The 70,464-nt window shown below is 35.4% G+C and overlaps 7 protein-coding genes and 3 long non-coding RNA genes across 17 annotated transcripts in view; 5 read left to right on the top strand and 5 right to left on the bottom strand.

Annotated features, from left to right (window-relative positions):
* The window catches only part of LOC124439418 (DENN domain-containing protein 5B-like), a 20,731-nt gene extending 12,386 nt beyond the window's left edge, over positions 1-8,345 (top strand). The window contains 16 exon segments of the mRNA XM_046989643.1: positions 1-113; positions 764-855; positions 1,340-1,445; positions 1,448-1,485; positions 2,269-2,328; positions 2,905-2,973; positions 3,368-3,489; positions 3,965-4,110; positions 4,972-5,090; positions 5,193-5,296; positions 5,896-5,964; positions 6,240-6,325; positions 6,577-6,636; positions 6,780-6,846; positions 6,931-7,066; positions 7,502-8,345. The exon segment at positions 1-113 is cut by the window's left edge and continues 34 nt beyond it. Of these exon segments, the coding sequence (XP_046845599.1) occupies positions 1-113; positions 764-855; positions 1,340-1,445; positions 1,448-1,485; positions 2,269-2,328; positions 2,905-2,973; positions 3,368-3,489; positions 3,965-4,110; positions 4,972-5,090; positions 5,193-5,296; positions 5,896-5,964; positions 6,240-6,325; positions 6,577-6,636; positions 6,780-6,846; positions 6,931-7,066; positions 7,502-7,709 (1,595 nt within the window). The 3' untranslated portion in view covers positions 7,710-8,345.
* Positions 395-716, bottom strand: LOC124438495. The gene is made up of 2 exons (XR_006946119.1): positions 671-716; positions 395-564 (listed from the first exon to the last, which is right to left on the bottom strand). It is a non-coding gene; the product is annotated as an uncharacterized LOC124438495 (long non-coding RNA).
* A 5,073-nt stretch (positions 8,346-13,418) lies between the features above and the next one.
* On the bottom strand, positions 13,419-35,981 carry LOC124439417 (periodic tryptophan protein 1 homolog). Its single transcript, XM_046989642.1, is given in 24 exon segments — positions 13,419-13,742; positions 14,200-14,282; positions 19,183-19,262; positions 19,264-19,286; positions 20,438-20,479; positions 21,248-21,327; positions 21,776-21,866; positions 23,496-23,573; positions 23,942-23,975; positions 24,048-24,109; positions 27,509-27,524; positions 27,526-27,588; positions 28,165-28,170; positions 28,293-28,354; positions 28,817-28,857; positions 28,860-28,919; positions 30,831-30,877; positions 30,880-30,937; positions 32,540-32,636; positions 33,508-33,593; positions 34,077-34,201; positions 34,283-34,317; positions 35,337-35,390; positions 35,462-35,981. Coding segments are annotated over 24 exon segments (1,536 nt in total). The 5' UTR covers positions 35,528-35,981; the 3' UTR covers positions 13,419-13,595.
* A 2,055-nt stretch (positions 35,982-38,036) lies between these two features.
* On the top strand, positions 38,037-38,268 carry LOC124439155. The gene is made up of 2 exons (XR_006946291.1): positions 38,037-38,080; positions 38,239-38,268. It is a non-coding gene; the product is annotated as an uncharacterized LOC124439155 (long non-coding RNA).
* A 42-nt stretch (positions 38,269-38,310) lies between these two features.
* On the top strand, positions 38,311-39,269 carry LOC124439154. Of its 2 annotated transcripts, XR_006946290.1 has the most exons (5): positions 38,311-38,387; positions 38,467-38,595; positions 38,686-38,777; positions 38,928-39,165; positions 39,233-39,269. XR_006946290.1 is itself a non-coding variant. In XM_046989383.1 (4 exons), exons 1-4 carry the CDS (start codon positions 38,360-38,362, stop codon positions 39,102-39,104), a joined length of 426 nt encoding a protein of 141 aa, XP_046845339.1. In that variant the 5' UTR covers positions 38,311-38,359; the 3' UTR covers positions 39,105-39,269. The 2 variants fall into 2 exon arrangements, 1 of the variants encoding a protein (XP_046845339.1); XM_046989383.1 differs by having other exon boundaries at positions 38,928-39,269.
* Positions 39,270-39,405: 136 nt separating this feature from the next.
* Positions 39,406-42,115, top strand: LOC124438920 (ubiquitin-like-specific protease ESD4). Its single transcript, XM_046989115.1, has 12 exons — positions 39,406-39,526; positions 39,596-39,746; positions 39,850-39,922; positions 40,053-40,126; positions 40,396-40,422; positions 40,512-40,610; positions 40,707-40,796; positions 40,904-41,011; positions 41,096-41,197; positions 41,312-41,387; positions 41,465-41,536; positions 41,616-42,115. The coding sequence occupies exons 4-12, from the start codon at positions 40,077-40,079 to the stop codon at positions 41,703-41,705; spliced, it is 714 nt and encodes a 237-aa protein (XP_046845071.1). The 5' UTR covers positions 39,406-39,526; positions 39,596-39,746; positions 39,850-39,922; positions 40,053-40,076; the 3' UTR covers positions 41,706-42,115.
* Positions 41,748-42,368, bottom strand: LOC124438921. The gene is made up of 2 exons (XR_006946217.1): positions 42,291-42,368; positions 41,748-42,179 (listed from the first exon to the last, which is right to left on the bottom strand). It is a non-coding gene; the product is annotated as an uncharacterized LOC124438921 (long non-coding RNA).
* Positions 42,369-42,671: 303 nt separating this feature from the next.
* LOC124439416 lies at positions 42,672-45,765 on the bottom strand. Its single transcript, XM_046989640.1, has 9 exons — positions 45,684-45,765; positions 45,199-45,263; positions 44,629-44,830; positions 44,323-44,508; positions 44,121-44,256; positions 43,894-44,013; positions 43,736-43,798; positions 43,362-43,467; positions 42,672-43,274 (listed from the first exon to the last, which is right to left on the bottom strand). The coding sequence occupies exons 1-9, from the start codon at positions 45,748-45,750 to the stop codon at positions 42,672-42,674; spliced, it is 1,548 nt and encodes a 515-aa protein (XP_046845596.1). The 5' UTR covers positions 45,751-45,765.
* Positions 45,766-45,854: 89 nt separating this feature from the next.
* Positions 45,855-47,411, bottom strand: LOC124439056. 5 transcript variants are annotated; one of them, XR_006946257.1, is made up of 7 exons: positions 47,324-47,411; positions 47,136-47,211; positions 46,853-46,912; positions 46,709-46,774; positions 46,451-46,528; positions 46,103-46,225; positions 45,855-45,994 (listed from the first exon to the last, which is right to left on the bottom strand). XR_006946257.1 is itself a non-coding variant. In XM_046989264.1 (6 exons), exons 1-6 carry the CDS (start codon positions 47,223-47,225, stop codon positions 45,990-45,992), a joined length of 468 nt encoding a protein of 155 aa, XP_046845220.1. In that variant the 5' UTR covers positions 47,226-47,313; the 3' UTR covers positions 45,855-45,989. The 5 variants fall into 5 exon arrangements, 4 of the variants coding, with proteins under 4 accessions (XP_046845220.1, XP_046845221.1, XP_046845218.1 ...); XM_046989264.1 differs by lacking the exon at positions 47,324-47,411 and having other exon boundaries at positions 46,066-46,225; positions 46,700-46,774; positions 47,136-47,313; XM_046989265.1 differs by lacking the exon at positions 47,324-47,411 and having other exon boundaries at positions 46,066-46,225; positions 47,136-47,312.
* Positions 47,412-67,068: 19,657 nt separating this feature from the next.
* LOC124438266 (G2/M phase-specific E3 ubiquitin-protein ligase-like) lies at positions 67,069-69,735 on the top strand. Of its 3 annotated transcripts, none has more exons than XM_046988302.1 (5): positions 67,069-67,817; positions 68,028-68,260; positions 68,395-68,528; positions 68,619-68,893; positions 69,697-69,735. In XM_046988302.1, exons 1-5 carry the CDS (start codon positions 67,193-67,195, stop codon positions 69,717-69,719), a joined length of 1,290 nt encoding a protein of 429 aa, XP_046844258.1. In that variant the 5' UTR covers positions 67,069-67,192; the 3' UTR covers positions 69,720-69,735. The 3 variants fall into 3 exon arrangements, with proteins under 3 accessions (XP_046844258.1, XP_046844259.1, XP_046844257.1); XM_046988303.1 differs by lacking the exon at positions 69,697-69,735 and adding an exon at positions 69,419-69,460; XM_046988301.1 differs by lacking the exon at positions 69,697-69,735 and adding an exon at positions 69,102-69,389.
* Positions 69,736-70,464: the final 729 nt, after the last annotated feature.

Here is a 70,464-nt window from a genome sequence, read left to right as displayed (position 1 = left end):
AAGCGAGGGACCTGGGTCATAATGACGCGAATGGAGTTGAAGAAAACAGTCTGATTGCCGGTTTGTGTGACCTCCTGGACAGAATCTGGGGTCATGGGCCTTACGATCTGAAGGTGTCTTTCAGTGTCTTTTCACTTACGACCGATTTTGGCGGGAATAGACAAATTTGTAAAGACTCGAGAACACGAAGTAGCTAAATGCAACGCATATTAACGACTAAAGCTTGTTTTCAAACTCTTGAACATCGTCTGTGGATTATTGAAACTTTAGAATTGCAAATGATTGTGCAAATGATTGTGCAAATGATTGTGCAAATGATTGTTTTTTTAATATCGTAGGACGAACCTTAACGAGAGAGAGGGCAGGGATCACTTTTTAAAGGTCATGGTTTTTATTAATATAGTAGGAGAACAAAAAAGTATATAAAGAACTAAATGACCTTCTAGAGCATTGAGTAGCTATGCGGTGTTAAAAAATATGTTTTAATATAATCAACTGTTATTGATTTGTGTGAAATATGGCACTTGTTGAATCTTTTTCTTGGCTGTTGCGGAGGCCTAAGTTCTACAACATATAAAACATACTGGTGATTAGATATCCATCGTAACACTGCGTGCTGGATGGAATGACGTAATTCATCCAACACTATTTCTAATACATTTAGAATTACCAAAAATTGCTGAAGAACTTCACTTTTAATTTCTGTTAAAATATGCGTAAACATGGTTTTCTTTCGTAATCATTCAATATTGTTTCCCCATAGGCTAAATCTCCATTATGGCTCCATATAATGTCCTACTACAACAGTTGGGATGGAGATGAGATGATTATGAATGAAGGCATCCAACTCACCCTGTAAGTTTTACTCACCTGATTACATATTGACTTGAACGCCACAGTAATAAACTAAAGGCTGCGGTTTATTTGGCTACAAATATTCGCTTTTAACATAGTTATTTCATGTGAGAAGCAATTTTGTCTGTTAGTAGAATGGGGTACTTGTGCACACGAATTGTTTTACATTTTCACTTGCACAAAAGCTCAACGAATACATATGGGAGACGAATATATGTGTAGAGTGGTAATGGTGCGAAAGGTGCTTTTCTACCACAAACTGTTGATGAAAACTACCATCTTTTTCTAAAATCAATTATGCAATGCGATGTCTTGAGGGAATTTGCATGATAAACAAGATTCACCACCTCGAGAGCGAAGCAAATTAAAACAATACAAACCGTCAAGTGATTAAGTCGTTTTAAATGTTACATTTGATGAACCAATCGGAAATTCGAGTATTTAATATCTTGCCTCACTAATCGTACCTCACAATCATATATAGGTCAGCGCAGTCAAGTTCTTCGCCGGTCCTTCAACATCGCCAATACGCCAGGCGGAGCACGTCTCCTGAACAATCTGAAATACGCTCGAAAGTCCTGCTGCTCGTCCGGTATCCATGGAAACCAAGGCGTTAATGGCTGATGTAAGGTAAGGATATTTGAATTGTTAACAAATAGATTATATTTAACCATTGTCTATTTGGCACACGGGTATGTCGTCATTTGTGATAAGAACTAAAACTGGTCACGAGCCGCCGGGTCGAATCAAAAATTTCTAACTTGCGGTCAAACCGTTTTTCCTATTCTTTTCGCTGAAATACGTCAACTGCTTCAACTAGGTATTCTTAACGTCTTCATTCGCCCATTCAAGGATAAATTCAGGTTCAAATAATTTCGTCCTTCGTTTGTAATTAAAAACAAGAAATTTCTATGACGTCATTTCCCTGCGTATGTCCTCTTATAGATCATAGCTCTCGACCAATGATATTGCTCAAACTCTTTTGGTTATTATATAATGTAGCTATAATTTACTTTTTGTGAATAACGAAAGTCGAAATTAATGAAAATTTACAGCGATGTAAATCTGATTAAGAAAAGTGATGTTACTGCAAAATTAAGAACCATTTAAAATTCAGGCTTGGATCTGATTTCCATAGAGTGGTACTTTGGACAAACTGCATGGCGAAAAAAGTACACAGAAAGTTACCATAAAATTAATTTTAATTTAAAAATGAATTGTGTGAAATGGAAAAATGAAATACCTTTCCAATACGGAGCTGGATAAAAATAAGTTTTTTTTAAATGTAACACTGATTTACAATGATTTCAATACAATGATTTTAAAATGTATATAAGGTCAGAAAGATTCCTCAAGTTTTTTTTGAAAATTGTTGCTAAGTTCCTTTTTATTTTTTTTAAATTTTAATCAAAGAAGTGTAAAGAATCTGACGGAAATCAAGACTGATAATGGATGTCTTCGTGCATTTGTCAGGTAATGATGTTGCAGACTAATGTCCAAGTGAAGAGATAAATCTTCTAAATATTTTTGATGTTTGTATTAACAGTCCAAGAATGCCAGTAGACACAGTTAACATTTAATTCACAATTCACAGTTAACATTTAATTTTTGTCGACTCCTGTTTCAGCAGGAACTTTCAACAAGTAATACATGAAATTCTCAAAATATGTAGAACCATTTTTCAAAAACACGAGTGCGAAGCAAAGGCACGTTGATTATTTTTACAATATCGATGAGTCGGAAAGTAGTTTCTCAAATTTCAATGATGCATCTCTTCAACGAGGTTCTGACTCGCATTTCCAAATGGGGTTTTGAAAACTGTTTTTGTTCAGACGATTGATGATGCCGAAGTTATATAAGATATTAGGTGCTAAAAGTTGCTAATGTTTTATTGTTTCTTTGCCATATTCTGTGTATTGCGTCGATTTTCAATGAACCTTATGTCTGTGATGGCATTATCAGCTAACGGCAGCATAGAAACATTTCTCTTTTACAGTTTCACTGCAACATGAGTATAACACCCATATAGTTTATGTGTATCTATCTTAGGTTGGCCTTAGAGAAGAAAACGCTTTCAAAACATTTGAAAACATTACTGAATGATAAAGAAATTTTAAGGTAACTCGATGTGTCTGTGATGTGTGTTTTAATTTGATTATTAGTACTTGATTGTAAGTTTAATCATTAAATTGGCGGCTTAAATATAGTTTGTGATCATCGAATGTGTTTTATTTACAAACGCACTATGTTATTGTTAGGAAGTGGCCGTGATTGTAGGTGATTTTATTTTTCTTTCTTTTGACGTAAGCAAAAGCCGTGTGAAACTTGTATTTCATACTGGAAATTGGAAGTACTGCAAAAATTTGTGCATTCGTTCGTACTGTAGTATTTCGTGTAGCATATTTCTTACTGTGTTTTTTACTAGAAGGAAATAACACTATAAAAATAATGCACTCGTTCGTAAAGTAACATTTTTGTGTAACATATTTCTTACTGCGTTTTTTACTTATAGGAAGTTCTACAAAAATTACGCATTTGTTCGTACAGAAGAAGAAAGAGAACAGTTTCTCGTATACCTATTGTCATTGAACGCTGTGGAATACTTCTGTTTCACCAATTGCTTTACAACATTAGGTAGAAATTTCATTTCTTTTACATTGTATAAAGAGATGTTGTGGAATTTGATCGGCTCATCTCAAATCCTACCTCTCATTATCTGCGCATATACGACTCCCAAAATAACCATTAACTACTCAGCGCTAGATTTTCCAAATTGTCAAGTATCATTACATGTTTGTAGATGTAGATCGGCCAGGCTAGTGGAGAAACCGCAGTCCTCTGGACTCTACTAACCTGGACCGTCTGCATCTTCAAAATATGTAACGCTACTGTTTCAAACCTTTCACTTTATCAAGTATCAAGTAGCGGTTTGTTATCAAGAATTATTTCATTTTATGTTAGTTTGAAAATTGTTTTCAATTACGGTTCGTTTTGTCTGGGTTTCTCTACCCAAACAGTACAGTCCGCACCTATGTATTATATACAGGAACTAGACAGTTTTCCTGCTCGTCTTTTATTGCAGTCAACGGTTTGCAATTCATATTTTCAGCCATCACGTATAAGGTTGTCATAGTGACAGGAAAGCATTTGGGTGGGAGTACGACCACGGCAAATGTATGGATGATATTGGCTGGTGAGATTAAAGATACTGGAATTATTTATGTACCCAAGGGCGCATGCGAGTTTCGCTTTCAGGTAATAATTCTGGGTTTTTTTTACTTGTTGAGTTTGTGCAAATTCTGTTTTTATCTGTTTCTCCTTTACAAAAGTATTTTTATCAAACAAATTGCGCCTTAAACGATTGCATTTCTCTACGTAAAAATTAAAAATTTTGTAACAGCAATGCGCTTCTTGTATGTTCCGATGTAGACCTTTTTCTTTTTCTGATTTATTTGATATGCCCTGTTTTCAATTTTTTTGCCATGATCTTGCAACGCTTTTACGTTTTGAGTTAACCGCGGGTTAATAAATGAAGAATGAAGAGCAGAGTCTCGCTGTCATTTGTGGTCAACGGTTCATGTAATGCAGGCTAGGATTAGGCAGTAGCCGTATGTATATATATATATATATATTAAGGCTATGCAATAAAGGCAGGCTAGATGATATAGGTTTTAGTAAAATTGTACATCCTTTTAGTGGTAGTGATAAGGGGTACGTCACGACACTTCTACATGACATTCCTCTGGCACATGAAATCCCTCAGGCACATGACATCCCTCGGGCACATGATATATAAACAGAGCAATCGAGGGGAAAAAATAAATATTATATGCTAGATAGCCGCACTTAGAGTAAATGTGATGATAACAGGCTAGGGCATGAAATGCAGCCCCAACAAGCCGAAGGCAGTCAATGCTTAAAGCATCAAGGCAATGATAAATATTTCAGAACTACGTCATGCAACACTAGTAGGCTATTGAACACCGGAAGTCATACAACCAATACATTCGCCCTTATCTTGGCTTACCTAAAAGAATCAAGCTCATTTTCAATAAAAGATCTAAAGAATTTGCTTGGAGTTTTCAACTTGATTTTAATGGAGTATTTTAATCACAGCATCCGAATGTTGGAAAACTGACGACATTACGAATTGGTCATGATAACTCTGGCTACGCTCCAGGATGGTTTGTTGAGCACGTGTTAGTTCGTAATGAAATCACTGGACATTTATACAGGTAATTTTACATTGTTACGTCATGATTACGTCATGTATACGTTGTATACATGTATAAGTGCTTTAAATAATATCTAAGTTTCTCAATTTTTTAAACTTATAGATTTCCTTGTGGTCGATGGCTATCAAAAAGCAATGACGATGGTAGTACGGAGAGGTTGTTGGTTGGCGAGCTTCAAAGAATACACAACAATAACCATAATGAGGGTATGTTTCTGTAGATAGATTTTTTAATGTTTATTGTGCTCTCTTTCATATAACATCCTGTTCTGTCTATCTTACATACATTGTGTTCTGTTTATCTTACATACATCGTGTTCTGTCTATCTTACATATATTGTGTTCTGTCTATCTTACATACATTGTGTTCTGTCTATTTACATACATCGTGTTCTGTCTATCTTACATACATCGTGTTCTGTCTATCTTACATACATCGTGTTCTGTCTATCTTACATGCATCGTGTTCTGTCTATTGTACATACATCGTGTACTGTCTGTCTTACATACATCGTGTTCTGTATATTTTACATACACCGTGTTCTGTCTGTCTTACATACATCGTGTTCTGCCTATCTTACACACATCGTGTTCTGTCTATCTTACATACATCGTGTTCTGTCTATCTTACATGCATCGTGTTCTGTCTATTTTACATACATCGTGTTCTGTCTATCTTACATACATCGTGTTCTGTCTATCTTACATACATCGTGTTCTGTCTGTCTTACATACATCGTGTTCTGTCTGTCTTACATACATCGTGTTCTGTCTATTTTACATACATCGTGTTCTGTGTAACTTAGACATGTCGTATTCAACATCGAATTCTCCGCAAAGACGATCACCGGTCATGACGAAAAAAAATGCAGAAAGTGAGTAGGCAGTAGATGTCCACGTTATTTTGATCATATAATCAGTTGGCATTTCCCAATCTACGTACAAAAGTTATATGGTCTAGGTTACCAATCTACAGGAGTTATATGGTCTAGGTTGACAACTTACAGGAGTTATATGGTCTAGGTTACCAACCTACAGGAGTTATATGGTCTAGGTTGACAACTTACAGGAGTTTTATAGTCTAGGTTGACAACTTACAAGAGTTATATGGTCTAGATTTTACATTTTAAAGTCTCACTGAATTTTCTAGAGAATAAAATTTCTGTGGTTCAAGAAAACCTTGCAAATGCTGTCAATAAGATCGTGAAATACTTTTGCACAGAGGAATCGGAAGAGGTTGTTGATTTTATTTTAAAATGTCCGTCGCATAGTATAGCGAAACACTATTTTTGTGTTATCAGTACTTCCTTGTCGACATTATGTAGTATGTAGAATAATAAATGTATTAATTAGGAAACATCTAAAAGATGCGATTTTTGATGTGATCATAACAATAATATACAGTCGTTATATCGCCTTGAAATTCTCTGCTTTCGTTCGGATTCTTCCTTATCCCCTTTATGATGGTGATTACATTTTCTTGCTAGAGAGGATATTTAACGTATTTATTATGTGGTGAAAATGGACTTTGTGACTCATTGGAGCAGGTATGAACATCAACATTTACTATCGATGCTCAAAGAAAGAAGATGTGTTCCCAACAAACATTGTCGCGTATTTATGTTCTATTTTCCTCATTGCGGGAGGTAACCTTGTTTGTCTCCTACACTGTTGACTGCTTTGTTTTTAGGTGTTTCATTACGGTTTCAAGTCCTCACGTATTTTTCAGAAGAACTTTTTCATTTGGGATTTTATTGGTATGAAATAAATTTGCAATTATTTGTTGGGTTGCTACTGTATTGTGCGCTTTTCTGAATGTCTTTAAATCTCATTCTTCCCAGAAAAAGTAAACATCTATCTAAAATCGGACGAAGGGACATATATTCTAACCGAGCAGCGTCCAGCAAAGTTGTCGTTTTGCTCCATCGTACAGAAGATTAATGATGCCTCACAAACTGTAGGCAAAGATGGAAAGGTGGGAATTCTCTCCAGATAGATCATAATAACTTTTTCCAACATATTTATAATCATCACCGAGATTTCTCTTCGTGAAGTTAACGCCATTATTTTATCCATCATTGTCGTCATTATTTTCCATATCATCATCTTTGTCGTCATCAACGTCATCATCGTCATCATCATATCATTGTCATCATCATCGTCATCAACGTCAACATTATCGTCATCGTCATCATCATCATCATCTTTCGTATTGATGGCGCTATTTGTCATATAGGACAGTCAACAATCCTTATTGATAACATCAACTGTCATCGTATGACCGTCGACTGTCTGACCGTCTAATTAACAGTTGAATATCATCTTTTGTCATAACCATCATTACATAGCCTCCATGGATCTTAACCTACCATGGTCCATGGATTGTATTTATCTTCCAAATGAACGACATTAACAAGGATTTTCTGTTTTTCTTTTTAGGGATCATTCACTGGAAAAGTGGTTTCCTTTGATCTCTATTTGTCCTGTCACAACCAATATGTACGAACAGAATTCATTTTTACGGGATAAAGGCTTAATTCGGTACTTAGTGAACGTACTTGGGTCGCTGGCTGAATACAATATAGTTCTAGAGGCGTCTCTCTTGAAAGGATTATCCTGATAATATTATGTCCTTGGCAAGTTGTGTACCATTTTGCCCCACGGAGTGAAAAGTATCCATCATTGGTGGCTGTGTTGGTCAAAACAAGAAAAGAATTTGCAAGCGTTCCTTTGGGGTAGTGACCATGAAGTTAATTATGTCGAACACTGCGAAGACACTCGAAAAATCGGAAACAGAAGAAACACACTTTATGCATCGTTTATATTATACAGTGGTAGGAAATTGTTATGCATTAATGGTGTTTTTTATTACATAGTATTGATGAAATGAGAGCTTTAGATGGTTTATTGCTTATGAATTAAACGAAGATAGTGTAGAGAGTGGTAAATTTGTGGCTGAGTTGCTCCTAACACAAAGTTTATAACAAAACCGAAACTTTCAGCGACAAATCAAGTGCCTTAAAAAGAGTTACAACCTGTTCTTCTCAGCTACATTTTTGCCTGTATTTTTGCGTACATTAAACTAAAATTAAACAGAGAGATTGAATTATGTGAGAAATCGTTTGTAATGATTAATTATGTTGTTATAGTTCTTTAGTTTTCTCTTTATAGCTTGTTGGATTGAAATGTATGGATTTTTATAGATTATTTGTAGAATAAGAAAGATTAATATATTTGAAAATTTCAGTTTAATCTATTTAAGCCTCGAGTGTAATGGACTACATTAATGTGAAGTCTTATTCTATTCAAGTATAGTCCTTTGAATTACATATATATATTACACGATTACACTGTCTTTGCGTGAAAATTTTGAAAATGCAGAATTATAGTCCTACCATGAATATGTGTAAAAAGTGCGTGAATTATAACTATATATGTCTACCTTCATGTCTACCCTTATGTCTACCTTTATGTCTACCTATATGTTAACACATTTTCATCCAAAGACTATAATTCATGCATTGTCTCAAATTTTCACATTTATTCACACAAGGACTATAATTCACGCATTTTCACAAATTTTTACATTATTTCACACAAAGACTATAATTCATGCATTGTCACTAATTTTCACATTTTTTCACACAAAAACCATAATTCATGCATTGTCATAAATTTTCACATTTTTTCAAGGACTATAATTTACGCATTTTCACAATTTTCACATTTTTTCACACAAAGACTATAATTCACGCATTTTCACAATTTTTCACACAAAGACTATAATTCACGCCTTTACACAATGCATGCATTGTCACAAATTTTCACACAAAGACTATAATTCGCGCATATTCACGCATTTTCACAAATTTTCACAATTTTTCACACAAAGACTATAAGTCACTAATTTTCACATTTTTTCACACAAAGACAATAATTCATGCATTTTCACAAATTTTTACATTATTTCACACAGACTATAATTCACGCCTTTTCACAATTTTCACATTTTTTCACACAGACTATAATTCACGCATTTTCACAATTTTCACATTTTAACAATTTTCACATTTTTTTACACAAAGACTATAATTCATGCATTTTCACGAATTTTTACATTATTTCACACAGACTATAATTCACGCCTTTTCACAATTTTCACATTTTTTCACACAGACTATAATTCACGCCTTTTCACAATTTTCACATTTTTTCACACAAAGACTATAATTCACCCATTACTAAGAATAGCCACTTTGGAGAAGAGGCATGTCATCCAAAAGTTTAAAGAATATATCATCAAGAAGAAAATGGACAAATGAAATGATAAAAGATCTCTTATCATGTCGAGAAAGAGCCATAGAAAAACGAAATTGTCAGAAAAACCGAAAGCAAGGACCGGGTTATATGGAAATGAGAATTTTATGGGAAGAAAAGGGATATACATCCTTGGGTTTAACAGCACAAAATCTTCGAGATAAAGCCGCTCAAATGATAAAAGCTCGACAGGAAAATGGTCAAAGTAGATTCAGCGATCGCACTGAAGTTAACGAAACAACTACAAACGATGTTCAAGAGAGAATTCAACATGAAAACGTCAATACTGATTCAGAAACTAACAGAAATGGGGAAGTAAATAATGCAAATTATGATTTGTCGGCTGAGCATGTTGACAAACCCAGTAAGTTTAAATGGGCGGATCTCACTGGAGAAGAGTTTACTGAGTGCATCAACAAAGCATAAGAAGAAACCATTCAGTGGAAGCGAAATATCTTCCTTTTACCATCTGGAAAAGTTGGGAAAGCATTCATTTCGGAACTTGCAAGATTATATTCAGCTAATGCAAATATATCAGCTTGTGAAAGAGTTGCTTGAAGGCCTGTTCAGTCATGCAGTGCGTATTGTTACAAAAACCACATGCAAAAAGTAAAACAAAGGAACATATACAATGTTTAGAACGTAGGTTGAGCAAGGTAAAATTGATAAATTGGTTTCTGAAGGAAAATGTATACAGAAAAATCTTGTTGCAAAATGCAATATTAAAACGGAATCGGAAAAAATTGCGAGAGGATTCAATCGCCTCATGCTTCAAGGAAAGACAAAACAAGCGGTCCGATTAATATCCAATGCAAATAAAGGATGCTTGCTAAATATCGATTCACTTATTCATGTTGGAGAAAATGAGAAAGGTGAAAAGATTTGGAAAACGACAAGAGAACTTTTGTTAGAAAAACATCCACAAGGTACTGTCCCAAATGTGGAAACATTTATAAAACAGGTGGAAGTTGATGAAATTTGTTATGATCCTATAATTTTTGACCAAATTACCGGAGAAGCAATAAAAGTAGCCGCAAACAACACACACGGGGCAGCTGGTCCATCAGTAGACGCATATGCCTGGAGGCGTTTTTGCTCTTCATTTAGAGGCATCAGTTGACCTGTGTAATGCACTTGCAGGGGTTGCCAGGCGTCTATGTACTTCATCTGTCAGTCCCGATGGTTTGTCAGCTTTTGTAGCGTGTCGGTTAATACCGCTAGATAAGAATTCTGGAATACGTCCGATAGGTGTTGGTGAAGTTCCACGGCGGATTGTAGCAAAGGCGATTCTTACAGTGGTTGGGAAAGATGTCCAGGAAGCAGCAGGGCCTTTACAAGCATGTGCAGGTCATGAAGCAGGATGTGAAGCGGCAATCCACGCAATGAATGAGATCATGTCATCAGATGAAACACAAGCTGTACTACAAGTAGATGCTACCAATGCTTTTAACACTATCAATCGGCAAGCAGCACTGCATAACATTGCAATAATTTGTCCCTCAATATCAACTGTACTAAATAATACCTATCAAGTGCCAGTTAGGCTGTTTGTTACTGGAGGAGGAGAAATTCAGTCAGCAGAAGGGATTACACAAGGGGATCCGCTCGCAATGGCAATGTATGCACTTGCAGTTACACCTTTGATTCGTAGGCTTAGGTCAGAAGAACCAACAGTCAAGCAAGTGTGGTTTGCTGATGATGCTACATGTGGTGGGAAAATAAAGTCTTTAAGAAGATGGTGGAAAAACATATCTGACACTTGACCAATGATGGGTTATTTGCCAAAGGGAAGTAAAACGTATATTGTTGTTAAGTCCCAGCCCATGGAAGAAGCGATAAACCATTTTGGAGGAACAGAAATTAATATAACAACTGAAGGCCATGGAATGTTGGGATCAGCGATTGGCTCCAATTTGTTCGTCCAAGAATATATGGCAAGAAAGATTGGGGTATTTGTGAAAGAAATTGAAAGTCTTTCAAAGATTGCAGAACGTTATCCCCAATCAGCGTTTGCGGCGTTTTCTCATTGTATAATGGGAAAGTGGCGCTATATAATGCGAACAGTTGAGAACATCAGTGAGTTATTTCAACCTCTGGAAGATGCAATTTCGCAGACATTTATACCATCACTCACTGGAAGAAACCAATGCAATCCAGATGAACGAGCACTCCTTTCACTTCCTATACGATTCGGTGGTATAAATATTATCAACCCAGTTAAAAATGCAAATGAAGAATATCTTGCTTCCAAAAAGATCAGTCAATGCCTGAAAGAGATGATTGTTCAACAGGAAGAGATACTTCATAAACCTCAGTTACAGTCAATCAAAATGATGTTACGAGAGCAAAAGATGAAGAAAGTTGATGATATGATCCAGGAAATAAGAGATAGTTTTACGCCAACAATGCAAAGGAAGCTAGATATACTAAGCGAAAAAGGATCGTCATCATGGTTAAGTGTACTTCCTTTACAAGATCAAGGCTTTAATTTGAACAAAGGGGAATTTCGAGATGCATTAAGTTTACGTTATGGATGGCAATTGAAAAATACCCCTCAGCACTGCATTTGTGGAAAGGCTTTTGCAACCGATCACGCGATGATATGTCCTCATGGTGGATTACCAATAGTGAGACATAATGAAGTTCGAGATATAACAGCGCAGTGGATGGCAGAAGTTTGCTCGACAGTTGAGAAAGAGCCACAATTACAACCTCTTTCTGGGGAAGTGATATTACCTCGTACAGCCAATAGGCAAGAAGAAGCGAGACTAGACATTCGCGCTAAAGGTTTTTGGTCTAGACAGCAAGATGCATTTTTTGATGTAAGGGTATTTCACCCAAGCGCGTCGAGCTACCAAAACACCAATCTACCTGCACTCTCTCGTCTGCATGAGATGGCTAAGAAAAGGGAATATGGGGATCGAGTAAGAGAGATTGAATATGCTGCTTTTACACCACTGGTCTATTCAACATCAGGTGGTATGGGGAAAGAGACGGCAATTGCTTATAAACGGCTAGCTGATCTGCTGGCAAAAAAGAGAAAGCTGCAATATGGCATCACACTAGCGTGGATGCGTTAAAATCTGTCTTTCGCACTGATTAGGTCAGCAATTACTGCGATACGAGGAAGTCGATCTGCCTCAACTCGCGAACGCACTTTAAATATTGACCTTGGTTATTGGGAAAGTTGTCTTTACACCTGACTGTCCTTTTTTTTCAAGCTAGTATTTTGAAAATTATCATGGATATTTTAAACATTGATTTTAGTTAACATTTTTATATTTGTATGCTGCAGTTATAAAAGTTGTACCATAATTCACTCATTTTCACAAATTTTCACATTCTTTCACACAATTTCACAAATTTTCACATAAATTTTCACATTTTCCACATTTTCTCACACAAAGACTATAATTCACGCATTTTCACATTTTTTCACACAAAGACTATAATTCATGCATTTTCACAAATTTTTACATTATTTCACACAAAGACTATAATTCACGCCTTTTCACATTTTTTCATACATAGACTATAATTCTCGCATTTTCACAAATTTTCACAATTTTTCACACAATATTATAATTCACGCCTTTTCACAATTTTAACATTTTTTCACACAAAGACTATCACGCATTTTCACAAATTTTCACATTATTTCACACCTTTATTTTCCTGAATGTCTATCTTTATGTCAACCTTTGTGTCTGCCTTTATGTTTACCTTTATGTTTACCTTTAATGTCTACCTTTATGTCTACCTTTATGTTTACCTTTATGTTTACCTTTATGTCTACCTTTATGTCAACCTTTATGTCTACCTTTATGTTTACTTTTATGTCCACCTTTATGTCTAGCTTTATGTCTGCCTGAATGTTTATCTTTATGTCTACCTTTGTGTCTGCCTTTATGTTTACCTTTAGACATTTGTAAAAGTCTTTAGCTATTTTCTAAACGACAAAATGAAAATTTGAAAAAGTCGTTATTATCTAAAAGACGACATGAACGACATATGAAAAACTCGTAATTTTTAAAGACGACATGAACAACATATTAAAGTAATTTCACAAAAGAGGGCATAAACGTCGATGGAGAAATAATATCCATTTCATCTTGCTGTTGTCGTTGCAAATACATAATTTATTGAGATTCCTGCTTTAGATGACAATGTCATTTGATCAATCAAGTGTTCATTTTCGTTTTTTCTTTTTCTTTTTCACAATCTTTTTTGCAGACGGGACATTACCTTCATTTTTATCCAAACTAAGTGACTTCAATGCAAAAGCAGCGTCGATGTCCATATTTTCCTCCTCTTTGCTTATTTCGCCAGGCTCCGCCTGCAAAAATTCAAAGGATATATGTATGTAGACGCTACATTTTCAAATCTTCTCCAATTAGAGTCAGGACATCGCACAAGCTCAAGTACCACAGTTTACTCACAAAACTTTTGAAACATTGTCTTTGAAAGTTTCATTTTCCACACATCCAACTCCCAAATAATATAGACTATGGACCTAATGCCAAAAGACTAAAGTTCATTCATTCATTTCCTTGTTGATTCTAATTTTAACTTAATTTTTATCGAGATCATTTTACATGCGAAAAAAACCCAAGATATTGGGCAACAATTAAAGAGTTCGGTAAAACTGTGGATTTTACTTCCAATAACATAGACGAGTGACTAAACAATTTTTCTGTAGCGTTGGTAGTTTGTTTCAAAGAAAACGACATACGCTGAGCAGAAAAGTATTGACGATTGAAATATTCCCCAGGAGAGAAATAAATGAAACAAACCTTTAACATTTCATCACCATTTGATGAGGATGGTCGTGTAGTAACGTTCATCAAACATTGTCGATTTTCAAAATGTTTCGAAGCTGTGTGAAAGAAAAACAACAAACTTGCAACATTATTACGAAATTTTCTACAAAACCGTTTTCACATGCAATGAAAAACCAAAATTATTCCAAGGTCTTTCGTCAATCAAATTATATACAGTGCACGATTTAATCAGTCGCCTAAATTAAGTCATCACAATGCAATCGTGAGACTCAAGTTACGTCCTTGTTTTCCAAACACAATGTAGCACACATGTTTATCATGCTATACACTCACTATACACACTATACACACCATACAAACTATACACACTGTACACACTATACACACCATACACATTATACACAATATACACACTATACACACTATACAAACTATACACACCATACACTATACACACTATACACTATACAAACTATGCACACTATACAAACTATACACACTATACACTCTATACGCTAAACGATAAAAGTTTCTCCGGATTTTAAATGACTTTTTATTGAGCTTTCGACTCGTTTTCGAGCCTTCATCAGAACGAGGATATTATTTATTTACACGCTTTTAGCTTGTAGACGCTTAGAGCGTCTAATTGGATTAGCGGGTGGATTAATGTGATTGGATGGGGTGAAATGCGTTATGGGTTTTGCTGTATTGAGAATATGATCGGTGTTAATACTATTAGAGTGTAGTGTTGTAGTTTTGGTGTTGTTTGTAGTTTTTTTGTCGTTTTTCTTTAGTTGTGAGTATATGATGGGTACGTCGATATGTCTGTTTATTGTGTCGTTGTCTTTACTGTACCAAGCTTCTTTAAATTCGCGTGCGTGTTTAGTCTGTGCGCGTCCGAGTACTTTAGTTTCTCTACAGTCGAATGTGTGGTTGTTTCCGTGGGTATGTTCTGCCGGTAGTGAGTTCGGATCTCGTCGTTTTATGGCGTTTTTGTGTTCTGTGAGACTTGTTTCAATTTTCTTTGATGTTTGTCCTATGTATTGCTTTGAACAGTCTTTACATGGTATCATGTAGATCGCGTCAGTTGTATCATGAACTGTTGTTTTGTCTTTATGTTTGGTGAAACATGATTTGAGGTTTGTGGGCGACGTTAATATTAAATGGTCGAAGAAGTCTGGCAGTCATTTCTGATGACCCGTTTGTGTATGGTAATGTGACGATTTTTACTGTTTCGTCTGGTTTTTGTTGCTTTTGTAAGTTTGTGTTTGTTTTGTATTTTGTATATAGTTTTGTTTATGAAGTTTCTAGTGTAATTGTTTTAATAAATGTTGAGTATAAGTAGTTGCGTTGTTTTTGGCTTCTTCGGTGTTACAATGAGTGTTTATCCTGTTAATGAGTGTTCGAATGCAGCTTATTTTGTGTTGTGTTGGATGATTGCTGTTGAAATTGAGATTTGGTCTGTGTGGTTTTGCGGTATACTTGTGTGTTTAGTGTACCGTCATCTGTTATGGTTAGTAGGATGTCGAGGAATGTAAGTTGTTTGTTCTTCGTCTTTAGTAAATGTTCTTTGTGGTATTGTTTATGGTGTGTAGGCTTTGTTCAGTTTTCTTTTTCTTGACTATGGCAAAGATGTCGTCGACATATCTTTTCCATAGTCTGATGTTTAATGTTGTTTGTGACTGATTTTGTTTCGAGGTGTTGCATGACGGCTTCTGCGAGGAAGGTGGATAGTGGTGATCCCATTGGTGTGCCTGAGATTTGTCTGTAGTATGTGTTTTGGAAGGTGAATTCAGTGGAGAGGCAAAGATTGAGTAAGTCTAGGATGTCATTTTTGTCTAGTTGTGTTGTAGCTTGCCAAGTTTTGTCGTTTGCGGTGGATGCGTCATTGGGTCGGATTCTTCTGTAGTCGTTTTCGTTTAGTTTCTTTTTGTCTTTTAGTTGTTTCAGTTTCTGGTTGATACGGTTGGTGGTCGTTTTGGGGTCAGCGTGAAGACGTTCGTAGGTGGTGGTGTCTTGTAGGAGGGACCACGTTGTGGTGGTGGTGTCTTGTAGACTTGACTACGTTGCCGACCTGGAATCCGCTTTTAAAGTACACCAACTTAACAGACCAAACGAAAGAAGACATTCGAAACAATATCACAAATAACCTCTGCCACAAACCACCTGTCACCCTACACTACGAAGAACTACGAGCAATTAAAAACCTACAAAACGACGACCAAATAATCATATTACGAGCTGACAAAGGACGCAAAACAGTTATCATGGACAGACGAGAATACATCGACAAAGCCGAAACCCTCCTACAAGATACCACCACCTACGAACGTCTTCACGCAAGAGGATACAACTAATTTGAACTCGTGGGCAAATAAAAATTTAATGGTGCTTACCTCTACAAAATCAAAAACTATGCTTATCACTGCAAAAAGAATTGCAAAGAAATTGGTAAATTCATCTACATTATTGTGTGTTCATATTAATGGGAATTATATGTTAGAGCAGGTTTCCACCAGATGCTTCTGGGAATCATTTTAGATGAAGACCTAAGTTTTCAAATCATATTGATAAGCTATGTTCCAAATTAGCTAAACGAATTGGCCATTTTAAAAAGTTAAGATATTATCTACCATTGGATGAACGCATTGCGTTTTATAATGCCACTATTAAATCTTCTATGATGTTTGGTAACTGTGTTTGGTCAAATACAACAAAAGATAACTTGGATCAAATTACAAAATTACAAAAGAGAGCAGCTCGCGTAATTCTAGATGCCTCAACACGCGATAGGAGTATTCCACTCTTTTCCAAATTGAGCTGGATACCTTTTAGTAAAGAAGTGGAAATTAGAAAGGCCATGATTTGTCATAAACGTTTCTATGGTAACTGTCCATCTTATATTATTGATATTCTACCAACAAATGCCAGTCGCCACAATAGAAATATTCGTTATAAAGACTTAACAATTTGTTTACCCAAAAAAAAGAACAAAATGATGGTGGGAGATCTTTTGCTGCTAATGCAAGTCGATTTTGGAACAGTTTACCTCTTACTATGCGTAAACGTTCATCAGCTACACTTTTTAAAAAGAAACTTTATGATAAAACTAATTCAGATATGCTCACAGAATAATTTATTATTCAGTTTTTTTAGTATTTTAGTCTTGTGTAATTCTGGTTTTTAAATTGTAATTGATCTCGTAGTTTGTTAGTTTGAGGGCCACAAGTTTTTCACACTTGTTGTGTCACGTACCCTCTTTAATAAAGTTTCATCATCATCATCATCATCATCATCATCATTAATGAGTCGAAAGCTCAATAAGAAAGTCATTTAAAATCCGGAGAAACCTTTATCTTTTATGTATTAAATGCCTTGATTACCAATTTTCAAAGTTACTCTATACACTCTATACACACTATACACTCTATACACACTAAACACACTATACACACTATACACACCATACAAACTATACACTCTATACACACTATACACACTATACACACTATACACATTATACACTATACACACTATACAAACTATACACACTATACACACTATACACACTATACAAACTATACACACTATACAAACTATACACACTATACACACTATACACACTATACACACTATACACACTATACATACTATACACAATACACACTATACACCTATACAACTATACAACGATACAAACTATACACTCTATACAATCCATACACTCTATACGCACTATACACACTATGCAAACTATACACTCTATACACACTATACACACCATACACACTATACACACTATACACACTATACACTCTATACACACTATACACACTATACACACTATACACTCTATACACACCATACACACTATTAACACCATACACACCATACAAACTATACTCACTAAACACACTATACACACAATACACACGGTACGGTGTCTTTGATTGCTTTTCCCAAATTTTGGCCAGAAAACGCGTTTATATCATCTCTTAGCAACAACACAATGGCAAAGGCACGATTTATAAGGTTTGCCATCGTTTTTATCTTTGCAAATGAATACCAATGTCAAAGAATTGACGCGTTCGCACTTAGGCATGAAAATCATTCAAACTAAACCTGCAATTTTGAAGGTCTTTGGATGCAGTTTAGAGCAAACTTGAACTTCGTTTTGAAGGAAAATAATATGTTCCTGCATAAGTGCTGGACATCAATACAACATACAAGTATTAACATTTTCAAATAAACTACATAAAATTCTCAGAGACATCACTCGTACACATGGTAAAGCTGCTGTAAAAATAATTAAATGTCCCACGTTCTCTACCTTGAAATTAGTATGAAAAGCAATCTGCATTTGTAATCGAATAAACATTCTAATTAGCAATTTCAAAATGCGTTTTTAATGTCAGGAAAATGTCCTGTAAATGATGTTTTTTTTTAATGTAGCTGCCATTTGTCTCTGTGAAATGCAAATTGTCAAATTAGTCGTTTCAAATAGTTGGATATGTAATCTTTCACATAAAACATGACATAGCCTTGCATTTAGTCCGGGACGTATAAAAATTGCACCAATATCACCAGTATTGGAACAATATCACACTACTATACACTATTTTAACAAGTTTTGCAGCTAGGCCTTTCACCGGAAGTGACTTTTTATGAATATGATGTGCTAGAATTAGCAATTTTTTGAACAGCCGTAACTCAACCATCTTTTAAGATATTGACCTCAAACTTTGTATGTGTTCAGTTTTTACATATATCTATCATTCGTGTAAAAATGAGCAAAATCCAAAATTTTGAGTTACAACCGTCTGATGATTTGACATAGGATGAGCCTATATTTCAACAACAAAATTGTTTTGTACAAAACAAAATTTATCACTGAAATGTTAAAGACAGCTTGTTGGTACAAACAAATTAAAGTTCGATAAACAGATGGTAAGTAGACAAGTAACAACACAAGCAATAAAAAATATATATATAAACCTGGTGCACTTTGTATTATATCAAACAACTGTAGGCCTTGTTTTTCACCACCCAAAGCAAATACATAAGGACTATCGGGACGACGATATGTTGAGAATGGAGCCCTGCGAGAATAGAGATTTCGAAAATCATTTTCAAGGAAGCAGTGCGAACAATTTTCTGACGCCGTAAGAATGAAAAGTGTCACCGAAGTATTTAAAGATTAAATAGTGTGATCTTGCATTATACCTATAGATGAAACATGTGATGGTGCATTATAACCATTGATTAAACATGTGATCGTGCATTATACCTATAAATGAAAAGTGCGATGGTGCATTATACCAATTGATGAATCATGTGATGGTGCATTATAACCATTGATTAAACATGTGATGGTGCATTCTAGCCGTTGATGAAACACGTGATCGTGCTTTATACCTACTGATTAAACATGTGATCGTGCATTATAACGTTTGATTAAACATGTAATGATGCATTATAGCCATTAATAAAACATGCGATGGCGCATTATAGCCATTGATGAAACATGTAATGGTGCATTATACCCATTGATGAAACATGTATTGGTGGATTATAACCATTGATGAAACATGTAATGGTGCATTATACCCATTGATGAAACATGTAATGGTGCATTATAACCATTGATGAAACATGTAATGGTGGATTATAACCATTGATAAGACATATAATGGTGGATTATAACCATTGATGAAACATGTGATGGTGCATTATACCCATTGATAAAACATGTAAAGGTGGATTATAACCATTGATGAAAAATGCGATGGTGGATTATAACCATTGATTAAACATGTGATGGTGCATTATAACTATTGATGAAACATGTGATGGTGCATTACAGCCATTGATGAAACATGTGATGATGCATTATGCATTAATAAATCATGAGATGGCGGATTATAACCATTGATAAAAAATGCGATGGTGGATTATAACCATTGATTAAACATGTGATGGTGCATTATAACTATCGATGAAACATGTGATGGTGCATTATAATCATTGATGAAACATGAGATGGTGCATTATACCAATTGATGAAACGTGTAATGGTGGTGTGAAAATATATTTAGCCTCCAGGCTATTTTCAACTCTCCTCTAATAATCTCCCAGTTGAAAGATGGTAAAAATAGACCCCGGGGACAAAAGAAAAATAGGGTGATTTATTGTCAAAAGTTACACAGATATCAGTAAAACAACACGAACAACATCAATAAGTAGGACAAACCATTTTCATGTCTCTTGACACCACAAAAGATGGCGTGTTGTTCTGTTAAAAAGATAACGGAACGTAAGGTCACGTGCTTAAAATTTTCTTTTCAGAAAATGCACTTATGCACGCAATGAATTAAGTATAAGAACATAATATTAATGCATGTGATGGCGTGAATTAGCATACGCAGGCAATTTTATTTGAATATTTATTCATCCCCCAGCTTCTTTTCAGTCCCCAAACTTTATAATAACTCCCTACTTGAAAGGTGGCAAAAGTAACACCCAGAGTGTGCCTAAAAACAGGCGATGCGAATGAAAAACTAACATCCAGAGTGTGCCTAAAAACAGGAGATGCGAATGAAAAAAGCCATATATTAATCGTGTGATTGTGGAATGGCAAAACCTTTCCAGTTTTTCTTGACTTTAAGAACCAACGGTGGAAAGAAAACACCAAACACAGTGTAAAACGCTGTTTTGGAAATGTGAATCTAACTTCAATGCAAACGGTGTACGAAGAAGATATGAAACTACGTAGTTAGCAACAAAATGTGTGAACAGGACGGTAGCTAAAACGTTAATTTTTGGTTGGGGGGGGCGAATAATTTCTCTTGAAACGAAATTTACCTTCAAAAGATATCAGTCGGGCATATAAATAAATACCACCACCCCTCAATTAGCGTTCTTGCTACGGCCCTGAATGCGGACATCTTCAAGTAGCTATATATCCTAACGTTTTCACGAAATCTCTATTATTTTACAAGTCGCGGACAACCATAAAGAAAAAGTTCAACAATCGATTTGGACAAACAAATCATATGCATACCTCGATATCCCAGACCTTGACCATTTTGTCCTGCGAGACGGAAGTTAGACAGCCTGGAAGTTGCTTACTAAATGAAATACCTGCAAAAAGCAAACAACTTTTTTTTCACAAAACCTTTTGTTAACTCTCGGATTTAAACATTTGTCGACGCAAGAACAACAGGCGAGAGTCGTAAACGTCATTGGAATCGAGGTGAATACTGCCATAGAACAGTATTTTCACAACGAAGTTTAGTCAATTAGTAAACTCTGTAGGACAATTTCAGTCACTAAACCAAAATTTCTTTCACCAAGCAAAGCCCGGTTAAAAGTGATATCTTTATTATTTAGAGCGTCGATTGACAAAGAGAAAGGCTGGAACCAAATTAGTTAATTTTCGTAACGTTTCTTCATCATAAGTTCGACTTTTACTTATAATTGCGCCATGTTTAATAATGTGGAGATTTGCAACGGCAACATACGTATAACCATCTTAAAATCGTAACTGAAAACTCAGATTAATACATTAAGCACGAGATAGCTGTTATACCTGTGACGGCTTCGTCATGAGCATTTAAGGTGAAAACTGGATCATTTGATCTGACATCACAACAATAAATATTTCCTTTGTCGGTGCTTGCCTGTAATAGATGATGAAAAATTGGAACGACATTCATTTGAGTGTATCTATGTACTGTAGGTCATAGGGAAGAGTGGGGAGTAGGGCACGAGATGTGCTCATGCAGATTTTAAAATGGACCTAATACAGCAAAGGAAATTTTGAGTTTCACTTATTACTATTAGTGGACTTATAACAGCATTCTATTGCAAATGCTTAAATTTGATTGGCTACTTTTCTCGCAATCTATTTTCAATAGATAGCAAGTAGCAAAGCAATAGATGGCGAGTAGAAAATCATGGCTGCCGACCCTGCCGTCTAGCGTTTCACTTAAATTTCTTACGATAAACTTGATTTTTTAGTTCAAAAGAAAATTCTAGAGAAGACTAAAGTTGACACTAAAAACGACTTTGAGATATTTCAATTAAAATAACTTAACATGTATTGAGCGAGAGTCATTCGCTTTTTAATATGAAAGATGTCAAAAACAAAAAATGCATAAAGCAAATTAAGGAAAACCATAGCAACCCTTTTTTTTATGAATGCTAGCATGATTCCACAAAACAAATAGATTACTTGCTCTCGATTTACATGATGGGACTGTTGTTTTTGGCTTCGCACTCATCAACACATAGAAATCACTAGCTCGTACTGTAATTTCTAAATAGAACCGCTATCGAACTTCAACTTCAGCTACGTCACGATGAATTTTCAAATTTATTACGTCATTTCGTCTTAAAAAGAGCAATTGCCATGGCGAAAGGCCTGAAACCAAGGAAAAACTCTCCAGAGAAAACCAAGAGTTCTGAAAAGAACTGTTTTAGAATAAGAACACTAACCCGAAAGTTCTGAACAAAAGAACTATTTTAGAAATTTAAGACACAGTTTCTTAAATTTCTAAAACAGTTCTTATTAGAACTCGGCGACAATCAAATTTTTCCCCGCGACAAAGTCTCTGTTTTATTATTACGTCATTTATTGATGTCGTTATACATATATCTGAGCAAAATGTAGAGTAGATATTGCAACAATGTTGGAGTAGCAAATGAAAACAAAGTGAACCATTCATCTGGGATAAAACATTATAATTAAATTAAGAACGTATATTGAAGAGCATCTTTTTATCCAGCATCGCGGAAAAAAAATAGAAAACCGGGTTGTAGAAGATGTTGAATTTTTTTCCCCCTCTCGTAAATATGAAAAATAATTGGAAACACAAGTCTACTCGGATTCGTTGATTACGCGCAGAATGCAATTAAATGAAGGGAAATAGTAGAATTTCTACTTCCCATGTTATTTTACGAACATTTCCTGGCAGAGAAAAACTCCCAAAGGTCGAAGTTTAACTGGACACAAGTATTGTTCAATTGGTGCCACTGGAAAATGCATGAATTTGTTATTTCAGAAAAGTTTTACTGTCGCTTGATTATTTATACAAAATTCTTGTCCTAAAGAGTGAAATGTTACGTATGCAAAGTAACAGACTACCCTGGATTTCAGCACAGTCGGCATGGCATGCGAAATAAGGGAGCTTCATCGTTCCAAAAGAAACACGGTTGCAAAACAGTAAAATTTAATTACATCCATAAATGTGCATTCATTCAAACATCCCAAATGATTTGTAGAAGTGAAGAAGATTTCAAAAACTTACCAAAAAATGAAAGGGCGAAAAATGGTTCCATATCGCACATTCAACTTCACCCTTCAACTTCCAAGACTTGCAACTTTGCTGCGAATAAAGCGTACAGAGCGTTTTCACCTTACGTCATAGCCGCCCCAGATTGGTGTGGCAATTGAAAAGAATTTTAACAAAGTTCTTTTGTTTGATGCACCAATATGGCCGCTTCATGTCGTGTTAATCCATAGGGAATGGCTTTATCTGCAATGTCATGACCAGATCGATAATTTTTTTTTTCGGGGGGGGGATGGGGCAGGCAATATTCATATATTGATGTTATGCCGTATTAAGTTCCTTTGAAATCAATTGTTTTCTACAGATCGCAACATGTATATATAAATACCCCCTCCATTATCGACGCTGGCTACGCCACTGCGTATATACGCATTGAAACGAATTAAAATGGCAATAACTACTACCTCTGGACTTCTGCAGTCGGCGACTTGTGCAGTTCTACAAACAAAAATCGAGAAAAAGTAAGGTGGCATACTGACGTAGCAAATAAATAATTTCACTTTTCCTTGCCTATCAAATGACCCAGTAAGCAACAGCTGTGCTTCATAAGGATGCCAACTGACAGTCTGTACCTAATAATGGCAACAAAAATAGTTCATCTTGCTCAGCAGCAATGCCCAAAAAATATTTTATCTGTAGTTCAACTGCCAAAACCAAATATTTATTTTGTTTAAATGAAATATTCAAAGCTGTAGCCATATACGCATTCGTAGCCCCTTAAAATCTCCACGGCCCACCCTAGAGAGTAGTCATTGTTAAGTAATATGTTAAACACGTAATTCGCTGATTGGTAATGCACAACAGCTGATTGAGGAGCGATTATTTTGTTGACTGATTTAGAATTGATCGTATATCAATAATGATATTATCGGTAATACTGGTTTTGCGAGAATATAGGACTCTTTAGGCTGAAAAATCTTCACTATTTTAAGTTTTATGTACGATATATTTGTACTATTTTATTGTTTGTTTACCTTTCACTTTGCGTACGAAATACATGAAAGTTTTGCAGGTCATATTTTCCTTTAATGTACATCTGCGCTCAAACAGGGTTCTAAATTAAAGCCTGGATGCTCGAAAATAGTACTGTGAACTAATTTTTACAGAGTGAAGAAATATACCTACTTTCTTTGCTTAAAAGACATCGTAGTCGCGACTACGAATTTTTACAAAACATCGTACTCAGATTGATGACGGCTACGTGTTTTGTTGTCGCAACAATGTTTTCGCGCCAAAATGACGTAAATCGTACTCGTAGTCGTACTCGTAGTCTTTGCTAAAGCTCCCTAATACTGTTGTATACATGTTTGTTTATGTAGATCGTCCAGGTTATTAGAGTCCTGAGAAGGACTGTTGGTGTTGACTGACGTTTCGACAACCTCAACGGTAGCCATCTTCACTTTTAGACTCTGAAGTAGACTACCGCTAAAGTTGTCGAAACATCAGTCAACATCAATAAACAACAGTCCTTCTCAGGACTCAACTAACCTGGACGATCCACATCTACAAACATGTAACGATACTCCTGGGTTCAAACCATTTACTTTACTGTAGTATTTGATAGTAAAAATGGTTACTCATAATTTTATTCTATACTTTTATTATACTGGATGTAGCTATCGAAAAATGAACAGTTTGCAAAACGAACACAATTTGCAAAAAACTTTGGTGGAAACAATTAGTTGGACTTCCAATCGTTCATCTGACAGTAAAATTCACGCAAATGATAAAATTTTTAACGTAAAACTTTTGTTACCGAGAAAGCACTTTAGAAAAAGCTTGCGCACGAAAAATGTAGAAAACAATTGAAATACATAGAGTTAAATTATGTCACAAGTTGTTAAATCTGACAAAGTTTTAAAAATTGGCTGATTAAGTGTAATTTACAGCAAAGTTTCTGTGGCAAAATTGTCTTTGGCAAAATTTATTTGCTCGTGTAAATTAAGAAATTTGACAACTATTTCTTCGACAAAGTCATTTGTTCAAAAACTGGCATCCAGTTTTTTAGCAAACATCTTAGTCATAGAAATTCAAAGTGATCACATTTACTTGAGCAAAGTTTCTGGGGTAAAGTTATTAAAGTTATAAAGTTATACAGAGCTATATCCGTGTGAATGAGTAAAATGTTTATTTGCCAAAATTCTCTTTGTGAAAGATTATTTACTTGTGTAAATGGGATATTTTGTTGGTTACGTCACAGAATAGACATCTAACAGAAGGCCCACTCGGCTAAAATCGTGGCGTATTTTTTCACTACGCATGCGTGACTTTCCAGCAAGTACATTCACAACATCAATATGGAATAGTATTGCACGAGAATGCTATTTTACTAATAATTCCCGTTTAAAGCAAACGTTTGCCGAAATTTTTACAAAATGTTATCATCTTGCCAAGAAGATAAGGTTCGCATTTGTAGTGCAAAACGATATATTTGTAAAACATCTATATTTTCTATTGCAATCTAGAATTTGTGTCTTCTTAGAGTTTACTTCAGAAAAGTCTCTCTCGGGCAGTCAGTCGGTACCACTAGGACTGTTTATGGTTTGGTTTGCTTTTGATGGCCGATCTCCAGCCGCTCTGTTGCTTGCGGCCGTCTTTAGCAACGTTTTCCTAACTGTTCAATTTTTTTATACATGTCTTGTGCAGTCATCTGGTCTTGGAAGATTCACAATAATATGATAGGATTGTTTCAAACATAATTGATTACAATGTCTGCGTTTTCAACATAATTTCGGAGATATTTTCAAGCATTTTTCTATTACCGTCACAAAATTTCTTATGTTTAAATTACAAACGAACAGCGAAATTATTTGATAACTTGAATTTATCCCTGAATGGGCAAATAAAGATATTAAGATGTACTTGAAGCTGTTGACGTATTTGAGCCAAGAGAAAAGAAAAACCCGGTTTTCAAACCCAAACGTTGATTTACACTTCGTCTTCGATGACACAATTTCAAAAAAATTGATCAGCCATTGCTTGTTCATTGTGCTAGGCAATCTCATTCTAGCACAAGACTTAAGCTAGCCAATAGCATTTCTTTAATCCTACAGATCATGAACGCGTAATACTTGCAAAATCTTGACTTTTTTAAATTTTCAAGTCTTGGGGAAAACAAAAACAACTTGTTTGCCGGTTAAAAAGGGGAATTATTTTACTTTATTATATAAAACAAATAGATTACAATCAACCGTTGTCTAAACAGTTAAAGATACACAGGTAAGACGTAATTTGTGATAATTATAATCAATCACCTTGGTAGCTCGTGGCCACTCATCAGTTCTTATATCACAAATGTCGTCATACCCGTTTATCCTGTATAGACAACAGTTAAGTTTAATCTATTTGTTAAATAGTTCACACCGACCATGCTCCAACATGCTGAGGTTTACACGACGTGGTCAGCGGTTACCGCCCTATTTCATGGGATGACAAGTATGATAATAACGTAATATCACACAAGTATTACTATGTACTTTAATTTATAATAAATGTAAATAATGTAAAATTCAAAACCTGTCTCAAAACCTTTATACTATTTTTGTTCAGAAAGCGTTTCACTTCAGTCAAAGTCAAAGAATTTAGTAGAGATACTCGTGTCTTTGGAAATACAAAATATGCTAGCATAAAGGAACGTGCATGACAAAATATTTTAAAGCTACCACCAGAAAAAAACAACTCAATCTTCTCCGGAAGAACTGTAGAGCATGAAAATATCCCAGATTTCGTGATCTGCGTTCGAATATTGTTACACACTGCAGTATAAGAGTCACATTTACATACAAATTGCAAAGCGTTGAACAATAAAACATACCACTATAATTGATATACTTTAATTATGATTATAACGTTCAATCTTTGTAAAATTTATCATTGTTGCATTTAATATTGCAATGAGTTAAAAGCTCAAGGCTACGGTGCACAAAATATCATAAAAAAAGAAAGAGTGACCTTTACAATAACATAATTACCTTATTACTATGATGTAAGGACATTTACACACTTTGATTCGGCTAGATCCCAAAGAACAACGAAGGCCGAACCGGCATAAACCCTGCAAACATACAAACAGGCTACGTCCTCCGGTATTTTGTTATCAACAAAAGTTTCAAGGAAATAACTTTTTAGATAGTTAAATCGATTTTACGCTCATTTGCAATAAGTCACATCGATTGAAAATTTTTCTTCATACACTTTTGAGTCTAGAAGAAGGCACCGCGCCAGGAAATGACGTAAGGAGAAAACGCTTGTTCGTAAAGATACACGTAAAATAAACTAGAAATTCTAGGAAATGGCGCCCGAACGGTTTCAATTCTAAAAGATTGCTCGCCATCTACACAACGTTTACACACGTATGCGGCAACTCAAATATGTAATGCACTTTTTTCTGGTTTTGCTCTAACAGCTTTATTGTTTACAATAAAACCTGCATAATAAAAGCTATATATCTTAGTGCAAGTGTTTACGTCGAGCCGGCACGAAGCTACCAACTTCTAGACCAAAAGTACAAGAGATATTTTCATCCAATCAAATGTTCTTAAATTGATTCAACTATCTATAGAATTCTTTCCCCTGACATACGTAGGCACTTTAATGTTCGATCAATTTAATGGAATTTATTTTGTACGATGTTAATCCGTCTAGAGTTTTTAGCATACTAATGCAAGAGTTTACTATAAGGCAACACGCAGAAGACAAGCCATGCCAAGCATTTAAATGCATAACAGCCAAACAAAACCATTCATGGACAGAATACCTGGTATTTTTGTTCCAGGAAGATCGAGAACTGCATCGACGTGCCCGGTTTCTGGTGATTTCTACAAAAATGATTGAATTTACAGGTTTAATGAGACCTTTAATCTAAAATGAGACACAGCTCACTGTTTAGAGAACATGTGTATTTCATAATGAAGTCTACTTAAGCGAATGGTGGAAGATATCGTCTAAATACAAGATATGGAAAGTAAGTAGTAAAATATAACAATAGCTTACGCTTAATGCCTCCAGAGAAATAGTGAGTTTATTTTCCGAGATTCCGATGTTTCCCAGAAAACTATCATGTGGATTAAATGTTGCTGAGATGAAGATGACGATGCTGCGATAAAGTAAAACAGGATTTAGAGCTGTCAGATAAGAGACCAGAGAGATAAATGAATGCACGCAGAGAACATGCATCGTTTAAAATAAGAAGATACAGCAGAAACGATGGAGGAAAAGGATTTGCTGTTGCGACAAGCCGAACAGAAAGAGACGAATACCTAATTCGAGTACAATAATACCTTCTTGCTTTTCTTCTTTCGTCTTAAACTGGTCAATGGTCAATCACGTCAAGATCCCAAATATTGATATATGGTTCCATTGTTCCTACAGCAACCATATTACCTGAAATAGAAAGATTTGGAGCGTATAATATCAATAATATCAAACAACGACCAGTGGCGAGTTACTCAGTAAGTTACAGGCTGAAGCCTACGGTAGTTTTGGAGGCGCATTGTATCTAGACATAATTAGTTTTTCGTTTTTGCCATTCCGGACTAGTTAAATGTTCTTAATTTAGACCATTTATGCTACTAAATACCGTGCGATCTACTGTTCAAATGCACGATGCTCAAAACTCGTGAAGTAGTGGGTTTTCCCAGTTTGAATTTTAAATTTATTCCTTATTGTTGATACGATGAGATACAAAAACAAGCTGGGAAATGTAAAGGCAAAGGAGCGTAAGAAACGCAAATATCATCAAGAGACTGAACTTAGGGAAGATATAAGACTTAAAGCCCAACAACTTTGTCTTAACGTACAGGCCCGTAATTAGTAATCCGTCACTGACAACGACTGGGCACATGACCTCATTTCGGCTTTTTATTGATACTGACAGACATCAAAAGTTATTTTCAATTTTAAGCGAGCTATATTATTTCTGCAAATATTTTCTGCATGTAATAACTACTATAGAAATTGTTAACTAACTTTATGAGAACAATCAGAATCGATACAAACCCGAGACTGTCATAAATTAACCGTATTGACACAGCTACGTATATACTATCGATCGAACACTCTTTATATTGAGTAGAATCATACTAGTATTCTTTTGCAAATGCTTTAACTTCATTGGCTACTCTACTCATGGCAACTTTACTCATTGGTAACTCTACTCCTGAAAAATATGGCTTTAACCCTGCTGTTTTGTTTTACTCAGGTTTCTGACTATGAACTTGTCTGTTTACAACTGTTGCCACTAAAACAACGTTGAGAAATAAAAGGAAGAAAACAAACAAAAATTCGATGAAATAATAACTAAACATGCATTGAGTCTCCTGCTTTTTAATACAAACAATGTAAAAAACAACTAATGAATAAAGCAAAAAATTAAGGAAAACTATAGCAATCCTTTTCTATACAAATGCTATTATGATTCTACTAAAACATTCGCCCTATCAAATATAATCTCGAGCTCGTAATCTAATTGTTAATCTAAACCTATTTATACAGAACAACTTTCCATATAACAACTCTTAAAGAATATGTACGTCAACCAAGATGCATTGCGCATTTTTCTTTATGTTTGCATCGTTACCTTTTGGTTTTGATTGAGATATTATACATGTAGACTAACTACACGTCTTTTCACATAAAAATTTGAAGTGCATATGAAGCAAATTCACTGCGCGTCTGTTCTGCGATTGCAGCAGAGTCTCTTTGTCTTAAACTCTCGTTGTATAAGTCCATCCGAAAACGAATCAGGTGTAGTTGAAATCAAGTTCTTGCCGTCCACGCTTAAGCAAAGACGCCAATTCAAATCACAAGTTTTCGAAATTACTCAAAATCCTATTTTACATTAATCATTATCGTTAATCTAAGTTGCATGGACTACAAAAACAAAATCCACCATTTTCTCGACCCACAAAATGGCCGTGACGCTGTGATTAACGCGCAATGCATCTTGGTTGACACATATTCTTTAACACAATTGCTCTAACACAAATTCATGCATCTGTCGACTGAAATAACACTAATTTGTAATTCCACTGCATGAAATAACACTATTTTGTAATTCCACTGCATGAAATAACACTATTTTGTAATTCCACTGCATGAAATAACACTATTCTGTAATTCCGCTGCATAAAATAACACTATTTTGTAAATCTACTACATGAAATAACATTATTTTGTACTTACACATAAAATATATACGTATTACACGCCTTCGGGTTATTGAAAAACGAAGTTTACAGACTTAAATTCCACTTCAAACTCATTTGAGCAAATAGGATAAACACTTAATCAAACCTTGTTTATGGTCATTTTGCATCAAAGCCAAGCCATTCCAAGGCAAGGAAATGAGTCCAACATAATGTCATGATGAACATAAAGATCATTATCGTCTTCATTGTAAACTAAGCAGAGGAAATCAGATTGTATAAATATGGATGGTTTATGTGTTTACCTAATTATTTATGCTTTTTCATCATAAGTAATATTTTCGTTTTCATTAAAGCAGACGCGACACCCGATGAAAAGTCTGCCGAAATGCATCGCGTCATTTAGTTTATTGCTATATCTTTGTTTTTAGTTTTCAACAGTTCATTTAAAGTGCCTATATCACCTACAGATTTTTATGGTTTTGAATAGAGCATAAAGTTACTAAAGTTTCCAAAACATATTTTGATTTACTTGAATAGTTTTTATAATAAAGCTTTAAAGATGGAAAATAGTAAAAATCCGTCGTGCTAGGGACTGGGACTCAGGAACGCGTCCTTTGTCACTTACTATAAAATGAGTTACAATTCCGGTAATTAATTGGGAAAACTACATCTTCTTACAAAATGGTCGCTATTTAGAGCTCTTTCTAGCTTTAACAAGGCTCGCACGTTTGTCCTGAATGTGAAATAAAAATAAAACATTTGAAATGACATCAAATGTGCCAGAAAAATTACGCTATTGTCTGCAGATGCTCGTATGTCACGCACTCAAGTTGTAAATTCAGGACTGGTTGAATGCACTACCCATTACAGCAGCGTCATTCTCTTGCATCAACCAAGAATTTGTTATTGCAATTCAAACATGTGCACTAAAAACCAATAATCTTGATGTTTAGTTATCGTTTATATTGTGATGTAAACAACTTTCATCGATACGATATAACGGGAATATTAGATCGAACAAAGTATATATAGTGTTTTGCCCATTTAAACGATGGCTTAATTCTTCTTTTCTCTTCGTCTTTCATAATCTTCAATCTACAATTCGTCAGCTAAAGGCATATGGCTAGAGGTTCGTCTGCGTATGGGATAATTTCAATCTTCAAGAATAAGATGCTGCCAGCTTCACCCACAAATTTGATGTCGTTTCAAATGTTTCATCTTTCATTTCATAATGAGGACAACTGTACGACCCTCGTTAAAGCTAGAAACCGATTCTGAACACGACATAGCGACGGTTACGTAAAAAAAAATACAATTTTCCCAACTAGTTACAGAAATTGTAATTCATTTTATAGTAAATGACAAGTAATCAGAACAAGCAGACAATTTTAAATAAAACAATGATTAGTCTGAAGATGTTTTACAAGATATACACAATCTGTTGTCCAAAACTCTTGTATCATCTTGAATATCAAGAAAACGAGATGTCTGTTTTCGGAATCTGTTTCTTTTGTTTTATGTAAATGACAAAGGACGCGTTCCTGAGTCCCAGTCCCCAAAGACGACGAAAATTGAAACGAGCCGAAATTGCAATCTTTAATTTAGCTTACAGGTAATTTTTCAAAAACTATTCATTTAAATAAAAAATGTTTTGAAACTTATTTACAACCTTTTCATGCTCTATTCAAAACAATAAAATCTGATAGGTGATATAGGCACTTTAAGAATGACGTAATTATCATTCGCCACGACAAACACGCCGTTCAGAGCAATATCGAAGTCGCTTTTATTAATATTATCGTCTATTATTGAAATTTGGACAGTTTCGCTTTCAAGAATGTTTTCAAAACGTACCATGTATTTCTAGGTTGCTAAATTCGTCCTCAACCTTTCCGATAATGATCAAATTATCCGTTGGCTTAATGTTTAAATCTTCTTTCTCTTCATCGTCCCAAATAAATCGTGACCACACGTTTAAGAAAAGCATTCAACTTGCGTTCACTGTACATGATCAACTTGCTAAAGAGTGCATGTGTACATCAAAGTAATGATGGCGCAAATACAGGAATCTGTTCATCAATAAGAAATATTAGCTATTATTCACTATGTAAGCAATGTCAGTTTTGATCGGAGAACGTCAACTACGAACCAGAAAATATTCTCGATATCTACGATGACGTCATATTTACAAATATTTCCAAATACCTGTAATGATGACGTTCATTTAAAAAGAATAGTTTCTACAATTACTGATGCCATTAAAAGACGATTTTGAAAAGAAATCAAATAAGCGATTTGCCGCAGTTTTAAAAGCGATATGCAAAAGCTTTTGAAACAAAAGGATGCGTAAAACACTAGAAAAGCAGCGAAGCTCGCTTTAAAAATATTTACAACATATTTAAAGCAGAAGAACTTGAATAAACCGTCTGACAAGGACAAATTAGCAAAGATTTTAAAAATGTTCTACATTGATATGAGAATAATATTTCAGTTAGTCGAGGTAAATAATAAAACAATTGAATTCGGGCCAAAGTACAATATCAAAATTGTTCAGACTTACTAAATAATTCTTGATATCATGCTCAACCTCATCCAATAAATGTTTAATGTGTGCTCAAGGAAATAGTAAGTTTTGTTTTCCAACTGTCTCAAAAGAGAACGGAGGAAAATTTCCACGAGAGACATTACATGAAAAAATTGTAAATTGACACCCTCCCTAACCCTTCCCCCTTTGAGCTATCATGAACAAAAACCAAAACGACGCCCATCTTGAGGAATAGTTGTAAATGAAAGTGAAAAAATCTCATTGAATTGACAATTACCGAGTTTTTAAGAGTGATGTATGGATCATCGTCATTATTCAGAAAGTACGTCAGTCCGGCCATTCCTGCACCTGTCAGGACAACACCTACAGATCAACACAACACTACATAAGTATATGTCCACCATATTTTTTATCTGTGAGGCCAAAATTTATAGCGATTAGTAAAATGATGGACGAGGAGTGAGGCATCGCGAATAGCATAGCTAGTCTGCAAGTTTTGGTCTTGCTATATAAATTTCAAATCATTCTCATTGTTCATTTCTTTAGAAATGCATTGCTTTTGTGCAGTGAACACCTAAATATTTACATAGCACCAAACTTGCAGACCGGTTTACTGTGCACGAAATTAAATATTTAGGCTTAATTATTTCACGAGTCAAGAATAAGGTACAGAATCGTGGTAGTCAATAACCTATGTCAAACTTAAGCTAAATTATAACAACCCTTTACTGTAGCCAAAGTGACTTGTGTGAGACTAACTTTCAGTTTTAACACACTAGTAAATCCCATGCCAAAAATTCATAACTTTTTATTTAATTATGAACCCAAAACTCTGAATGAAACCACCTTCTCCTTCATCATCATAATTATCCAAATTGTATTCTTGAAGGATAGTATTTTCGTCATTGTCAGAGTTATCAGACTGCTCTTGATCACGTACTGTAAGTTGGATATTTCTGTGTTCAGCTTGCCTTCACTGTATTCATCACCTTCTTTTGCTCTAAAATTAAAAATTAATCAGGTATGTTAGGTATTACTACGAGGTGAACTACAATCCTTTACCTGCTAATATTTTAGCCTCCCAGATCTGAAGAGCAATAATTCAATTCAATTGATAAGATCTTAATAACCGAGGGTGAGGTTTTACCAAGAAACACCAGACCAAGTTGTTTTTATACAGACCAAGCCAGCAGTGCAAAGTTTGTACAAAAACAAAGGTAGAGGTAAGAGCAGTAGTGAACTTCCAGGTTAGAACAGAGGTTGAAATCAGAAGAGTGCTGATCATAGAGGTAGAAGAGTAATGAGAAGGACTGTTGGGTGAGTTATGACCAAGAGCATGGGTGTAAGACAAGGTATGAAATTTGCGGTATCCAATATACACAGGGTAATGGGGATTCTGTTTTGGATACAAAGCGTATTTTACTTGTGTCCCAATGGGATACCACAAAACAGGGATAGTAATAAATGTATCACCTCTAATTTTTCATAAAATAGTGCAGTTACACATGTCTAGCATAATAGCATTCTTATTTAATAATAATTTGTTCCTCCTAATGGATGAATTTATGAGTTGACATTCTGAACAGTGTCTTCACATTGAAAAAACTTTTCCGATTTCAATGAAAGGAATTTTGAGGTATTTTAAAAGGAGCTACATTAATAATAAAATGAGAGTTACCCTAAGTGTTGTGTTATTTTCGACCCAGGGCTTATGTAAACCAATTAGTAATGTATTCAAATTTTGGATACTAGATTAACGGGAGGGATACTGAATTCTAAAACCCTGGTATCAATATACATACTCAAAAAAGATTTAAATTAAACCCTGTAGGAAGATTGATAACTGGGGGACGGCTCACATTCATATATGCATGGTATTCAGGTCCTTTTAAATGCATTGTTTTCAATATGAGCCCCCCACCTGCCCCCGCGATCTTCCTACACTCATGGAGTGAAGATGACTGCAAAGGATGACAAAAATGAACACTAAAATTAACAGTACTCAGGATAGCAGTAACCTGGTCAATCAACATAAACAAGCATTAAACGTTACTCTACCAGATGCAACCCATTCACACAAAGTTAAAACATAAACCACATACATTATTTTGTCTTTGTCTCATTAATAAGCTGCTCCAATTCTTCCTGTGACAGTTCAACCTGAAATCATATTGATTGCAGTAAAGAATATAGTAAAACTACAATTCAAAAAGAAAAGAACAAGTAATCACCTTATCTGGCACAGTTTTGGCCACACCACGGCTGACCCATGTGATACATGTCACCATTGACGGCATTTCCCTCTCAAATCAGTTTCTCGCGCTTTCAAATTCTGTTAAAACTCAACTTTTCTCTTTGCATGCACGTGAGAAGTATATTTGGTACAATATTTATGTAAAACTCTTTATACAATTGCTTCTATTTTTCTGAACCGATATATGTATCGCATCCATTTTTCTGGCATATACAACCACAAATACAACCATCTAAATGAGGGTCTCCGCTGACCAAAAACGTGCCTACCTCTGACCTAACGACAACTGGACTACTCAAGTAGAAAAGACTCCTAGCTAGACATTGCGCATTGGTGACACATGACAAAAGTGGCGTTTTATGTACTTACTATAATCATGTAACACCATTGTCACACAAACATTTTATTACAGAGACACTGTCAGTTTAAGCTTAAATGAGTGATGAGAATGCTAACAGTGTTAAAGTATATGTTTGTAAATGATGATCGTCCAGGTTAATAAAAGTCCTGAGAAGGACTGTTTTGTTATTGTTGACTGACGTTTCGACAACCTTAGCGGTAGTCATCTTCAGAGTCAAATGAGAAGTAAACGTCAGGTCAGCCGTATTTGTTATCTGGTTCTTACGTCATTGTATTGTGTGTACAGGAAATGTGTATTGTCATTGTGGATTTAGTGTGAAGTGAAATATTTTATTTTTAGTTGTGATGTGTGATTTAGGTGTGACGTTTTTAGTTGTAATGTGGGTGTCAATTGTTTATTGTCATTGTGAATTAGTTTGAAGTGTAATATTTTTAGTTGATCGTTTGTTTGTATTGTGAATAAGTCGTTTGTAAGGTGCCGGTAATTGCTGTGATCTGTTCAGGGGGGTTTGTTCCAAGTTGGTATACCAACTTTCTAATGTAAGCCGTTGTCTATAGTCAGTACTGTAAGTGATGCATTTTGCCGAGTCCCAGTCAATGTTGTGCTTTGTGATTCGATGATGTTCGGCAATGTGATTAGTTTTGCCTTGTTTCTTAGTAGCTCGTTTGTGCTCAGTAAACTTATGTTTAAGTTCCTGCCAGTTTCCCCGATATAGGAGGCGTGGCAGTCGGATTTATTTTGTAAACTGCACCTTGTCGTTCGTTGGGTTGTTCTGTCCTTTATGTTCGTTAGTACTTGTCGTAACGTTGTGATTGGTTTATGTGCGACACGTATGTTGTATGGTCGTAAGATACGCGAGATAGTCTCAGACGTACCTTGATGTAAGGTATCGTTGCTGTTGTCACTGAGTTGTTCGTTCGTTGGGTTCGTTGGGTTTGTAAGTGTCGCGTTTGATAAAGTCAGAGTTATAGTTGTTTTGTCAAAACACGTTTGAGATAGTTGTTTTCGTTTTGTAGAGCGTCCGGTGAATCACATATGATTTGTGCACGTCTTGTTAATGTTCTGACTGTGTGGCTTTGTGTGATATAGGGTTGTAAGATGATTGTTCTAGTAGTCGGTCAGTATGTGTTGGCTTGCGATAAACTGTTGTTCGTAGTTTCTGATTGTCTTTACCAAACAGTCGAAAAAGGAAGAGTATCGCTTCGACATCTTTGGTAAATTGTACCATATTCACTAAAATTAATTAATTCACATAATTCAATAACAGACAATACTTCCTGTACACACAATACAATGACGTAAGAACCAGATAACAAATACAACTAACCTGACGTTTACTCCTCATTTGACTCTGAAGATGACTACCGCTAAGGTTATCGAAACGTCAGTCAACAACAACATAAACAGTCCTTCTCAGGACTATACCAACCTGGACGATCTACATTTACAAACATATATAACCATGGTCGTAAAAACGTTTTAATTTAGAGCAGTGCAAGCTTGAGAGTATTGTTGGAATGCAGAATGCTTAATATGACAATGCACAACTCACGGTGTTTACGAAATGTACACGTGTTTGTCCTGCAGGTATATGCAACGGCGAAAGCGTTCAGTTTAGAAATGACATATGCCGGAAAGCATATTTAATGTATGAATCTTGTTTTATGCACTTATTTATTGACTTTCCTGTGTGAGTAGCTTATTGTTAATATCTTTGTAATTTGCGTTATTAGAATACTTCTATAACTTTGAAAAATACAATGAAGACAAATTCGCGGGGAGAGACACGTGAAAAAGAGTCAGAGACCGGTATATAATATAATCTCTTTCCTGTTATGTTGATAAATATTTCAATAATAATGATTCGTTCTTTATAGCATAAAGTTTATGTCACATAATAATTCGTTAGAGGAAAGAGTTAATCAGCAAAAATGAAAGTTTGATTGCATACAAAATGAGAAAGCGTCTGGTAAAGCGCGTAAGTTTTCTTTATATTTTTATTTTATATTTTTTATGTAATTTTATGATTTTAGATTGATCAAGTGTCCCAGACTAATCGAATCGGTCCTCTTGTTTTATTATATTTGGATGGGCACGGAAATGTTGGAACAAGCAGGTTATTGATTTTTGAGTTCACTACTTGAACATGCATATGTTTAACTGTATTAAAATAAACCCATTCTGTGTTGTAGTCCTGGATTGCGCGAAGATGTGTTGGACGTTGCCAGCCATATAGTATGCAAATATATTGAAAATGATTTGGGGTCTTCAAGAACGTCATCTGATTAATACTGTTACTGTTTTTAATTCTCTGATATTTAAAATAAGCATCACTGTTATATATATATGATCATTTGACATATACAATTGTGAAGTTTAAAATATCTATATAGCATACAATGAAAACGTATTGAAGTCGAAAAGAGTTCGACCTGATTTAATCGACCCTGAAGCTTTTGATGAAATAAGAAGAGAAAATGGTCGTGTGAAGAACTCAGAAACCTCGTGCTTAATATGGTTCTTCCTTCATTAGCATTTTCAGGCACAAACATGTTTCATTTTTAAATAAGTTTCATGTTTGTAAAACATAAGCAGAGACAAATATTTCTATACTGCTACAGGGTCTAAGGGAGGAAACAAATGGCCTGTAGCCCGAATTAAAAATTTTTGGTCCAAAGCAGAACAACCATCTTTTTGGCCGTTACACATACTGTTTTGTTCACCATCAGCAAGAAAAGAGATTCCACTAGGTTTAATTAATGATTTATTTATGTCTTTATTTTATGTCTATTTATTTATGTTTTCTAGACCATGTTTAAAATTGATTGCAATTCTTCCAGATGGCAACAACGATAAGAAAATTTTCAGGAAAGTTCTCAACAAGGCAGAACTAACCGAAATCGTCCTTTCCTATTGGAATTACATTACAGACGTAAGATAATACTTTGAATAATCAAATGTAAAAAATGTAAAAAAAGAAAATAAATTGTCCTAAAAAGAATACGTCAATTGTATTTTTACGATACGTTCTCCACACTTTATGTGATTATTACACATCCTATTAATAAATTGATGTGTACAGTTTAATGAAGAAAACATCGAAGAAGAGTACCAAGACATGGAAAAAGAAACTGATATAGAGGAAATAAACGAGGAGAAAGCAGATGAGTTCAAACAAGAAAAGAAGCATGAAGATATCGACAAAGAAGAAATTCGAGATGAAGATATGGACTACGAGCAACACAGAGAAATATCTTAAAGAAGAAGGAAACGAAGAAGACGAAATGGGACCAGAGGAACATTTCATGATGCAAGAAAAGGAATGAGATTAATATTTAGATATCTTTTTCTTCACCATCAAATCTTATGTGCAATTTCTGAGTTTAGACCGAAAGCACAGACTTAAATATCAAAGATATGTATGAAAAGGTAAATTTGAGTTTTCACATGACGAAAGTTAAGATCTATATGTATCAAGATAAACAATACGCAATTAATATAGTAATTTACTTCTCAGGAAGACTTTGCAAAGTGTTTTCATACGACAGTGGATCTTTTAGGGGAAATATGTGGTATAGTTTCTGGATTCAGGATGGCAAAAATGAGCTACAATTATGAAATTTGTCAGGAATTGTTGCAATCCGCCGAAAGTCATCATCAACCTGTAACTCATGCATTAAGGTTCACATTTAAAGTTTATACTTAATTATTTTAAAACATTTTACTTGTGATTACGTATTTATTTTATAGATCGAGTAAGATGGAAGCGATGGGTTTGCCTCAAGGCTATGATGCCAGTGAGCCAGGAAATATCTTTGAGGCGCTTAGTACGGATCCTGACAGGTTGAAACTTGATGCCTTCCTGTACGGAATTTCCCATCAACATCATTTAGCACTAGAGGTGACTTTTGCTCTGCCTAAAAAATTTACCTAATAATACATTATTTCACATATAGATTTATCCTTAATAATTCAAATGAACTGAGATTTGATTATTATTATAGCGCACCAGACAAACGAATACGGAAACTGCAGGCAAGAAAATTGTATCTGAAATTCACAATTTCCTGGAAGAAGGTATTATCGAATAACCTAATTAATCGTACACACCATTTAATTCTACGGTTTTAAATTGAATAAAGTGATCATAAGCTTAATTTTGATACAACATGCCTTTCTGATAAAAGCTCAATTAACTTTTTCATAGATGTTGACTTGAAAGATACACTTCATGTGTATTGCTGGGGCACTTAGTGCATCGTTGGAGGTGTGGTGTCCTAAGTACGAGGTTTTCAAATATATCTACCGTGTGTTTGCCAAGCTATGCAAGTAGTAGGCAGTGTGGCTTTTACTCTTTGTAAAATAAAGAAGGACCTGTTTGCATTCTTGGAGCCAAAATGGGAAAACGACAAACTCGACACCCAACGCAGCATAAAAGTTTAAATTACAGGTTTTTTCCCAACATTTCTTACCAAATAAAAATCTGAGTGATTCTAAACTTTTTGTGCCATACGTATATTAAGATGTTTGTATTTTTTATTTTTCTCTAGGAGAACTTGGAATGGAGAAAATGAGAGGTTTTTTGTTTTAAAACATATTTTAGACACGTATAAAGAAAATAAGAATGACTCCTTTCATTCTTGACACGTTTTCATTTTGATTCCAGAGTTGCTTGTTTCGATGGTATAAGCATTTACAAAAGAGATTTGAATACACTAAATGATAACAGTTGGGTATGCGACACCATCGTAGACGTTCTGTTAAGGTACTACTCGAAAATCTAGGCGTAGCTGAAATAAAGGACGAAAGTCACTCTAAATGCATGGCTAATGTGTCAAAACATTTACATTCTTATTTATAGGTACTACTGTAAATTAGCAGAAAAAAGAAATGCAAAATTTTTCGCATTTAGCAATTTTTTTCAACAGAAACTGTTAATAGATGGACCTCTGTATGTATTTTAAGTAGCAAATTTCGGTAAAATATTCAAAACTTTCAACATTATCAAACTACTCATAAATCGTATAAATAAACATCGCTGTATTTCCTACTTTTTAGAGGAGAAAGACCGCTGAGATTATCAGGATGTTTCATTTCAAGAGTGGGGATGTTCACACCTGAAGAAATGAATAAATATGAATGTGTGCTAGTGCCAATATGTGACATGTAAGGGTGGAAGCACTAAATTTTTACTGTTTCGTGATGCAAAGGCCAACCTGAGCCAACTCCATGTTCATTTAAAAAATATAGGCTGCATTGGTGGCTCATTGCATACAATGTTAGAGCAGGCAAACTCTATGTTTTATGCAGTATGGGGTGGCAAAAAAGAGAAGTTGCATCCAGTATACGAAGGTATATGACGTACATAACAATTTACTTGAAGAATGAAGTGTATCATGTATCTAACATGTTGACAAAGTGAATGTTTCTAGCACGTCTACACAAATCATTTTTCTTTTGAAAAAGATATTTTCAGCATGTGAGGCAAGAGCAAAGATGGCCAGAAGACATTGCTTCAATTTCCCAACCTATATATGCCGACGTAAGTACTTATCATTTACAATGGCAACAGATCACACTTAAATTGTCACAAAGGGATAACTTAACTATTGACGACAGGTGATACAACAAGCAAATGGTTATGACTGTGGCATATTCGTGACAGAATTTGCGAGAAGAATAACAGAGGGGGTAAAGTTGAGAAAAGATATCATGATTCTTAATCACTTTGTTTACTCTGTTCATATAAACATAGTGTTCTTTTTGATAGGGAGAAGTTGGTCCTGGATTACATGCCGATATCCATGTAAATAGTAAAAGACCATACCTTAAAAAACTGATTCGAAGCTTTGCCATTTAGCGAAGCAATTTGTAATGAAGCAGAATTTAAGTTTAAAGCTGGTGCATATGAATAACATTCTTATATTTATAACAAGTGATGTAAATAATTTTTTTACAAGTAACGACGTTACATGTAATTGTTACTTTTGCAGAAACTATATGGGTAACTATGAAGTAATATTTTGTAGAGATAAAACTATTCATAAAAACAAGTTTAAATTTTTCGAAAAACGAAACTATAACGCGTTACTAATGAATAACGCGACTAAGAGTGAGAAAATAGTGTTTATAGGCTATTTCTCTCTCAGGATTGTATTTAACAATGCGTAACATATTCCTGTGCCAAATATGAAGTTTTGTAAAAAGAAAAAAGTTATCGTATTCCATGTAAGAAACCATGGAGGCTTAATACACGAATTGCACTGTTCAGCAGCTTGACTATTGTACATATTGAGCGTGGGATACAATTTCATGTTATATCCTTCGCAGCATCCTACACATAAAGGACAGTTATAAATCAACAAATTTTGTGAGAACATAAAAACGGCCATTTTTGGATCAATAAGTTCGCTTCAAGTAAAATAGGAAGAGTATGGCAGTTTACCTGAATGATTTTTCCAATGAAACTTATCAACAACAAATTTTGTTTTCTTAAAAAATGCTGGATCTCGGTTCAAACAATTTGCAATCTGCAGGCATTATCGTAAATGACCAACTCTGGCGCTAAAGAAATAAAAATACATATCATCAGGCATTTCGGTTATGTTACTGAACTGAAAACTCTGTCAGGCGACTAAACCGTCACGCAATCTGTCCGATTCACTGATAATACTCTGTTTGTAGCACCATAAAAGGTACACACATACGTAACTTACCATCAGGAAAACGTGTTCGTAAAATGGTAAATGGGATATTTGGTGATTCGTGATCCCTGATTATTTCGAATCCATAACATATACCTGGAAACAAAAACGAAGGCGCAATGTCACTTACTGCAATAGTAAAACAAATTTTCGTTGGAGCCGTTCATCATGTAAATACCGTGGGGACAAAGAATACAAAATATTCCAGGGATCAAAGTGCCATGCTTTTTCTTGGGTCTAGTGACTTTGGCACAATCTTCCTGCTGTGTCTTCCTATTGTCAAGAACATAATTCCCTCGTTGAACCAGTTCTGGCAGACAAGGTAGATATCCATGGGAAGAATTTTGAGACACCGCAGGTAAGTTGTGTGGCAAACGCCACTGACCGTCCTTGACCTCGAACGGACTTATCGCCTTTTGTACCAATTCCTTTAGCAGCGGTTGAATAGTAATAGGAATTTCTTCGCTAGTCTCAATGACGTTAAACAGTAGGGGCACTTCTTCATGAAGAAGTTTTAAATCAGTCGAAGGATTGTCTTTTGGATTGGCTCCATCAGACATCCTTATCAAGAGGTTCAAAACTTCTTCTTTGGGGGGCACAATTGCGCATACTGGTTTGTCAGAAGCCAATGATGCCAATAACCTACTGCACGAGTTTGGACAACTAGTGATAAATCCTTGTTTCTCTAACCATTCAAGTAGAGTCCTAAGCCCCTTTGAAGATATCTATAAATACGAGAAATTGTAGTATAAAATGAGCTCTGGAGTGGTCATACAAAATTTTGTACTCGTGGGGTAATAAATTCTTCTTACTTCAGATTTTAATTCTTGAAATTCGTCCCAACTTAGCTTTGAATCACTGTACTTCTTCAATAAAGCTCGCACATTTCTCCTGTTGATGAAATTGCGCATTTCAAACCTAGTATTGGACAAAAGAAAACAGGTTGTTATTTTTATAACTATAAGCTATATACAAAAACAAAGTGAGAGAAGTCACCATCATGCATAAAATGCTTTCTGATACGTAGATGAACACTCGTATTTACTAATTAGCAGACCTGTATATACTATATATTACAGATAAACTTCAAAAATACTTATCTTCCATCTAGCAATCCAGTATCAGACTCTCTTAAATTATTTGGTGAAAGTTTTCTGTATTCCAAGAGTTGTTCCATCCACACCACCTTTGGGGAATTCTTCCACATAATTCACAAAATAACACATTGTCAAAATCAATATCAAGCAACCTTAATAAGAGAAAATTCAATAACTTAATAAAACAAGCGATCACTATCTCAATGGAATATTCATATTTTACAGCTGAAAATGAAATGATGCTTACCGTATCGTGGCAATGATAGCGAGACGAAACTTGGCGTAAGTTATTTCCTTTGGGAAATTAAAATTACCCGAAGACACTTGCCTTTGTACATACGCAACATAATATTTGTACATAGGTAAACTGAACAAGAATAAAAAAGAAAAAACATTCAAAAGAGATAGGGCGAGAAAATAAATAATGGACAAACGTAGCTACTGATGCTTAGGCAAATTTTCATTAAAAAGTACCTCGACGTTATGAAAAGCCGAATGTAATCTTTTAGAACAGCATGAGATATTGCATATGATCCAAACCATACAATCCTGTTTTCAATGCCATCATAATGCTTTTTCGTAGCACAAGAGGAGCAAGGTCTACAATACACTAAATAATTTATTTAAGTCATATAATTATGAAGCAAAGCGTAACCTATAACAAATCAGAACTTACCCTTCACATCATGGATTGAATAAAAGTACGCAACTGAACACAAGTCTACGTACAACCATTCATCTTGAATAGAACATTTATCCCACTCTGCACCACAAGAACAAATACCACTTTCAGATGGAGCCAAAATTTTATGACCATTTTTTTCAGGAAGATCAGTAAAATCGCTTGCATCATTCTCATTCCCTAAAATAATTAAATTGTAATATTTACAAAATGCTAGAAAGTGCTAAATACCATACCGATAAAGGAAATAGTATATGTAAAGCTAAAAGGATGTTCACCATTGCAGATTATCTTGCATACCTGTTTCAAATAAAGAAACCTTTTCTTTGCTAAGTGTAGCCAATTCAAAATAGTCTCGCATCTCTGGTGTAATTCCAAAGGAAAAGTTAAAAAGTGCCAATGGAGAATCCATTTCATCCTCTTCAACGATTTGCATGGCTTTTGCAAGGGTTGTCACATGAATGCAATGATATGAGGAACAGCTGCAACATTTTAGCTCGGGCTGGGGCGTATTTAATAATTATGATTAATTATGACTTCACAAAATCCTTAGAAAGTGCATAATATATATATCAGGTAACGAAGCAAATGGTGAATATGACTTTTATTTGTATCATACATTTAGTTTATATCACTTAATGTATGTACTGTAGGTATGTATTAATGTATGTATTTGAGTATGAATGTAAACTCTCAATAGTCATAAATAAATTCAATTTTGCCCTGTTGGTTATCACCTCAATAGCTTTATAGAAGCTCCTGAACTTAGGCACAGGATGTATGGTGTAACAAATTGTGGGGTATTAGAAGGTTGAGAAACTATACGGTGTTTGTGTACAAAAAAGTTATTTTCACATAACAAAAATATACTTCTTCAGGTTGCATCTCATGGTAGGAATGATCACTGAAAACAGACTGCATCATGGATGTGGATTCTGCATTCATAAAAGAAATTGGATGAGATAAATATGTTGTGTAAATAATCATTCACAAGTTTTAACAATATTTTTGCTTGTAAAGCTGTGCTGGTTAACGTCCACATGTAATAAGAACAATGTTGAACAAGGGTCTTGTAAAAACACAGAAGGATGACTTCACAAGTGTTTGAAATGTACAATAAACTGATATTTAAGGATGAAGACATTTCCTCCCATACTACATGAAGAACTTTACATTGAAAAAAGAAGCCAAATACAAATTTGAGACATTCACTTCATGCAATGTCAGATTAATATGTAACAAGTTCTCACATCTTTGACAAGGGTCTTGAAACAAATAGTATGTAAGTGTAAGTCAAAATTTGGTGAAGCTGTTCAGACACCTTATATCCTGAAAGAGTAACACACAACACTAACTTTTTTCAATAAAATCTTTGGCTTCAATACCAAACTTTCTATCATACACTACCAGATATTTTTCCATTGCTAATATGTGTATGCAACTGGGATATGGTATATCTGACAAGTACAAAATGTTGTTTGGCCTGTTTTAATAATTTCATTTCAGTAACATCTATTTTACATACCTTTTGAGGATCTAATTGTATATTATTAGGTAGGGCTTCAACAAATTGCTTTCTATTTGCATCACATGAGCAGCACAATATCCAACCGTAGCCATCAAGCAATAGGTGGGGATATCGATGAACAAATACAAATGAATTATGCTGAAGAAAAATACATGCAGATTATAGCACCAAAAAGAGTATTGAGTAATATCATTTAGTTGGGTATATACCCAACATTGAAATTATGGAAATAAAATTTGACATCACCATAATTGTTCTTTTGTTTGCATTATAATCATGAACAACAAAGGATTGCTGACGTGATACATTTGATGCAAAGTCAAACTGTAACAATAGCCCAGTATAGTGGCCAGTGGGTGACAAATGACTCTAAAAGAGCAAGTACACAGTAATTATTAATGTTCACTGTTTCAAAAATATCTATTGTAATATATTTTTATGTTTGTTGAGCACATTTCTACGAGATGTTAATAAAGTTTTGCTACACAGTGTCTCATGCATAAGCAATCAACAAGCATATTGTCAATTTATAACACATTAAAAACATGACTAGTGGTAAACAGTATAAAGTATAACTGTATAAGTGAGAACTACTTGACTATGTTGACATGGTTGTTTAGATTCCTCTGTAATAATAGAGATAGATTGCTTGGTAAAAATATCTTCAGAATCCTACAAATAAAGACCATTATTTAATTTAAAATGTGTACAGACTTTTAATAAGTGTTGAAATAATGCATGCCTTCTTTAAATTACTTCAAAATTTTTAGTTTTTCTAGTGAAAGCAGTCCTACATATAACCATTTCCAATGACTTTTCATGAGAAACAATATCAATATGTACATTAAAAACCTGTGTTTTGGTGGTTAACTCTTGGTGCTTGTCATAATTTTCAGCAATATCTTCACTTTGTTCATTCTACATATAAATGAAAAAAAAACCATAAACATAGCGTATTTTTATATCTACATAGTTTTACAATATATGTAAACTTACCAAATCCCCAAATTCATTTACTTGTTCAAAAAATTGAGATTCATATGACACACTGCTATTCTATTAACATATATGACATATATGACATTGTGATTAAAGGATGTAGAGAATCTAGACTTGAAATTGGAAAATGTGCTCAGAATAATTGTTTTCCTTACCCAACATTGTGGGCATAAATAAATTTGTACACATACTTTTGTTAATATAACTGTGGTAATAAATATAAATTAATATGAAATTGTGCAACCAGAAACAATAAAAAGAACACTTTAAAAATTCCTACCGCATCATCTTTTTGTGTGTTTCCTTTCCTCTCCACGTTATTGTAAAAGAAGTCATTTGAGCGTCTGAATTTCTTCCTGAATTGATACATTTTGCAAGTGTACCCAAAAAATAATACCCCGATTTATAAAAACCAGTACTGCACGTGTTCTTGGATTGACAAAGTTATCCTAGAATTAGTCTAAGTACCATTCTCCCAGCCAGACTTCTCCGATAGATATTTAAAAAAGTACTAAGCATAGTACTGAGTGACTGAGCCCTGTTCACAAAAAGAATTTCCAGTATTTCATATTTTACTTGCGTTGTGATTATATTTACTTGTGTTGTGACTATATTTACTTGCGTTGTGATTATTTTACTTGCGTTGTGATTATATTTACTTGTGTTGTGACTATATTTAATTGTGTTGTGACTTTATTTACTTGCGTTGTGATTATTTTACTTGTGTTGTGATTTTATTTACTTGCGTTGTGACTTTATTTACTTGCGTTGTGATTATTTTATTTGTGTTGTGATTACATTTACTTGTGTTGTGACTTTTTTTAAGTGATGGCCCTTATGGGCCACCGTACGTTTCCCCTCCAGGTCTTCTAGAACTCAATGGGTTTGGTTTGACATGATCTAACAACGCCAGCGGTGAAATAATAGTCCAGTTCAATGGTCGGTCAGTGTACAGTCCTTCCTCCGCGAAGCTGGAGTGGCAAGAGATCAATCAAACCATGTCTATGACTTCATGACATTTGAACGAGAACGATTTTTTCTTTGCATGTTTGATGCATGCGAGACTTTGCATACAGTGATATGTAGCTTAAAAAATGGCGTATTCTCTATTTAAAGTAAGGTTTACATAAAGAAGAGCGCCATGACCGCTCCAACGTCTGCAGGAGAACGGCTCATTGACTATTTCGTTGTTTGCGGACTTGACAATGTGTCCGGCTTGGAACCCGACCAGCTATTAGGTATGATACTTTACGACGGTTTTTCTCTAAAACGGTCGAAGTTAGAGTCATTTTAACACGTGTGTGTGTGTGATAATCTTATTTAACATTTGAAATGAGAATGCTACTTTGTAGTTATTGTATAGAAAACGTATCGCTGCCGACCAAAAATTGTCAACATGTTGAAATGTGCGACTTGAACAGCTGTGCACATAGATTGACGAGTTTACGTATTTCCGTATACAAATTCTTGTAATCAAAGTTCATTACAGTTTTGTTTAATGACTGACTAATCATTCGAGAGGTTTTTATTTCAATTTAAACTTACCCCTTCAAAGCAACAATTTATTGCGTTTTGACACGCGATGTTTATCGTATCTTTTACTTGCTTAGGCTAAGATTATGAATTCATGATAAAGATCGCGCTCTTTGATGCGACGTTTGCTCGCTGCGACTTCGTGCTGACATTCACAAATGCGCGAATGAAAGTCTTTTATACAATTTTTGTTTACGAAGGGTTGTTAATTAACAAATGGTGTTTGTTGTTGGTTGCATGGATTGTGAAATTTGATGGTGATTTTTTGCATGTTGTGTCGATCTCATATTACTGTTGTTTCATTATTACCATTTGTAATATGTGAAGGTTGAAGATGTTAAGTTTACATTTTATGTATTCCAAGATTATTATGTGCAAGCTATTTATATCAGATTGTGTTCGACAACAGCCAATTCAATTTCAAGATGCATTGGTTGCCAAGCACTCTTCACAGTTTGACAGCACGATGTTCCATATAATGGTTTAGGTAAAGGCTAAGGTTAGGGTTGGGAGCTATGGTCAAAGTTAGGCTTACAATTAAATTAGGGGTTGAATAGGGGCTGAGTTGTTTGGACCAAGTTATTGAATACAGTTGAATACAGTAATTGACTACTTTCAGGTTATTACAGTGGCTGTTTTGAGATCCAAGCTGTTGAAGTTATTGTAGTCATTGAAGTTGTTGTACTCATTTTTTTTTACATCTTATATGTAAAATATTATAACATTTAATTTCTCCTTCATACTTGATGTAGTTGCTTTGTTTAAAGCATATATGATTTTTGCCAATTTTTTGTGTTGACAGGTGTGGTTATTTGAGATTTTTTGTTTTGACAATTGGATGCATTAAGTATTCTCATTGGAAATTGACTGTTAAAATATTCTGACTGTTGGGACTCTTATTCATTTATTTGATGATACAAGTTTTGCCTACATAATTTAATTCAATTACCTTCATCATCATCATCATCAGCCGTTCACGCCACTGCTGGCAGATGGCCTCCACAACTTCTTCCACTCGATTCGGTCTTTAGCTCTCCTCATCCAGGTCTTTCCAGTTTCCTCTTCGATCTCGTCTCTCCATCTTCTCTTTGGCTTTCCTCTTCCTCTGGTGCAGTTTCTTGTACCATTCTGTTGTCAATTTGGCCCATCTGTTGTTTTCCATTCTTGCCACATGGCCTGCCCATCTGCCTTTCATTTCTTTTGCTGTTTGGATGACATCTTTCACCCTGGTTCTCTCTCTGATTACTTCATTCCTGATCTTGTCTTTTAGCCTGATATTTAGTATGCTCCTCTCCATGCTCCTTTGTGTGACTGCCAGCTTCCTTGATTGGTGTTTAAGCGCCCATGTTTCTGCTCCGTATGTCATAGATGGTAAAATGACAGTGTCCATTATTTTCCTCTTCAAACTGTTTGGGATGTTCTTCTCCTTTAGAAAGTGACTGTATTGCCGAATCTTCTCCATCCGACATTGATTCTTTGATTGACCTCAACACTGATTTCATTTCTTGGTGTTAACATTTTCCAAGGTATTTGTACTCCACCTCCTCCAACTTCTCTCCGTCAACTGTGATCCCTCTTCTTTGCTTCCTCCTTGCGATGTCATTGCACATGATCTTGGTTTTTCTTATTCATTTTCATACCATCTTTCTTTCCTTCTTCATTCAGTTTCGTCAAAGTTCTTGAGATCTTCCTCTTTGTTTGCAAACAAGATGATGTCATCTGCGAATCTTAAGTTGTTCATTACTCTTTTCCAATGGTATTCTTTTGAAGATCTCTTCAATGGCAGCAGTGAACATGATAGGTGACAGTGTATCTCCTTGGCGGACACCTTTCTTTATCTTGATCTTTTCGCTCAGCTTTTCTGTTCTTATTTGTGCTGTGCCTTCTGTATGTTTCCTTTATGCTGTTTATGATCTTTCCTGGTACTCCGTGTTTCGCAAGTGATTGGAATACTGGGGCATGCTTGATGGAATCGAATGCCTTTTCGTAATGTACAAATGCCATGAACAGTGGTTGTTGGTACTCGTTGGTTTTCTCGAGTATTTGTCCTGTAGCATGCAGGTGGTCTGCAGTGGAGAATCCTTTCCTGTATGCTGCTTGCTCTGGGGGTTGATGTTCATCCAGAGTGCCACTGATTCTGTTCTTGATGATTTTCATGAACAACTTGTAGATGTGGGATAGCAAACTGATGGGGCGGTAGTTTGCAAGATCTTTCTTGTCTCCCTTCTTGAAGAGTAGAATAATGATGGCGTTCTTCCACTCTTTTGGCACTTTTTCCGTCTCAATGGCTTTGTTGTAAAGATGCTGAAGTTTTTCCATTAGGATGTCACCTCCGGCCTTTATCATCTCTATCACCACAAGATCTTCACCGGGTGATTTTCCGTTTTCATCTGATGGATTGCCTTCTCCACTTCACATTTCATGATTACTGGAGTCTCTTCTGCTGGTCTCAACTGAATGTTTTGGGAGTGATCTTCGTACAGTGCCTGATAGAATTCTGCACATCTCTCGAGGATTCTTTTTCTGTCTGTTATTACCTTTCCATCCTTCTCCTTCAGTGCTTGAATCAGAGCCTTCTTTCCATCTCCTGTTGTGCTCTTTTCAACCCTTTGCCACTTTCAACTGCTTCTCTGATTCTCTTGGTGTTTGCTTCTCTCAGATTTTGTCTTGTTTTCTTCCTGATTGTCTTGCACAGTTCAACATAACCTTTGCCGACTCCGACTTAACACACATAATTTAATGTAAAGTACATATTATTATTACATCTAAAAACAATTATTTATTTGTTAAATCATTTTATGCTAAATGAACTTTCCTTCTTTCCTCAACATTCTCCTGCAAGTCAAACAATGACATTAACATTGGTTGCTTTCATAGCTAGAAATGGGAAAAATATGACCTGTTGGGCCCGAAGAGTGAACTTTTTCTTCCCAATTATTTTTGACTGATGTTTTATGTTTTTTAATAGTACTAGAAAGCAATAACTTAACAATTTTATTTGAAGTAAAGGGCAACTCAACTGAGCAAGCCATATGCAGTGTCAACAATTTTGCTCAAACAGCTAAAAGATTTTCCATTTTGTGTTTCTTCATGTTGCAATATTGCAAAATGTCAAGAGTGTTTATATCCTTGCATTTCATAAATTCAAGTATTTCTTTGGTTTCTTTGTAGGTGATTCACATCACGTTCCACCCCTTGAAAGGTCTTATCGGGCAAAGACATTAGCTCATTATCCTGATCATGTCCCCTGGAATCCATTTGATGAACATGCAGTTTGCATGGTATGATTTATGCTTGGTTGGAAACAACCAATTTTTCATAAAAGAAACCTTGTTACTTTGCTGAAGGGGGACTGAGCTTGAGAAGCTGAGGGTCTGAGCAAGGGAAGCATTTAGCCATTATATTGTTTATTTAAAACGAGACTCTGTTTTGTAAATTGTTGTGACTCTAGCAACATCTGTGTGTGTCATAAGGGAAAAGTTTTCTTCAAACCTATGCGTCACGTGTGCATGCATTGTGAAATTTCACCACTTAAACTTAAGACTTTGTTATAAGTTTGAGCATTGATGTCAGAAAGCAGTAACATAACGAATCTGTAAGATTAGGAAGCCGTGATATTACGTACAAAGTTGTAACGTTAGAGCGTTGTATCTTGCATTGAGAAGCCGTAAAACTTGTAATCTGTTTCGTGAGAAATCTTCAACGCGAGAAAGTTGTAACGTTTGAATCGAAATCGTAATGTTGGGAAGGCGTAACTTAAGGAAGGCATCACATTAGAAAGTCGTAACTTTCGAAACCTCTGACATTAGAAAATCGTTGCTTTTAGAAGGCGTAACTCCTGAAAGTAGTTGAAAGAAATTTATCGACGTCTAACATTCAGAATTTCGGTTTCAAAAGAAAACAAGCATGAAACATTTTAATATATTTTATGGCCCATGAATTGATTTAAGCATTTTGCAGGGGCTTAAATTGTCATAAACGTACCAAGTTTCATAATTTTGTTATACTTCCAAGTTACAGCGCCTTTATTTATTTATTTTGTTGAAAAATTCTCTAGTTTCAATTCTTCGAAATTTCTCATCTTAATTATCACCTTTACTTTAGAATCCTTTCGATACGAGAAATCGTCGGGATTTGAGGTACTTTATACGATATATTGAATTTAAGTTTTATAGCGTTAATAACTCTCATCTGTCCATCGTAACTTTGCTATAATTCTATGGATAAATTATGTTTTATATATAACAGATTATTGATGATCCTACTTCACCTGAAGGTGTTCAGCAAGAACGACGTATGAAGTTACTGTCGTTAATTAATAATATAGCCCTTGATAAAGGGTTGGATGGTCAAAATTATAAATGTCATGGTTGTTCCAGACCAATTGGAATGAGTATGATCAATGAATTCTTGACTTGTTATTTCCTAATAACTCAAATATATTTATTTTCAAATTTCTTAGCTTAATAAATGTTATCTTTGTAGAAACTATTATAACAAAGTACATAATCCCTTTTTTCCGTGAAGCCCATGGATGCGTTCGTTCATGATGAAAGAGTCATATTGTATAAGGAGGCTCTCGTTCATCACGAGAGAGTTATGAGAAAGTTACGTTGTAAAAGGTAATAAGTAAAAAACGTATAAACATGCTTAGTGTTTGTTTAAGTTATAGTTCAAAAGGCAGAAGTTGTTTGAACCTTTGAAGTATCCTTGGACGTTCTAGTTTTTTATGAGAAGAATTCTTGTAAAGAAAAGATAAATTTTGAAAACCAAAGAATCCGTTTTCGGTCCATGCCTCCAGATACCCGAGATAGTTGAGCACTAGAGCGTCGCATGTTAACTAAGGGAACCACATAATCCTTGTTTGTTTTCCATGAAACATATGGATGGTTTGCTCGTGATACATGAGAAACAGTAAATGGGAGAGTTAAATCAGAAAGATATAAACCGATAAAATTGGTATAAAACTTGTTTAAGGTTGTCTTTAATTATAAGTGTCAGAAAAGACAGGGTCGTAAGAAGTTAATTGAAACATTGCTTGGTTTGTTTTATGAGAAGAAAACAAAAGATAAAATTCGAAAGCAAAACCCCGTTTTCGGTCCATGCTTCCCGATACCTTCTTAAGCGCAAGGCACTAGAACGCCGCATGTTAACGTTTCGGTAGGAGATTTCGGCCCTCCACGCTATCCTACTTGGGAGATGCCAATAGCAAGCTTCCGCCCATCAGACCCTGAGATCACCTGCGATAGGCTTTGCTCAGGGTACGCAGGGAGAGTGCGGTCGCCACCACCGAAGTGAGGGTCCCTAAGCCACTGCATACTATATCGCACCCAGCTTCCACTGCTACTTGACATCTACTATATGGAGTTTTAGCTTTATATATATATGCCAAAATTTAAAGGCCTACAAAAGTTGTGGGATGATTGTTATCGTTACTGCGCATGCCCAGATAGTTTCTTCGATAATTTGCGACTAAGTGAGTTAATTGACACAAATGTAGTGCAAGTACATATAGTTGGTCGTTGTCATGACTATGAACAATTACTCGAGTGGACTGCGCATGCTCGAGCGCATGCTCGAGCGCATGCTCGAGTGCATGCTCGAGCGCATGCGCAGACGATTTCTCTATTAAATTGTTACTAAGCATGCTATTTACTTCAAAATTGGTACTAGTAGATGCAGTTGGTCGTTGCCATGACCACGAACTTGGGTAGCTGTTCAAGTTGATTGCGCATGCTCAGTAAGACTGCGCATGCGCAGATGATTTGTCTTAAAACGTGTGACTGAGCGAGCTAATTACTCCAAAATCGGTACTAGTACATCCAGTTGGTCGTTACCATGAGCTTGGAGAGTTTGTGGAGTTGACAACGCATGCTCAGATTCTCAATTAATTTGTGACAGAGCGAGCTCTGAAATTGGTGCTTGTAGATGCGCTGAGCAAGTTTTCCATCATATATTTTTGGCATGCTTTTTGTCTACTTAAGCTTGTTTTTACAAATGCATGTGAAACTCGTCAACACTTTGTTACGGCACTCGTAATATCCGTGACAACGTTAAAAATGTTTTTTATTTTTCTCTACAACTTTATATCTGCATATTGCATGTCATATCCAAGCTTTCCTTTGATTTGACGGGAAATGGTTTTTATTCACTCTTACATCTTCTGCCTTTATAATTAGTCGATCTGTATTTCTAAACTAATATTTACAAATGCCTCAAGAGAATCTTTTTATTTTATTGGCTCTCTTCTACAAATACAATACCATGTCCGACTATTTGATTGCACGAATTTTATAATTTGATCACTTTTTTTGACACATGTGTTTACCATGGGAAAGTTGGATTGCTTAAATGTACGTAGTTGTTTAGACTAGTTGGATCCATAGTTATCCTGTAATGTATACTCTTGTGAAACACCAATGAGCATACGTAGTGTGTCTTCTTTAACCTCTATTCTTGTTCTCCACTTCATCATCTATCCATATTTGTTCTTTTTTAGTTCTCAGCTCAACGCAACCCTTGTCTGAAGTTCCTAAAGCCTTGATCTACCCAAGAAAGATCTCTGGTGGTAACATGTTAGGTATGGCTAGTGGTTGGTCATCGTCATTGAGCCTTGTGACACTAGTTCAGTAGACGTTAATTGTCCTGAAGACGTTGAGGAGGTTGCTAGTAAAGCGTCGCCTAAACCAGAAGTTAGTTTTCATGGTATGCTAACGGATTACGCAAACGTTGTTAGGAAGAAGTTCACATCAAATGGTTATGGTCTCGTTCCATCGTCTTCTGAGAAGGTTTCATGTTCATCCTGTATCTTTCACCAATGTTACAAATACTTAGTTTTTTTATGCTTTTTGAAATTGTCGTTTTTATGACTATTATTTTAGAGCATAGACATTGAAGAATCTTGTGGTAGTACAGGTATTTTCAACATTTTTTTGTTGAAAAATTCTCTAGTTTCAATTCTTCGAAATTTCTCATCTTAATTATCACCTTTACTTTAGAATCCTTTCGATACGAGAAATCGTCGGATTTGAGGTACTTTATACGATATATTGAATTTAAGTTTTATAGCGTTAATAACTCTCATCTGTCCATCGTAACTTTGCTATAATTCTATGGATAAATTATGTTTTATATATAACAGATTATTGATGATCCTACTTCACCTGAAGGTGTTCAGCAAGAACGACGTATGAAGTTACTGTCGTTAATTAACAATATAGCCCTTGATAAAGGGTTGGATGGACAAAATTATAAATGTCATGGTTGTTCCAGACCAATTGGAATGAGTATGATCAATGAATTCTTGACTTGTTATTTCCTAATAACTCAAATATATTTATTTTCAAATTTCTTAGCTTAATAAATGTTATCTTTGTAGAAACTATTATAACAAAGTACATAATCCCTTTTTTCCGTGAAGCCCATGGATGCGTTCGTTCATGATGAAAGAGTCATATTGTATAAGGAGGCTCTCGTTCATCACGAGAGAGTTATGAGAAAGTTACGTTGTAAAAGGTAATAAGTAAAAAACGTATAAACATGCTTAGTGTTTGTTTAAGTTATAGTTCAAAAAGGCAGAAGTTGTTTGAACCTTTGAAGTATCCTTGGACGTTCTAGTTTTTTTTATGAGAAGAATTCTTGTAAAGAAAAAGATAAATTTTGAAAACCAAAGAATCCTTTTCGGTCCATGCCTCCAGATACCCCGAGATAGTTGAGCACTAGAGCGTCGCATGTTAACTAAGGGAACCACATAATCCTTGTTTGTTTTCCATGAAACATATGGATGGTTTGCTCGTGATACATGAGAAACAGTAAATGGGAGAGTTAAATCAGAAAGATATAAACCGATAAAATTGGTATAAAACTTGTTTAAGGTTGTCTTAAACTACATCCAACTTTCCCATGGTAAACACATGTGTCAAAAAAAGTGATCAAATTATAAAATTCGTGCAATCAAATAGTCGGACATGGTATTGTATTTGTAGAAGAGAGCCAATAAAATAAAAAGATTCTCTTGAGGCATTTGTAAATATTAGTTTAGAAATACAGATCGACTAATTATAAAGGCAGAAGATGTAAGAGTGAATAAAAACCATTTCCCGTCAAATCAAAGGAAAGCTTGGATATGACATGCAATATGCAGATATAAAGTTGTAGAGAAAAATAAAAAACATTTTTAACGTTGTCACGGATATTACGAGTGCCGTAACAAAGTGTTGACGAGTTTCACATGCATTTGTAAAAACAAGCTTAAGTAGACAAAAAGCATGCCAAAAATATATTATGAAAAACTTGCTCAGCGCATGTACAAGCACCAATTTCAGAGCTCGCTCTGTCACAAATTAATTGAGAATCTGAGCATGCGTTGTCAACTCCACAAACTCTCCAAGCTCATGGTAACGACCAACTGGATGTACTAGTACCGATTTTGAAGTAATTAGCTCGCTCAGTCACACGTTTTAAGACAAATCATCTGCGCATGCGCAGTCTTATTGAGCATGGGCAATTAACTTGACCAGCTACCCAAGTTCGTGGTCATGGCAACGACCAACTGCATCTACTAGCACCAATTTTGAAGTAAATAGCATGCTTAGTAACAATTTAATAGAGAAATCGTCTGCGCATGTCCTCGAGCATGCGCAGTCCATTCGAGTAATTGTTCATAGTCATGACAACGACCATCTATATGTACTTGCACTACATTTGTGTCAATTAACTCACTTAGTCGCAAATTATCGAAGAAACTATCTGGGCATGCGCAGTAACGATAACAATCATCCCACAACTTTCGTAGGCCTTTAAATTTTGGTATATATATATAAAGCTAAAACTTCATATAGTAGATGTCAAGTAGCAGTGGAAGCTGGGTGCGATATAGTATGCAGTGGCTTAGGGGCCATCACTTCGGTGGTGGCGACCGCACTCTCCCTGCGTACCCTGAGCAAAGCCTATCGCAGGTGATCTCAGGGTCTGATGGGCGGAAGCTTGCTATTGGCATCTCCCAAGTAGGATAGCGTGGAGGGGCCGAAATCTCCTACCGAAACGTTAACATGCGGCGTTCTAGTGCCTTGCGCTTAAGAAGGTATCGGGAAGCATGGACCGAAAACGGGGTTTTTTGCTTTCGAATTTTATCTTTTTGTTTTCTTCTCATAAAACAAACCAAGCAATGTTTCAATTAACTTCTTACGACCCTGTCTTTTTCTGACACTTATAATTAAAGACAACCTTAAACAAGTTTTATACCAATTTTATCGGTTTATATCTTTCTGATTTAACTCTCCCATTTACTGTTTCTCATGTATCACGAGCAAACCATCCATATGTTTCATGGAAAACAAACAAGGATTATGTGGTTCCCTTAGTTAACATGCGACGCTCTAGTGCTCAACTATCTCGGGTATCTGGAGGCATGGACCGAAAACGGGATTCTTTGGTTTTCAAAATTTATCTTTTCTTTACAAGAATTCTTCTCATAAAAACTAGAACGTCCAAGGATACTTCAAAGGTTCAAACAACTTCTGCCTTTTGAACTATAACTTAAACAAACACTAAGCATGTTTATACGTTTTTACTTATTACCTTTACAACGTAACTTTCTCATAACTCTCGTGATGAACGAGAGCCTCCTTATACAATATGACTCTTTCATCATAAACGAACGCATCCATGGGCTTCACGGGAAAAAGGGATTATGTATTTTGTTACAATAGTTTCTACAAAGATAACATTTATTAAGCTAAGAAATTTGAAAATAAATATATTTGAGTTATTAGGAAATAACAAGTCAAGAATTCATTGATCATACTCATTCCAATTGGTCTGGAACAACCATGACATTTATAATTTTGACCATCCACTCCTTTATCAAGGGCTATATTGTTAATTAACGACAGTCACTTCATACGTCGTTCTTGCTGAACACCTTCAGGTGAAGTAGGATCATCAATAATCTGTTATATATAAAAACATAATTTATCCATAGAATTATAGCAAAGTTACGATGGACAGATGAGAGTTATTAACGCTATAAAACTTAAATTCAATATATCGTATAAAGTACCTCAAATCCCGACGATTTCTCGTATCGAAAGGATTCTAAAGTAAAGGTGATAATTAAGATGAGAAATTTCGAAGAATTGAAACTAGAGAATTTTTCAACAAAAAAATGTTGAAAATACCTGTACTACCACAAGATTCTTCAATGTCTATGCTCTAAAATAATAGTCATAAAACGACAATTTCAAAAGCATAAAAACTAAGTATTTGTAACATTGGTGAAAGATACAGGATGAACATGAAACCTTCTCAGAAGACGATGGAACGAGACCATAACCATTTGATGTGAACTTCTTCCTAACAACGTTTGCGTAATCCGTTAGCATACCATGAAAACTAACTTCTGGTTTAGGCGACGCTTTACTAGCAACCTCCTCAACGTCTTCAGGACAATTAACGTCTACTGAACTAGTGTCACAAGGCTCAATGACGATGACCAACCACTAGCCATACCTAACATGTTACCACCAGAGATCTTTCTTGGGTAGATCAAGGCTTTAGGAACTTCAGACAAGGGTTTCGTTGAGCTGAGAACTAAAAAAGAACAAATATGGATAGATGATGAAGTGGAGAACAAGAATAGAGGTTAAAGAAGACACACTACGTATGCTCATTGGTGTTTCACAAGAGTATACATTACAGGATAACTATGGATCCAACTAGTCTAAACAACTACGTACATTTAAGCAATCCAACTTTCCCATGGTAAACACATGTGTCAAAAAAAGTGATCAAATTACAAAATTCGTGCAATCAAATAGTCGGACATGGTATTGTATTTGTAGAAGAGAGCCAATAAAATAAAAAGATTCTCTTGAGGCATTTGTAAATATTAGTTTAGAAATACAGATCGACTAATTATAAAGGCAGAAGATGTAAGAGTGAATAAAAACCATTTCCCGTCAAATCAAAGGAAAGCTTGGATATGACATGCAATATGCAGATATCAAGTTGTAGAGAAAAAAAAAAAATTTTTAACGTTGTCACGGATATTACGAGTGCCGTAACAAAGTGTTGACGAGTTTCACATGCATTTGTAAAAACAAGCTTAAGTAGACAAAAAGCATGCCAAATATATTTGATGGAAAACTTGCTCAGCGCATGTACAAGCACTAATTTCAGAGCTCGCTCTGTCACAAATTAATTGAGAATCTGAGCATGCGTTGTCAACTCCACAAACTCTCCAAGCTCATGGTAACGACCAACTGGATGTACTAGTACCGATTTTGGAGTAATTAGCTCGCTCAGTCACACGTTTTAAGACAAATCATCTGCGCATGCGCAGTCTTATTGAGCATGCGCAATCAACTTGACCAGCTACCCAAGTTCGTGGTCATGGCAACGACCAACTGCATCTACTAGCACCAATTTTGAAGTAAATAGCATGCTTAGTAACAATTTAATAGAGAAATCGTCTGCGCATGCGCTCGAGCATGCGCAGTCCACTCGAGTAATTGTTCATAGTCATGACAACGACCAACTATATGTACTTGCACTACATTTGTGTCAATTAACTCACTTAGTCGCAAATTATCGAAGAAACTATCTGGGCATGCGCAGTAACGATAACAATCATCCCACAACTTTCGTAGGCCTTTAAATTTTGGTATATATATATAAAGCTAAAACTTCATATAGTAGATGTCAAGTAGCAGTGGAAGCTGGGTGCGATATAGTATGCAGTGGCTTAGGGCCCTCACTTCGGTGGTGGCGACCGCACTCTCCCTGCGTACCCTGAGCAAAGCCTATCGCAGGTGATCTCAGGGTCTGATGGGCGGAAGCTTGCTATTGGCATCTCCCAAGTAGGATAGCGTGGAGGGGCCGAAATCTCCTACCGAAACGTTAACATGCGGCGTTCTAGTGCCTTGCGCTTAAGAAGGTATCGGGAAGCATGGACCGAAAACGGGGTTTTTTGCTTTCGAATTTTATCTTTTTGTTTTCTTCTCATAAAACAAACCAAGCAATGTTTCAATTAACTTCTTACGACCCTGTCTTTTTCTGACACTTATAATTAAAGACAACCTTAAACAAGTTTTATACCAATTTTATCGGTTTATATCTTTCTGATTTAACTCTCCCATTTACTGTTTCTCATGTATCACGAGCAAACCATCCATATGTTTCATGGAAAACAAACAAGGATTATGTGGTTCCCTTAGTTAACATGCGACGCTCTAGTGCTCAACTATCTCGGGGTATCTGGAGGCATGGACCGAAAACGGGATTCTTTGGTTTTCAAAATTTATCTTTTTCTTTACAAGAATTCTTCTCATAAAAAAAACTAGAACGTCCAAGGATACTTCAAAGGTTCAAACAACTTCTGCCTTTTTGAACTATAACTTAAACAAACACTAAGCATGTTTATACGTTTTTTACTTATTACCTTTTACAACGTAACTTTCTCATAACTCTCTCGTGATGAACGAGAGCCTCCTTATACAATATGACTCTTTCATCATGAACGAACGCATCCATGGGCTTCACGGAAAAAAGGGATTATGTACTTTGTTATAATAGTTTCTACAAAGATAACATTTATTAAGCTAAGAAATTTGAAAATAAATATATTTGAGTTATTAGGAAATAACAAGTCAAGAATTCATTGATCATACTCATTCCAATTGGTCTGGAACAACCATGACATTTATAATTTTGACCATCCACCCTTTATCAAGGGCTATATTATTAATTAACGACAGTAACTTCATACGTCGTTCTTGCTGAACACCTTCAGGTGAAGTAGGATCATCAATAATCTGTTATATATAAAACATAATTTATCCATAGAATTATAGCAAAGTTACGATGGACAGATGAGAGTTATTAACGCTATAAAACTTAAATTCAATATATCGTATAAAGTACCTCAAATCCCGACGATTTCTCGTATCGAAAGGATTCTAAAGTAAAGGTGATAATTAAGATGAGAAATTTCGAAGAATTGAAACTAGAGAATTTTTCAACAAAATAAATAAATAAAGGCGCTGTCACTTGGAAGTATAACAAAATTATGAAACTTGGTACGTTTATGACAATTTAAGCCCCCTGCAAAAATGCTTAAATCAATTCATGGGCCATAAAATATATTAAAATGTTTCATGCTTGTTTTTCTTTTGAAACCGAAATTCTGAATGTTAGACGTCGATAAATTTCTTTCAACTACTTTCAGGAGTTACGCCTTCTAAAAGCAACGATTTTCTAATGTCAGAGGTTTCGAAAGTTACGACTTTCTAATGTGATGCCTTCCTTAAGTTACGCCTTCCCAACATTACGATTTCGATTCAAACGTTACAACTTTCTCGCGTTGAAGATTTCTCACGAAACAGATTACAAGTTTTACGGCTTCTCAATGCAAGATACAACGCTCTAACGTTACAACTTTGTACGTAATATCACGGCTTCCTAATCTTACAGATTCGTTATGTTACTGCTTTCTGACATCAATGCTCAAACTTATAACAAAGTCTTAAGTTTAAGTGGTGAAATTTCACAATGCATGCACACGTGACGCATAGGTTTGAAGAAAACTTTCTCCCTTATGACACACACAGATGTTGCTAGAGTCACAACAATTTACAAAACAGAGTCTCGTTTTAAATAAACAATATAATGGCTAAATGCTTCCCTTGCTCAGACCCTCAGCTTCTCAAGCTCAGTCCCCCTTCAGCAAAGTAACAAGGTTTCTTTTATGAAAAATTGGTTGTTTCCAACCAAGCATAAATCATACCATGCAAACTGCATGTTCATCAAATGGATTCCAGGGGACATGATCAGGATAATGAGCTAATGTCTTTGCCCGATAAGACCTTTCAAGGGTGGAACGTGATGTGAATCACCTACAAAAGAAACCAAAGAAATACTTGAATTTATGAAATGCAAGGATATAAACACTCTTGACATTTTGCAATATTGCAACATGAAGAAACACAAAATGGAAAATCTTTTAGCTGTTTGAGCAAAATTGTTGACACTGCATATGGCTTGCTCAGTTGAGTTGCCCTTTACTTCAAATAAAATTGTTAAGTTATTGCTTTCTAGTACTATTAAAAAACATAAAACATCAGTCAAAAAAAGAATTGGGAAGAAAAAGTTCACTCTTCCGGGCCCAACAGGTCATATTTTTTCCCATTTCTAGCTATGAAAGCAACCAATGTTAATGTCATTGTTTGACTTGCAGGAGAATGTTGAGGAAAGAAGGAAAGTTCATTTAGCATAAAATGATTTAACAAATAAATAATTGTTTTAGATGTAATAATAATATGTACTTTACATTAAATTATGTGTGTTAAGTCGGGAGTCGGCAAAGGTTATGTTGAACTGTGCAAGACAATCAGGAAGAAAACAAGACAAAATCTGAGAGAAGCAAACACCAAGAGAATCAGAGAAGCAGTTGAAAGTGGCAAAGGGTTGAAAAAGAGCACAACAGGAGATGGAAAGAAGGCTCTGATTCAAGCACTGAAGGAGAAGGATGGAAAGGTAATAACAGACAGAAAAAGAATCCTCGAGAGATGTGCAGAATTCTATCAGGCACTGTACGAAGATCACTCCCAAAACATTCAGTTGAGACCAGCAGAAGAGACTCCAGTAATCATGAAATGTGAAGTGGAGAAGGCAATCCATCAGATGAAAACGGAAAATCACCCGGTGAAGATCTTGTGGTGATAGAGATGATAAAGGCCGGAGGTGACATCCTAATGGAAAAACTTCAGCATCTTTACAACAAAGCCATTGAGACGGAAAAAGTGCCAAAAGAGTGGAAGAACGCCATCATTATTCTACTCTTCAAGAAGGGAGACAAGAAAGATCTTGCAAACTACCGCCCCATCAGTTTGCTATCCCACATCTACAAGTTGTTCATGAAAATCATCAAGAACAGAATCAGTGGCACTCTGGATGAACATCAACCCCCAGAGCAAGCAGCATACAGGAAAGGATTCTCCACTGCAGACCACCTGCATGCTACAGGACAAATACTCGAGAAAACCAACGAGTACCAACAACCACTGTTCATGGCATTTGTAGATTACGAAAAGGCATTCGATTCCATCAAGCATGCCCCAGTATTCCAATCACTTGCGAAACACGGAGTACCAGGAAAGATCATAAACAGCATAAAGGAAACATACAGAGAAGGCACAGCACAAATAAGAACAGAAAAGCTGAGCGAAAAGATCAAGATAAAGAAAGGTGTCCGCCAAGGAGATACACTGTCACCTATCATGTTCACTGCTGCCATTGAAGAGATCTTCAAAAGAATACCATTGGAAAAAGAGTAATGAACAACTTAAGATTCGCAGATGACATCATCTTGTTTGCAAACAAAGAGGAAGATCTCCAAGAACTTTTGACGAAACTGAATGAAGAAGGAAAGAAAGATGGTATGAAAATGAATAAGAAAAACCAAGATCATGTGCAATGACATCGCAAGGAGGAAGCAAAGAAGAGGATCACAGTTGACGGAGAGAAGTTGGAGGAGGTGGAGGAGTACAAATACCTTGGAAAAATGTTAACACCAAGAAATGAAATCAGTGTTGAGGTCAATCAAAGAATCAATGTCGGATGGAGAAGATTCGGGCAATACAGTCACTTTCTAAAGGAGAAGAACATCCCAAACAGTTTGAAGAGGAAAATAATGGACACTGTCATTTTACCATCTATGACATACGGAGCAGAAACATGGGCGCTTACAAAACACCAATCAAGGAAGCTGGCAGTCACACAAAGGAGCATGGAGAGGAGCATACTAAATATCAGGCTAAAAGACAAGATCAGGAATGAAGTAATCAGAGAGAGAGAACCAGGGTGAAAGATGTCATCCAAACAGCAAAAGAAATGAAAGGCAGATGGGCAGGCCATGTGGCAAGAATGGAAAACAACAGATGGGCCAAATTGACAACAGAATGGTACCCAAGAAACTGCACCAGAGGAAGAGGAAAGCCAAAGAGAAGATGGAGAGACGAGATCGAAGAGGAAACTGGAAAGACCTGGATGAGGAGAGCTAAAGACCGAATCGAGTGGAAGAAGTTGTGGAGGCCATCTGCCAGCAGTGGCGGAACGCTGATGATGATGATGATGATGAAGGTAATTGAATTAAATTATGTAGGCAAAACTTGTATCATCAAATAAATGAATAAGAGTCCCAACAGTCAGAATATTTTAACAGTCAATTTCCAATGAGAATACTTAATGCATCCAATTGTCAAAACAAAAAAATCTCAAATAACCACACCTGTCAACACAAAAAATTGGCAAAAATCATATATGCTTTAAACAAAGCAACTACATCAAGTATGAAGGAGAAATTAAATGTTATAATATTTTACATATAAGATGTTAAAAAAAATGAGTACAACAACTTCAATGACTACAATAACTTCAACAGCTTGGATCTCAAAACAGCCACTGTAATAACCTGAAAGTAGTCAATTACTGTATTCAACTGTATTCAATAACTTGGTCCAAACAACTCAGCCCCTATTCAACCCCTAATTTAATTGTAAGCCTAACTTTGACCATAGCTCCCAACCCTAACCTTAGCCTTTACCTAAACCATTATATGGAACATCGTGCTGTCAAACTGTGAAGAGTGCTTGGCAACCAATGCATCTTGAAATTGAATTGGCTGTTGTCCGAACACAATCTGATATAAATAGCTTGCACATAATAATCTTGGAATACATAAAATGTAAACTTAACATCTTCAACCTTCACATATTACAAATGGTAATAATGAAACAACAGTAATATGAGATCGACACAACATGCAAAAAATCACCATCAAATTTCACAATCCATGCAACCAACAACAAACACCATTTGTTAATTAACAACCCTTCGTAAACAAAAATTGTATAAAAGACTTTCATTCGCGCATTTGTGAATGTCAGCACGAAGTCGCAGCGAGCAAACGTCGCATCAAAGAGCGCGATCTTTATCATGAATTCATAATCTTAGCCTAAGCAAGTAAAAGATACGATAAACATCGCGTGTCAAAACGCAATAAATTGTTGCTTTGAAGGGTAAGTTTAAATTGAAATAAAACCTCTCGAATGATTAGTCAGTCATTAAACAAAACTGTAATGAACTTTGATTACAAGAATTTGTATACGGAAATACGTAAACTCGTCAATCTATGTGCACAGCTGTTCAAGTCGCACATTTCAACATGTTGACAATTTTGGTCGGCAGCGATACGTTTTCTATACAATAACTACAAAGTAGCATTCTCATTTCAAATGTTAAATAAGATTATCACACACACACACGTGTTAAAATGACTCTAACTTCGACCGTTTTAGAGAAAACCGTCGTAAAGTATCATACCTAATAGCTGGTCGGGTTCCAAGCCGGACACATTGTCAAGTCCGCAAACAACGAAATAGTCAATGAGCCGTTCTCCCGCAGACGTTGGAGCGGTCATGGCGCTCTTCTTTATGTAACCCTTACTTTAAATAGAGAATACGCCATTTTTTAAGCTACATATCACTGTATGCAAAGTCTCGCATGCATCAAACATGCAAAGAAAAATCGTTCTCGTTCAAATGTCATGAAGTCATAGACATGGTTTGATTGATCTCTTGCCACTCCAGCTTCGCGGAGGAAGGACTGTACACTGACCGACCATTGAACTGGACTATTATTTCACCGCTGGCGTTGTTAGATCATGTCAAACCAAACCCATTGAGTTCTAGAAGACCTGGAGGGAATGTACGGTGGCCCATAAGGGCCATCACTTAAAAAAAGTCACAACACAAGTAAATGTAATCACAACACAAGTAAAATAATCACAACGCAAGTAAATAAAGTCACAACGCAAGTAAATAAAATCACAACACAAGTAAAATAATCACAACGCAAGTAAATAAAGTCACAACACAATTAAATATAGTCACAACACAAGTAAATATAATCACAACGCAAGTAAAATAATCACAACGCAAGTAAATATAATCACAACACAAGTAAATATAATCACAACGCAAGTAAAATATGAAATACTGGAAATTCTTTTTGTGAAGTGGAAACATTGTTGTGATATTTTGCAAAATGGCGCTTGTTTAAATTTGTTCCACGAAAACCAGACTTATTATAAATTATATTCAATATATTGCTTGATGGATAGCAAAAAATGTTTTGTTCAAACTGTGGTATAGAAAGTGTGGAAAATGCGAATTACTGTTATAAATGTGGCAACTCCTTCGCACCGATGCGCGAAAAACTTGAAGAATCTGCAAACACATGTTCTACGTCGAATTCTATAACTAGTGGGATCTCAGTATTATGTGCTAGCGGTACCCTTACTGGTACAACCCAGCCGCCTAAAACGTTAAGTTTTTACGATTTCAAGCGCCAGAAGGAAAGCGATAGGCGCAGCAGACTCGAGCCAAAGACCAAGAAACTCAAAGCAAATTCTGGTAAAGGAAAAGATAAGGAGCATGAAGTAAGCATAAATATTGGTTACATGAAGGTCGATAATGACGGAAATTTGAAAAGATGTCGGGGTAAAACTCTCCTGTAAAAGTTTTGCCAAGTGCGAAAAGAGAGAAATCTTAGAAAAGCAGTTAGAAAACATGCTAACCACGACAATAACATCCATGGCGAGTTGGAGCACGTCCTTTGAATGTAAACGGGAAGGAAATCACAAATTTGCCGGGAACTGAAAAAGAGTTTGTGTTAAGCGAATACAGGGAAGATATAGGGAAGAATTATAATCGCTTAACACTTTTCATTGCACTAAAATCTGCATATATGTACACAGAGATTTCAAAATTAAAAAGAAGTTGTGATGATAGTGAACCAGAGACAATCGCAGATCTTTCTGATGAGATGTTTTTAGAAACTGATGATACAATTGGAATTGAACTCTCACCTTGTCCATCTTCAAGTCCATGTGAGCCATCAACTAGCTTGCATATTGCTACAAATCTCCCAATGAATACACCTCCCATATATAACTCCCAAAGTGCAAGTAACTATGTATCACGTAGCAAGGAGCTCAAATGTGAGTGCCCAACATGTCAACAATACTTTTCAATAGATGAAATAGCAGAGCATGCAGATATATGTTGTGACATATGGGTGGGAGCACTTCAATCTCAAAATACGGATAGTGAAAAGAACATTCCCGAAGAAAATCCTTATGTGGTGATAAACCAAGATAACACTACAAATGTGAAAGATAAGTTATTGGATATTAAAGCTGTAACATTGTCACCAAAGGCAGTAAGATTAAATGTTTGTAGAAAAAATATATGGTGTGACTTCATTGAGTATAGATCAAGTGGTAAAGTGTCACCAACTGACAGTGTAAAGATAGTGTTTGTTGGAGAGTGTGCAATTGATGACGGGGGGCCAAAGAGAGAGTTTTTTTCAGGTACTAATATTGTAAGACATATGTTTCTAGGGTTAATATGAGCACCCTGTTGATTTAAAATAAATATATTGTTCTGCTACACTTCAATTCCCTTTGCAGCTTATTTCCCATAATTTGTCTATCATGCATCAATCAATGTTGACAAGTTTGGTTTAAATATAGGATGGGGACAATTGAAAAAATATGATTAGATGTTAATTCTTTCATCAGAAATGTTGGAGCATATGGAAAGAAGACTGTTCTATAATGGAAAACCTATTAATTCAACTGTCGCCATCATGAATGGAGATTTTCGTTTTGCTGGCGAGGTCATGGTGATGTCATTACTTCAAAGCGGACCAGCTTCATCTTTTATAAGTCCAGATGTTTACAAGTACATCACCAAACAGGCACTCACAACAGAAGGAATGCCCGACTCCAAGTACAAAGAAGCTGTTAAAAAGATATGCTGCAACAAGATGGAGATTACCATATGCTTGATTATTACTCCTTGCTGTGGCATGATTTTGAAATAAGTCTATTTTTATTATATTCTCTGATGTCAGTAATGACTACTTTACACTTCTCCTTTTCAAAGATAAAGCAAGCTTGTGACGATGAAATGTTGAGGGAGATACTTGTCAGCGATGATATGATTGAAATGCTATCAGAGGCTGGATACACTGGTGTACCACATAAAGAGACAGTGCATACTGTTTCCAAAATTGCTCAGTAAGTACATTTTGAAAGTTAATGGAGATTAAAAAAACTATTCTTGTGCTGCTGGTTTATAAAGTCTAAGATTTATTTCTATTTTTAAAGGTCAATTTGCGTAATGGGCCACTTTTCATCAGTTCTTCCTCAAATTATGCAATTGCTTGAAGGCCTCAGCAGTTGTGGTCTTATAAATTATATGATAGAAAATCCAGAGTTGTGGAAGCCATTGTTCGATCCTTATAACGATTCGTTTAAACTTTCTGCTGATACTTTCCTCAATGAAATTATTCCAACATTCAGCAGTTCGCAGATTCACAAGGAAAAGGAGGTTGACGTGTACAAGATATTTTGCGACTATGTGCAAACCCTAGATACTGAAGGTTAGTTTGAATATATATGTTGTAAATTGGGTGCCAAATTGTATTATTGTATTTACGATGGAATTTTTTGAAAGTATCAAATAACGCGTAAAATTTATTGAAGTGATGTTTTCTAATCTGAAGTTGTGGTATAAAAACAAAAAATGGATACCTTGATTAGTTTGTTTATTCATTTTTCAGTCTTAAATGTTTAAAATGTTTTTAACAGGAGACGTATCCATATCAGCGTTTCTGAAGTGGTTATCGGGATGTAAGACTATTCCAGTTCTGGGTTTTCCAAAAAAATTTTCCGTAACGTTTGTACATGATTGCAAAGAAAATTGTAAATGTCGCCCCACAACATCAACATGCGATCTTCTGCTGAGAATTCCAGTTCATATAAGTAACATTAGTGAGATGGAGCAGATGACACAAATATAATACGAACTAAAAATGAATTTAAGTTTTATAGCGTTAATAACTCTCATCTGTCCATCGTAACTTTGCTATAATTCTATAGATAAATTATGTTTTTATATATAACAGATTATTGATGATCCGACTTCACCTGAAGGTGTTCAGCAAGAACGACGTATGAAGTTACTGTCGTAAATTAATAATATAGCCCTTGATAAAGGGTGGATGGTCAAAATTATAAATGTCATGGTTGTTCCAGACCAATTGGAATGAGTATGATCAATGAATTCTTGACTTGTTATTTCCTAATAACTCAAATATATTTATTTTCAAATTTCTTAGCTTAATAAATGTTATCTTTGTAGAAACTATTATAACAAAGTACATAATCCCTTTTTTCCGTGAAGCCCATGGATGCGTTCGTTCATGATGAAAGAGTCATATTGTATAAGGAGGCTCTCGTTCATCACGAGAGAGTTATGAGAAAGTTACGTTGTAAAAGGTAATAAGTAAAAAACGTATAAACATGCTTAGTGTTTGTTTAAGTTATAGTTCAAAATGGCAAAAGTTGTTTGAACCTTTGAAGTATCCTTGGACGTTCTAGTTTTTTTTATGACAAGAATTCTTGTAAAGAAAAAGATAAATTTTGAAAACCAAAGAATCCCGTTTTCGGTCCATGCCTCCAGATACCCCGAGATAGTTGAGCACTAGAGCGTCGCATGTTAACTAAGGGAACCATATAATCCTTGTTTGTTTTCCATGAAACATATGGATGGTTTGCTCGTGGTACATGAGAAAAAGTAAATGGGAGAGTTAAATCAGAAAGATATAAACCGATAAAATTGGTATAAAACTTGTTTAAGGTTGTCTTTAATTATAAGTGTCAGAAAAAGACAGGGTCGTAAGAAGTTAATTGAAACATTGCTTGGTTTGTTTTATGAGAAGAAAACAAAAACATTAAATTCGAAAGCAAAAAACCCCGTTTTCGGTCCATGCTTCCCGATACCTTCTTAAGCGCAAGGCACTAGAACGCCGCATGTTAACGTTTCGGTAGAAGATTTCGGCCCCTCCACGCTATCCTACTTGGGAGATGCCAATAGCAAGCTTCCGCCCATCAGACCCTGAGATCACCTGCGATAGGCTTTGCTCAGGGTAGGCAGGGAGAGTGCGGTCGC

Source organism: Xenia sp. Carnegie-2017, unplaced genomic scaffold (genome assembly GCF_021976095.1).
Source record: "Xenia sp. Carnegie-2017 unplaced genomic scaffold, XeniaSp_v1 HiC_scaffold_19, whole genome shotgun sequence".
Classification (NCBI taxonomy): domain Eukaryota; kingdom Metazoa; phylum Cnidaria; class Anthozoa; order Malacalcyonacea; family Xeniidae; genus Xenia; species Xenia sp. Carnegie-2017.
Note: the sequence above shows the minus strand (reverse complement) of the source record. Positions and strands in the feature narration are given on the sequence as shown.

Coding starts and splice junctions, on each gene's coding strand:
- LOC124439154 (XM_046989383.1), top strand. CDS start 38,360: ATGGTTCTTCCTTCATTAGCATTTTCAG. Junction 38,388..38,466: donor TCCTTCATTAGCATTTTCAG/GCACAAACATGT, acceptor ATACTGCTACAG/GGTCTAAGGGAGGAAACAAA. Junction 38,596..38,685: donor AAGAAAAGAGATTCCACTAG/GTTTAATTAATG, acceptor CAATTCTTCCAG/ATGGCAACAACGATAAGAAA.
- LOC124438920 (XM_046989115.1), top strand. CDS start 40,077: ATGTGTATTGCTGGGGCACTTAGTGCATCGTTGGAGGTGTGGTGTCCT. Junction 40,127..40,395: donor TTGGAGGTGTGGTGTCCTAA/GTACGAGGTTTT, acceptor ATTTTTCTCTAG/GAGAACTTGGAATGGAGAAA. Junction 40,797..40,903: donor CTGTTAATAGATGGACCTCT/GTATGTATTTTA, acceptor CCTACTTTTTAG/AGGAGAAAGACCGCTGAGAT.
- LOC124439416 (XM_046989640.1), bottom strand. CDS start 45,750: ATGGAAAAATATCTGGTAGTGTATGATAGAAAGTTTGGTATTGAAGCC. Junction 44,509..44,628: donor GGTTTCTTTATTTGAAACAG/GTATGCAAGATA, acceptor TAATTATTTTAG/GGAATGAGAATGATGCAAGC. Junction 44,257..44,322: donor TTCAATCCATGATGTGAAGG/GTAAGTTCTGAT, acceptor TAAATTATTTAG/TGTATTGTAGACCTTGCTCC.
- LOC124439056 (XM_046989262.1), bottom strand. CDS start 47,225: ATGTATCAATTCAGGAAGAAATTCAGACGCTCAAATGACTTCTTTTAC. Junction 46,913..47,135: donor ACACACAAAAAGATGATGCG/GTAGGAATTTTT, acceptor ATATGTTAATAG/AATAGCAGTGTGTCATATGA. Junction 46,775..46,852: donor TAAATGAATTTGGGGATTTG/GTAAGTTTACAT, acceptor ATTTATATGTAG/AATGAACAAAGTGAAGATAT.
- LOC124438266 (XM_046988301.1), top strand. CDS start 67,193: ATGTACACAGAGATTTCAAAATTAAAAAGAAGTTGTGATGATAGTGAA. Junction 68,261..68,394: donor ACAAAGAAGCTGTTAAAAAG/ATATGCTGCAAC, acceptor TCCTTTTCAAAG/ATAAAGCAAGCTTGTGACGA. Junction 68,894..69,101: donor GCAAACCCTAGATACTGAAG/GTTAGTTTGAAT, acceptor TGTTTTTAACAG/GAGACGTATCCATATCAGCG.